This window comes from Diuraphis noxia, unplaced genomic scaffold, assembly GCF_037042655.1.
Source record: "Diuraphis noxia isolate RWA-SAM2 unplaced genomic scaffold, SU_Dnox_SAM2 contig0004, whole genome shotgun sequence".
NCBI lineage: Eukaryota > Metazoa > Arthropoda > Insecta > Hemiptera > Aphididae > Diuraphis > Diuraphis noxia.
The window spans coordinates 7,173,903-7,234,850 of NW_028301714.1; the positions used below are offsets into that span (position 1 = coordinate 7,173,903).

At 31.1% G+C, this 60,948-nt stretch overlaps 11 protein-coding genes across 14 annotated transcripts; 5 read left to right on the forward strand and 6 right to left on the reverse strand.

The window, feature by feature from the left end:
- Window positions 1–3,909: 3,909 nt before the first annotated feature.
- LOC149055595 (histone H3-like) lies at window positions 3,910–4,453 on the reverse strand. Its single transcript, XM_089227666.1, has one exon. It carries the CDS (start codon window positions 4,375–4,377, stop codon window positions 3,967–3,969), a length of 411 nt encoding a protein of 136 aa, XP_089083792.1. The 5' UTR covers window positions 4,378–4,453; the 3' UTR covers window positions 3,910–3,966.
- Window positions 4,454–4,600: 147 nt separating this feature from the next.
- On the forward strand, window positions 4,601–5,033 carry LOC149055596 (histone H4). The gene has a single exon (XM_089227683.1). It carries the CDS (start codon window positions 4,659–4,661, stop codon window positions 4,968–4,970), a length of 312 nt encoding a protein of 103 aa, XP_089083809.1. The 5' UTR covers window positions 4,601–4,658; the 3' UTR covers window positions 4,971–5,033.
- A 901-nt stretch (window positions 5,034–5,934) lies between these two features.
- Window positions 5,935–6,642, reverse strand: LOC149055597 (histone H2A-like). Its single transcript, XM_089227681.1, has one exon. The coding sequence runs from the start codon at window positions 6,604–6,606 to the stop codon at window positions 6,229–6,231; it is 378 nt and encodes a 125-aa protein (XP_089083807.1). The 5' UTR covers window positions 6,607–6,642; the 3' UTR covers window positions 5,935–6,228.
- A 249-nt stretch (window positions 6,643–6,891) lies between these two features.
- Window positions 6,892–7,444, forward strand: LOC149055598 (histone H2B). Its single transcript, XM_089227678.1, has one exon. It carries the CDS (start codon window positions 7,024–7,026, stop codon window positions 7,402–7,404), a length of 381 nt encoding a protein of 126 aa, XP_089083804.1. The 5' UTR covers window positions 6,892–7,023; the 3' UTR covers window positions 7,405–7,444.
- Window positions 7,445–12,011: 4,567 nt separating this feature from the next.
- LOC107161726 (histone H2B) lies at window positions 12,012–12,502 on the reverse strand. Its single transcript, XM_015508239.2, has one exon. The coding sequence runs from the start codon at window positions 12,432–12,434 to the stop codon at window positions 12,054–12,056; it is 381 nt and encodes a 126-aa protein (XP_015363725.2). The 5' UTR covers window positions 12,435–12,502; the 3' UTR covers window positions 12,012–12,053.
- Window positions 12,503–12,814: 312 nt separating this feature from the next.
- LOC149055599 (histone H2A) lies at window positions 12,815–13,523 on the forward strand. Its single transcript, XM_089227679.1, has one exon. The coding sequence runs from the start codon at window positions 12,852–12,854 to the stop codon at window positions 13,227–13,229; it is 378 nt and encodes a 125-aa protein (XP_089083805.1). The 5' UTR covers window positions 12,815–12,851; the 3' UTR covers window positions 13,230–13,523.
- A 901-nt stretch (window positions 13,524–14,424) lies between these two features.
- On the reverse strand, window positions 14,425–14,857 carry LOC149055600 (histone H4). Its single transcript, XM_089227682.1, has one exon. It carries the CDS (start codon window positions 14,797–14,799, stop codon window positions 14,488–14,490), a length of 312 nt encoding a protein of 103 aa, XP_089083808.1. The 5' UTR covers window positions 14,800–14,857; the 3' UTR covers window positions 14,425–14,487.
- Window positions 14,858–15,011: 154 nt separating this feature from the next.
- On the forward strand, window positions 15,012–15,548 carry LOC107172696 (histone H3). Its single transcript, XM_015522990.2, has one exon. It carries the CDS (start codon window positions 15,081–15,083, stop codon window positions 15,489–15,491), a length of 411 nt encoding a protein of 136 aa, XP_015378476.2. The 5' UTR covers window positions 15,012–15,080; the 3' UTR covers window positions 15,492–15,548.
- A 2,196-nt stretch (window positions 15,549–17,744) lies between these two features.
- alc (5'-AMP-activated protein kinase subunit beta-1) lies at window positions 17,745–24,400 on the forward strand. Of its 3 annotated transcripts, XM_015520087.2 has the most exons (8): window positions 17,745–17,883; window positions 17,938–18,626; window positions 18,737–18,891; window positions 21,382–21,475; window positions 21,541–21,658; window positions 22,339–22,451; window positions 22,517–22,668; window positions 24,086–24,400. In XM_015520087.2, exons 2-7 carry the CDS (start codon window positions 18,471–18,473, stop codon window positions 22,661–22,663), a joined length of 783 nt encoding a protein of 260 aa, XP_015375573.1. In that variant the 5' UTR covers window positions 17,745–17,883; window positions 17,938–18,470; the 3' UTR covers window positions 22,664–22,668; window positions 24,086–24,400. The 3 variants fall into 3 exon arrangements, with proteins under 3 accessions (XP_015375573.1, XP_089083802.1, XP_089083801.1); XM_089227675.1 differs by having other exon boundaries at window positions 17,792–18,626; XM_089227676.1 differs by lacking the exon at window positions 24,086–24,400 and having other exon boundaries at window positions 17,788–18,626; window positions 22,517–22,671.
- On the reverse strand, window positions 22,661–45,941 carry Ndg (Nidogen). The gene is made up of 21 exons (XM_015520085.2): window positions 45,717–45,941; window positions 39,523–40,019; window positions 34,261–34,364; window positions 32,871–33,005; window positions 32,158–32,391; window positions 30,923–31,126; window positions 30,184–30,405; window positions 29,554–29,653; window positions 28,804–28,988; window positions 27,104–27,185; window positions 26,545–26,720; window positions 25,994–26,173; window positions 25,802–25,927; window positions 24,943–25,191; window positions 24,673–24,875; window positions 24,426–24,588; window positions 24,061–24,195; window positions 23,529–23,814; window positions 23,294–23,469; window positions 23,000–23,108; window positions 22,661–22,936 (listed from the first exon to the last, which is right to left on the reverse strand). Exons 1-21 carry the CDS (start codon window positions 45,912–45,914, stop codon window positions 22,819–22,821), a joined length of 3,882 nt encoding a protein of 1,293 aa, XP_015375571.2. The 5' UTR covers window positions 45,915–45,941; the 3' UTR covers window positions 22,661–22,818.
- A 129-nt stretch (window positions 45,942–46,070) lies between these two features.
- On the reverse strand, window positions 46,071–57,887 carry LOC107170077 (proteasome adapter and scaffold protein ECM29). Of its 2 annotated transcripts, none has more exons than XM_015520089.2 (35): window positions 57,681–57,886; window positions 57,524–57,589; window positions 57,327–57,457; window positions 56,574–56,687; window positions 56,389–56,507; window positions 56,067–56,316; window positions 55,859–55,998; window positions 55,595–55,781; window positions 55,367–55,452; window positions 54,958–55,156; window positions 54,665–54,894; window positions 54,449–54,602; window positions 54,093–54,371; window positions 53,782–54,037; window positions 53,540–53,700; window positions 53,377–53,478; window positions 53,088–53,309; window positions 52,605–52,719; window positions 52,342–52,486; window positions 52,154–52,259; window positions 51,918–52,073; window positions 51,707–51,838; window positions 51,505–51,615; window positions 51,340–51,446; window positions 51,051–51,273; window positions 50,821–50,980; window positions 50,294–50,452; window positions 50,107–50,229; window positions 49,887–50,047; window positions 49,662–49,825; window positions 49,396–49,573; window positions 49,214–49,319; window positions 48,935–49,129; window positions 48,464–48,535; window positions 46,071–46,318 (listed from the first exon to the last, which is right to left on the reverse strand). In XM_015520089.2, exons 2-35 carry the CDS (start codon window positions 57,552–57,554, stop codon window positions 46,191–46,193), a joined length of 5,202 nt encoding a protein of 1,733 aa, XP_015375575.1. In that variant the 5' UTR covers window positions 57,555–57,589; window positions 57,681–57,886; the 3' UTR covers window positions 46,071–46,190. The 2 variants fall into 2 exon arrangements, with proteins under 2 accessions (XP_015375575.1, XP_089083793.1); XM_089227667.1 differs by lacking the exon at window positions 46,071–46,318 and adding an exon at window positions 46,380–46,882 and having other exon boundaries at window positions 57,681–57,887.
- Window positions 57,888–60,948: the final 3,061 nt, after the last annotated feature.

The following is a 60,948-nucleotide window of genomic DNA, read 5'->3' on the forward strand; positions in this document are numbered from 1 at the left end:
AATATTGTTCCTAAAAGTGACATCCTGTCAAAGTGAAGGAGGTAAGTATGCACTTATTTGCAAAAACTTCTCCTCCCAACTAGCAGTAGACGCATTATACTTACTTAGGTATATTACTTTATTTATACGCGTAGATTTAATTACTATAAAACTATAACAAAAAATGCTCTACAAATTATACATAGATTATTATATTTATACCTTAATAATAATATTAGTAATCACTTAAAATTAAAGCAATCTTTTTAATTGAATACATATATTTGAATATTAAATAAGTTTAACAATTATAATTCTAAAAAAAAAAGTTTTAAATGATTTAATTTGATTTTTATTATTTATTCTACAGGAAAAGGTTGATTAAATAGGGGGAATTAAGAGAAAATTGTTACTTTTTTAAAATTATTTTCTAAAACATAGTTTTAACGGCAGGAATCATTGATTCTACATGATCCCCTAATTCATGTGTCCTCGATTTAAATTAATTAATTACAACAATTTCAATATTTATATTTTTACTTTGTTTTCATACCTGCGTTTTAGTTGCATGGTTGGGTAAAATAAGGTTATAACTAATAATTTCTAGTTAAACAATCGTTTCCTTTCTTTAATTTTACTAGGTATGACTTTTAAATTACTTAAGTATACCAAAATAAAATAAATTTAAAAACATTAAACATAATATAAAAAATGTTGAAACTTATATAATATTATAGCTATAGTGTGGTTACTACTTACTGGTTACTGGTTAGAATGGATTACCTACACTATTTTTGTGGAGACTGATTTATTTCTTTTAACATTTAATTAAAAACTTAAATATAATTGTTCAATGGAAAACTAAATGTTATATTAAAATTAATATAGTCTAATACTAGTCATACTTTTATATCAAATATAATAATAGTCACTTGGTTTGAAAAGACATGAATGAAATAGTTGAATGCATTTTCTCCAGACGTATACACTACAACGCTACACTAGCCCAAAACCAAAACAAGTAAAACAACAAAATATTCGTTAGAGGCTTTGAGTGATGAAAATATTCAATAATAGACATAATTATGCTATAACACCAGCTGTTATAATAGCCAATTATAGATACCACGGTTTAAGATAGGTAAGCATTATTTTTCTTATAATTTGATATAAATTTGCTATCAAAAGGGTACAATGTGACCAGTATAAAGGCCATACGCCATTTCACCGCGATTCTTTAAGGTAACATTATATTTTAAATCGTGCAATTTACCCACCCTTTACCCTATCGCAAAATATTCAAAAATATAAAAATAAAGTTATGTTAGATAAGTGCTATGATCAACTAGGTATGCTATGTTATATTATCGTTAGTAAATCGTTAGTGTTGTAACTTGTATTAAACCTAACAAATTTTGTTGAGCTAATATTTTTAATTATATCATAATCGTTCAATCTAAATACTGAAAAATGTATAAAAATGCCAACAAATGAAAATCAAATGTTTTACTTTTGAACTCTTATATAATAATGAGTCAGAGTATCTAGGATTTTTTTCTAGTGGGTGATATGAATTAAATTATTTTTCACATTAGGGCCAAGGGGACAATTAATATCTATGATATCTATATGATATCTTACCTGTCCGTGAAGTGCACTTTTATACGCCATTTCACCGTAATTTTACTAGAATTGTACCAACATTTATAATAATATTCAATACTCATTTATGTTCATAATAATTTTACAAAATAACATTTATGATTAATTATTCTCATGGTTTTTGAGACATTTCATCCAATACTACTTCGTCAGTCATTTACGTAATTACATTACGATGTCCTCATCGCGATTTCATTAAATAAATAGTCATGTACTAAGAAAGAATTTTTCCTCGAAATAAGACCTTCAAAACTTTTCACTGAACTCCAGGATTCAATTATTATAATTTTCGATCAAGAGTAAATCGCTCTAAAGTCTAAATCCATTAGGATATTATAATTTTAGGTACTATATTATTTTCATATAAACTTATCATATTATAATACTATATTTTTATTTTTATATTCTTATTATAATCATGATCGTGTTATTTATTTATATTTATCCATCCCAATATTAATAACAATAAATTATTATTTCTCAATTTTTGTTTGCATTTTTGATCCCGCCACTTCGAATACCACAATGCACGTATGGTTACCTATACCAACAGTTATATTACTTTATAATGTATATTAATTCAACCCTTGTCAAACGCATACTATTATTTATTATGTGTATAGATGCTTATGTCTGGTTTTGTGGTACGAACAAAAATAATATATTATGGCAAGGTATACACATTTGGCCATCCGTTTGCCGCTAAAGGTACGTTATAGACAGCTAAACGTATTTGAGTAATTACAATTTTTAAGTTATACCTTAAAAAATGTACTTGCTACTCTTAATGAGACATTAAAGTATGTAATTACTCGTAATACTCGTATATATTATCACTGATCTTCTAAAATAATCAATGATATTATCAAGTGATGTTAATAATATCAAATTAGATACTTATTATTATTATGGCATCGAGTACATGCTTTACAAGCCCACATTAATTGTTACATAGATGTTGTTAAATGTAATTAATTTAACTATAGAACATTTTTTTTTTTAAATTTTTACAGAACTGCATTGTGTGTACACTAGTTATAGTAGTATGATAAGCTAAACTGCGCATCCCATTGTTTTTAATAATTTTTTTGTGATATATTTTCTTACAAAGCACTGTGCAAAGTAGGGCTATAAAAAATATGAATAAAAATGAAATAAGTCGTTCATTGAATATCACGCAACGAATTTCGTCGAAATTTCAACTGCATTAAAAATTAATATTTTTTTTAACAAAAGTTTGACATTTTAGAATTTTATATCATAGAAGATCGTCTGTCGTTTTAGAAAATGAATCCGCCGGTTTGTTTCATAACAATAAAATAATATATTAATAGGTAGGTAGGTGTTTAATTTAGAAATTTGCTCTGCCATCTACATATCAGAGTATCGGTAAAAATGTGAAACACAGTTTTCGAGTTGCTCAATAGATGGCGATGTAGATTTAGGCTACAAAATATGTCATTATTGAATGTTAACGCGAGAATGAAAAATGAATCAAATGTTGTTGTGGCCCTGAAAAGGTCTCCTTTTCATAGGCGTTGGGTATTTAATTAGCAGCAAGGATATCCTTCTGGTGACAATAAAAAATAATTAGCTAAACCGGTCGAGTCTTGATGAGGATACCTGGTAAATAGGGAACGTACGGTTGTGCTTAAAATCGAATAATTTGAATTAATTGTAGAGCTCAACCGTTAATAACAGATAATTGAAATATTTATTATTATTGGTTTATACCTAATTAAAAAAATTATTTGGAAACGAATGTTTAATTTATTTAAACACCAATAAATTGTTTAAGGAATACCTACGACGTATTCGTCTCAATAATATAATATAGGTCAATAAAGTATGGATAAAAATCGCTGTTTATTCAAACTATGCGCAATTCGTACGATTATTATTTGTCATCGGGGGAAAAATGAATAATTTTAGCCTATCATTTCGAAATATTGACGATTAAAAAAACAAGCGCTCAACAGATCGTTTATGTCGTTAGACGTGTGCCCTACCAGTTACTCAATTAGATAACCGAAATGCTTATTTATTTATTGATTTAAACAACGACGACAATAAGAATAACATCGAATATATTTAATTAAAAAAAGATTTGAATATTGGGAAACGTTTCGAAACGTTTACAATAAATTAATAATTTAAGTAAAATTTTAAAGAACGTCGATAAATTGTTTAAGGAAATCATGACGTATCGAAAAAGTATTATACAACATCAATATCATAATGTATCGAGGAACGGTAAAATAATACAAATATTTAGTGGCCCTGAAAAGGGCCTTTTTATAGGTGTTGATTACAAGCAGCAAGAGTCTAAGCACGTTCACCACGGATACGACGAGCCAACTGGATGTCTTTCGGCATGATCGTGACACGTTTGGCGTGAATGGCGCACAGATTGGTGTCCTCGAACAGACCGACCAAGTAAGCCTCGCTGGCCTCTTGTAAAGCCATGACGGCGGAACTCTGGAAACGCAGGTCGGTCTTGAAATCCTGTGCGATTTCACGCACCAAACGTTGGAAAGGTAATTTGCGGATCAACAGCTCAGCACTCTTCTGATACCGACGGATTTCACGGAGAGCGACAGTTCCCGGACGGTAACGATGTGGCTTCTTGACTCCACCGGTGGCGGGTGCGCTCTTACGTGCGGCTTTGGTGGCCAGCTGCTTCCTAGGTGCCTTTCCACCGGTTGACTTGCGAGCGGTTTGCTTGGTACGTGCCATTTTGATAGGTTTAGTTGTACTTGTTCGGAATGAAAACAAATGTTGTATGTCTATCGAAGTGTCGAGCACCGTTATTTATACACAAATCGGAACCGTATCCGGCGCTCTCGTTGGTCGGTTGAGTCATGAGAGGGAGAAATCGGGTGAAGCATTCCGATTGGCCGCTCGCGCGCCGCAAAACGCATAAAACAGATGCCGTCTCTATTGCCGGCATCAGTCAACGTTCAGCGTTCGAAGCAGCAGCGTTACATTGTACAACAACCAACTCGAAAATATTAAACATGACAGGAAGAGGCAAAGGAGGAAAAGGTCTTGGTAAAGGAGGCGCCAAACGTCATCGCAAAGTGTTGCGTGACAACATCCAGGGAATCACCAAGCCAGCCATTCGTCGGTTAGCCCGCCGTGGAGGAGTGAAACGTATTTCCGGTTTGATTTACGAAGAAACTCGCGGTGTGTTGAAGGTGTTCCTGGAAAACGTAATCCGCGACGCCGTTACGTACACTGAGCACGCCAAGAGGAAGACCGTCACCGCCATGGACGTCGTCTACGCTCTGAAACGTCAAGGCCGCACACTTTACGGTTTCGGAGGTTAATCTTCCTGATCGTCGTACGCTAAAACGAAATATCTTATCTAAAAAGGCCCTTTTCAGGGCCACCATATTTTAGCATCTAACGACTGACCACGCGCCGCACGCTTAAAACTAGATATATATTGCTTATGGAAAAGTTTTTTTAGGATCTTACGCGAATAACTGGTATGTGTATAGTTTTCAAATTATTTTTTACAGGCAAAATACCTGGCGTTTCTCGCTTCAAAACGATTGAGAACCACGAGATGATTGGTGAATTAAACTGCTTCCGAAGGAAGGCAGGCCTATTTGTTGTCTTTTATGTCTTGACGTTAATGATTAAAAAACATCATCAAACCGTCTTCACTTTGAACGAGATAATATGCCAATTGCTGATTAGTGATTATAAATTTGTTACGCACTGGTGATAACGTTTTATCCTATCCCATAATATAATACACGTGTTGGATTATCGTAGGTAACATTCATGATTTGCTCTGTTGTGTTGTTACTGTTGTTAGTAAATTAGTTGCATATTTTGTACTGTGCTTACTGATATAATGTTAATGTAATACATATTGTGAACGTGCCGGTAAACTTGTTTTATTTGATAACATATTTTGTACCGATGTATCGTGTCGGAGAGTATTTGAGTAATAATCGAGTTCGTGGATTGTTGATTTTAAAATGACCACAAAATCTGTATAGTGTAATATACAATTTTGAAAGTATGCGCAAATGAATGTGTGTAATTCATAATCTCGATTCACATGATAAAAGCATATTAAGTCGATGGTAATACCTAATAATGTCTCAACGATGATCTAACATAATATGTAATAACTATTGTTGTACCTATTCAATATTAGTTATTGAAGTCCATTTGTGAGATCTGATTTTATAAGAAAAATGTTGATCGTTAAAACATTGATCCAAGGTCAAGCAGTTTAACGTAATAATTATTTTAAGAAATAAATATTTTTGAGAATTTACTAATAATACGAGTATATATTTCTGAAATATTCACTGATCATATTATAACGACAACAATTCTTGTTTACATACTGGGGGTTAAGTTAAGACCGAGTATAGAGGTAACATGTAAGATGGACAATATGACACAATATTTTGGAATGTCGAATTCTAACTCGGTCGGCGGAATACAGGACAAGAGTTTCCGCGTTCTATGTATAAGACAATAAATGTATGATTGTAAAATGTTGGTGGCCCTGAAAAGGGCCTTTTTATTAAATCATAATCATTTTTACTAGTAATGGCGAAACTAAGCTTTCTTCTCGGTCTTTTTGGGTAAGAGAACGGCTTGAATGTTGGGCAACACACCGCCTTGAGCGATCGTCACACCGGACAACAATTTGTTCAACTCCTCGTCGTTTCTGATGGCCAATTGCAAATGTCTGGGGATGATACGGGACTTCTTGTTGTCACGGGCGGCGTTACCGGCCAACTCTAAGACTTCGGCTGCCAAGTATTCCATGACGGCGGCCAGGTATACCGGTGCTCCGGCTCCGACACGTTCGGCGTAGTTTCCTTTTCTCAACAGACGACGGATACGACCGACCGGGAACTGGAGTCCGGCACGGGACGACCTGGTCTTGGATTTGCCTCCCTTAGCTTTTCCTGCTTTACCGCGTCCGCTCATGTTGATTTGATGATGATTTGACTGTTTCGTACTGAATCTGATGAATGAATGTTGCCTGGCGCATAGCCTTTCCACTTGTTATATAGTCGAATACTAGATAACTATTCTGTGATTGGTAAAAAAAAAACCAGTATGACGGACAAAAATGATACCGATCAGTTAACAATACGTATTTAAATGTGCTGTTTTTGTTCAACATTATCGTAAAATATACTTTTTGAAATTATACTATATTAAATTATTATAAAACGATCAGCAACCCTGTTTATACTGTCATCGTTACAGTATATCCGTCAATTAAAAAACAACAAATCGCTCGGGTTTGGTAATATAAGCCACCGTACGGTCGAAAAATTTATCATTCATCCATCAACGTTCCAGTCGTCTACAAGTCCGATCGCATCAATTAAAAACAAAATGGCTCCAGGAGGAAAATCTGCGGGTAAAGCGATGAAGAAGTCGTCGGGAAAGGCACAAAAAAATATCGCCAAGTCCGACAAAAAGCGCAAGCCAAAGAGGAAAGAGTCGTACGCCATCTACATTTACAAAGTGTTGAAACAAGTGCATCCCGATACCGGTGTTTCGTCGAAAGCCATGAGCATCATGAACAGTTTCGTCAACGATCTGTTCGAACGCATCGCCGCCGAATCTAGTCGTCTGGCCCACTACAACAAGCGTTCGACCATTACTAGCCGGGAAATTCAGACGGCCGTCCGACTCTTGTTGCCCGGTGAATTGGCCAAACACGCCGTCAGTGAAGGAACAAAGGCTGTTACCAAGTACACCAGCTCCAAGTAGATCGACCACCGATAAATCTAACCTAAAACGGCCCTTTTCAGGGCCACCAATTTACGTTCACTTTTTTTTTTTAAATTCATATTTCATTACTATGAAATTCGTGCACATATCTTGTGAATAACTACGATTAGTATTTATATTAGGATGTTGTTTAAACCATTCACTCTAATAATATTAATTATTAATAATTAAGGATGGTCACAGAAAAACAACTAACATCATTTTTATGATAAGAGACGTTAGAACTTTTCGCCTACCAATATTTTTTTTTTCATATCAAACCGTCAAAAATATTATCCTATAATAAATTATGGTAATTTTTGAAATCAGAGATAACGCCGAGATTACTAACAAAAAACAAACGATTTTAGATTGGGAGGTTCGGACTGATATTTTGCTAGAATACGAGTGCCCGTGCCTCGGGGACGAGCACGGTCGGCCGACCCGCTGTGGCTTCAAAACTGTCCACACAGCGGAATGCCTTATGCTGTCGTCGTGCTTGTTCCCAATGGGTAGGCGGTTACATATATATAATAATAATATTGACATACATATACATATAATATATGTATAATAAAAACTGCTTATACTATGATTTAATTAAATAACTATAATGGAATGGGTTTATAACAGTATCTATGAACAAAACGTATGTAGGCATTCGAGTACGTTTTACCGTATTGAGCACCGGGTAAAGTGAAGCTCTGACCCCTTTTGCTTTTTGCGATGTTGTAGTGATGTGCCCGTTCATAGTCAGTTTTGTGTCCACTTGGACTTGGACTTGCTTTGTTGGACGGCCTATGGCCTATATAGAGCTCCAGGCGTTGCCTTTACTCTCTAGATTGATCTCACACCCTCACTGTTATGGACGGTCTGTCATTCAGCGCTGTTTACTGTGTCAAAGCACGGATGTGACTAAACTTGGACACAGACACCCTATGCATAAACGTACTTATTATCGACCGTATTGTCTCTGAAATGGACAGTCAAATTTCCATTTGATTTCCTGGCTTCTGATTTTTATTGGTCGAAGGTGTTTTTTCCGTCTTTTCCCAAATATAATGGCTTCGGTCTTCTCTATGTTTAATTTAAGTCTCCATTTGTCTATCCAGATCACGGTTTAATCCATTTGTCTTTGTAGTTGACATATTGCGTAATTTCTGTTTTGATGGGCCGTAGGGAACATGGTATCGTCTGCAAAAATGGATGTTTGAATTCTATCAAGAAGTGGAAGGTCGTTTACATAGTGGATGTAGAGTAGAGGTGATAGGCACGAACCCTGTGGTACTCCTGCTTGTATTTGTCTTGTTGTTGATTTTTTGTCGACTACTCGTACTTGGAACGAGCGATCTGATAGGAATGATTTAATTAATTTTATCATACTTATTGGAAGTTCAGAGTTTGTTTTTAGTTTGTAGATTAAACCATCGTGCCACACGCGGTCGAAAGCCTTCTCCATGTCTAGGAATGTTGCAGCAGTGTATTTTTTTTGGTTTTGGTTATTTTAATTTCTTTGAGTAGATGGACAAGTTGTGTGGTAGTTGAGTAGCCTTCTTTGAATGCGTGTAGCTCCGCCCGAGGTTTTATCTATATTCGTAGTGTTTTCAGGATAATCTTTTCCAATACTTTTGAGATGGTTGAGAGTTAGAGTCTCTACCCGACTTACTTACTTGGTAGCACGACTTTCGCCTATATACTATTCCAGGCTTTTTTGCCTTTGCTAGTAGCTGAAGTTGGAGATGGATTTTTTTTTAAATTTTACTTTAACTTGTTGCCCAAAGCCTTATTCTCGGACGCTGTTTATGTCTCGAGGTATATAAAGAGGGGGAACACCTGCCAATGGTTCTTATATGATTGTACCATGAATTGACGATTCTATGAAAAGTGGCTGAGGCATTTTTTTTAATGGTTTTTTGGATAGGAATGAACCCGACTGTGTGCAGAAGCACCGAGTTCCTTACAAAGGTCGGCTGACCTAAAATTATCCTGATGCCTGTAGTCTGAACCGCCTCAATTTTCTTCCAAGTGGATGAGCTGACAAAGGGTGCCCATGCTTCTTCGGCGTAAGTTAGGATAGGGATGATGTACATTTGGAACAGGTTTAATTACTCTACCCGAAAATGTGATTATTGATTATATACAGCGCGCCGTACCGACTAGTAAACTATTGTAATTCGTGTCGTCCTCAGAGTCACGGTTATACAAACATTTTTCACGATTTATCGGCAGAAAATGTTTGTACGAATCTGGTTAATGGTTTGGATTTTTTGGAAAGCCAACTAAATTCTGAACGATCAACATTGATTACTGTGGCGTTACCCGGTACCATGAAACAACCACAGGTCGTTATTCCCGTACTTTTCATCAGGTTTTTGTAGACCATGTTCAAAGGGTGGCCGTATGACTGACATCAGTCTAAAATTGTCGAAAACAATTCCACGGGTTTCCCAAGACCGTAGAATTTGCAGATTGTCAATTGACCGATTTCCCGATGAATGGTGGCTTTTCGAAAATGACGATTTTAGGTTTCTGGCAAGGCTCGCCGCGCGTTAACGACGTTTTTACCACTGACGCCTAACCTATATGTTGTTTCGTAACTGAAACAATTTTTTTACTGTGTTTCATTTATTTAATATATAATTTCACTTGAGTTTATTTTTAACATTTTTAAGTTAATTAAAATATGTTATTGGTATAGTTTCTATTATATTTATCTAGATGACAAAAATATTATTCAGGCTCAACGATGCTGTTGTGTGGGTATTAAATACTCGTATATCTACTACAATGTTGTAAATTAATACTTGTTTGCATAACGTACCTACCTATTAAAGTATCATTCAAAAATGTACTATTTGAAAAGTAGACAAGGCAAATATTTGAATATCAATTATCTGGTATTAAAACTCGAAAGCGGTTGTTTTTTATTAAACATTAAATATGTTTAAAAAAATTCTGTCCAAGGGTTTTTACTACCTACTAATTTCAAATTATTTCCCAAATAAGATTAAGCATTTATCGTATTAAAATTAAAATACCATGCCTAAATTATTTAAAATACATTTTATCAATTATGTTATAAAAAAATGTATTCTACTTTCAAAAAAATTGTTGGTTAAAATTATTAGCATTTTGCTTTGCTTTGCTTTGAGGGGGGGTGGCTATGCCGTTAACTATTCCACGCTTATGCCTCTACTAGTGGGTGGAAGTTTACTTGGAAGGTTTAGTTATTTTATTGATTTACCCAGGTGAGTGGGTAGGGTTTGAGTAAGCGTTTGGTAGTGGGAGGAGTGTGAGTTTTGCCTAGAAGTCGGATGTGGTCGTGATTTGAGAAAGAGTTATTGTAGAACATTGAATTGGTTTGGGAACGAATAGAATTTTGAATAGATTTGAAATTAGTGGATTTTAGAAGGACCGAGTTTTTAACGAAGGAAGGCAGACCCGTTATAGTGCGTATGCCGATGTTTTGGACGGATTCAATGCGGTTCCATTGTGAGGGACCTATGAAGGGAGCCCACGAAGAGCCAGCGTACGTTAGGATTGGAGCGACGTAAAGTTTAAGAATGGATAGTTTTGTTGTCATTAGGTCGGAGCTAGTGCGGTTTAGTATGGGGTAAAGCATAGCTCGGGTGCGGGTGGCCTTTTTAGTGATGTTAAGGATGTGTTTGCCGAAGGTGAGTCTGCGCCCTATGGTAACGCCGAGGTATTTCGCTTGGTTGGACCAGCTAATGGGGTGGTTGTCGAGTAGTAATGGTGGTACATGTGTGGTATTTGAACGTCCGAAAATGATACCTACAGTTTTGGTTGCGTTTATTTTAATTCGCCATCTGTGAAACCAAATGGTCGCCACGTTAAGTTGTTGTTATTAGCATTGTTATATCATATAATATTATATATTTGTATTATTTAAAATGATAAAATGTTGGTGTCTAGTGTTATTTTTTAAGTATTTAAATCGAAAGTATTCAATACGGTAAAACGTACTCGAATGCCTACATACGTTTTGTTCATAGATACTGTTATAAACCCATTTCATTATAGTTATTTAATTAAATCATAGTATAAGCAGTTTTTATTATACATATATTATATGTATATGTATGTCAATATTATTATTATATATATGTAACCGCCTACCCATTGGGAACAAGCACGACGACAGCATAAGGCATTCCGCTGTGTGGACAGTTTTGAAGCCACAGCGGGTCGGCCGACCGTGCTCGTCCCCGAGGCACGGGCACTCGTATTCTAGCAAAATATCAGTCCGAACCTCCCAATCTAAAATCGTTTGTTTTTTGTTAGTAATCTCGGCGTTATCTCTGATTTCAAAAATTACCATAATTTATTATAGGATAATATTTTTGACGGTTTGATATGAAAAAAAAAATATTGGTAGGCGAAAAGTTCTAACGTCTCTTATCATAAAAATGATGTTAGTTGTTTTTCTGTGACCATCCTTAATTATTAATAATTAATATTATTAGAGTGAATGGTTTAAACAACATCCTAATATAAATACTAATCGTAGTTATTCACAAGATATGTGCACGAATTTCATAGTAATGAAATATGAATTTAAAAAAAAAAAGTGAACGTAAATTGGTGGCCCTGAAAAGGGCCGTTTTAGGTTAGATTTATCGGTGGTCGATCTACTTGGAGCTGGTGTACTTGGTAACAGCCTTTGTTCCTTCACTGACGGCGTGTTTGGCCAATTCACCGGGCAACAAGAGTCGGACGGCGGTCTGAATTTCCCGGCTAGTAATGGTCGAACGCTTGTTGTAGTGGGCCAGACGACTAGATTCGGCGGCGATGCGTTCGAACAGATCGTTGACGAAACTGTTCATGATGCTCATGGCTTTCGACGAAACACCGGTATCGGGATGCACTTGTTTCAACACTTTGTAAATGTAGATGGCGTACGACTCTTTCCTCTTTGGCTTGCGCTTTTTGTCGGACTTGGCGATATTTTTTTGTGCCTTTCCCGACGACTTCTTCATCGCTTTACCCGCAGATTTTCCTCCTGGAGCCATTTTGTTTTTAATTGATGCGATCGGACTTGTAGACGACTGGAACGTTGATGGATGAATGATAAATTTTTCGACCGTACGGTGGCTTATATTACCAAACCCGAGCGATTTGTTGTTTTTTAATTGACGGATATACTGTAACGATGACAGTATAAACAGGGTTGCTGATCGTTTTATAATAATTTAATATAGTATAATTTCAAAAAGTATATTTTACGATAATGTTGAACAAAAACAGCACATTTAAATACGTATTGTTAACTGATCGGTATCATTTTTGTCCGTCATACTGGTTTTTTTTTTACCAATCACAGAATAGTTATCTAGTATTCGACTATATAACAAGTGGAAAGGCTATGCGCCAGGCAACATTCATTCATCAGATTCAGTACGAAACAGTCAAATCATCATCAAATCAACATGAGCGGACGCGGTAAAGCAGGAAAAGCTAAGGGAGGCAAATCCAAGACCAGGTCGTCCCGTGCCGGACTCCAGTTCCCGGTCGGTCGTATCCATCGTCTGTTGAGAAAAGGAAACTACGCCGAACGTGTCGGAGCCGGAGCACCGGTATACCTGGCCGCCGTCATGGAATACTTGGCAGCCGAAGTCTTAGAGTTGGCCGGTAACGCCGCCCGTGACAACAAGAAGTCCCGTATCATCCCCAGACATTTGCAATTGGCCATCAGAAACGACGAGGAGTTGAACAAATTGTTGTCCGGTGTGACGATCGCTCAAGGCGGTGTGTTGCCCAACATTCAAGCCGTTCTCTTACCCAAAAAGACCGAGAAGAAAGCTTAGTTTCGCCATTACTAGTAAAAATGATTATGATTTAATAAAAAGGCCCTTTTCAGGGCCACCAACATTTTACAATCATACATTTATTGTCTTATACATAGAACGCGGAAACTCTTGTCCTGTATTCCGCCGACCGAGTTAGAATTCGACATTCCAAAATATTGTGTCATATTGTCCATCTTACATGTTACCTCTATACTCGGTCTTAACTTAACCCCCAGTATGTAAACAAGAATTGTTGTCGTTATAATATGATCAGTGAATATTTCAGAAATATATACTCGTATTATTAGTAAATTCTCAAAAATATTTATTTCTTAAAATAATTATTACGTTAAACTGCTTGACCTTGGATCAATGTTTTAACGATCAACATTTTTCTTATAAAATCAGATCTCACAAATGGACTTCAATAACTAATATTGAATAGGTACAACAATAGTTATTACATATTATGTTAGATCATCGTTGAGACATTATTAGGTATTACCATCGACTTAATATGCTTTTATCATGTGAATCGAGATTATGAATTACACACATTCATTTGCGCATACTTTCAAAATTGTATATTACACTATACAGATTTTGTGGTCATTTTAAAATCAACAATCCACGAACTCGATTATTACTCAAATACTCTCCGACACGATACATCGGTACAAAATATGTTATCAAATAAAACAAGTTTACCGGCACGTTCACAATATGTATTACATTAACATTATATCAGTAAGCACAGTACAAAATATGCAACTAATTTACTAACAACAGTAACAACACAACAGAGCAAATCATGAATGTTACCTACGATAATCCAACACGTGTATTATATTATGGGATAGGATAAAACGTTATCACCAGTGCGTAACAAATTTATAATCACTAATCAGCAATTGGCATATTATCTCGTTCAAAGTGAAGACGGTTTGATGATGTTTTTTAATCATTAACGTCAAGACATAAAAGACAACAAATAGGCCTGCCTTCCTTCGGAAGCAGTTTAATTCACCAATCATCTCGTGGTTCTCAATCGTTTTGAAGCGAGAAACGCCAGGTATTTTGCCTGTAAAAAATAATTTGAAAACTATACACATACCAGTTATTCGCGTAAGATCCTAAAAAAACTTTTCCATAAGCAATATATATCTAGTTTTAAGCGTGCGGCGCGTGGTCAGTCGTTAGATGCTAAAATATGGTGGCCCTGAAAAGGGCCTTTTTAGATAAGATATTTCGTTTTAGCGTACGACGATCAGGAAGATTAACCTCCGAAACCGTAAAGTGTGCGGCCTTGACGTTTCAGAGCGTAGACGACGTCCATGGCGGTGACGGTCTTCCTCTTGGCGTGCTCAGTGTACGTAACGGCGTCGCGGATTACGTTTTCCAGGAACACCTTCAACACACCGCGAGTTTCTTCGTAAATCAAACCGGAAATACGTTTCACTCCTCCACGGCGGGCTAACCGACGAATGGCTGGCTTGGTGATTCCCTGGATGTTGTCACGCAACACTTTGCGATGACGTTTGGCGCCTCCTTTACCAAGACCTTTTCCTCCTTTGCCTCTTCCTGTCATGTTTAATATTTTCGAGTTGGTTGTTGTACAATGTAACGCTGCTGCTTCGAACGCTGAACGTTGACTGATGCCGGCAATAGAGACGGCATCTGTTTTATGCGTTTTGCGGCGCGCGAGCGGCCAATCGGAATGCTTCACCCGATTTCTCCCTCTCATGACTCAACCGACCAACGAGAGCGCCGGATACGGTTCCGATTTGTGTATAAATAACGGTGCTCGACACTTCGATAGACATACAACATTTGTTTTCATTCCGAACAAGTACAACTAAACCTATCAAAATGGCACGTACCAAGCAAACCGCTCGCAAGTCAACCGGTGGAAAGGCACCTAGGAAGCAGCTGGCCACCAAAGCCGCACGTAAGAGCGCACCCGCCACCGGTGGAGTCAAGAAGCCACATCGTTACCGTCCGGGAACTGTCGCTCTCCGTGAAATCCGTCGGTATCAGAAGAGTACTGAGCTGTTGATCCGCAAATTACCTTTCCAACGTTTGGTGCGTGAAATCGCACAGGATTTCAAGACCGACCTGCGTTTCCAGAGTTCCGCCGTCATGGCTTTACAAGAGGCCAGCGAGGCTTACTTGGTCGGTCTGTTCGAGGACACCAATCTGTGCGCCATTCACGCCAAACGTGTCACGATCATGCCGAAAGACATCCAGTTGGCTCGTCGTATCCGTGGTGAACGTGCTTAGACTCTTGCTGCTTGTAATCAACACCTATAAAAAGGCCCTTTTCAGGGCCACTAAATATTTGTATTATTTTACCGTTCCTCGATACATTATGATATTGATGTTGTATAATACTTTTTCGATACGTCATGATTTCCTTAAACAATTTATCGACGTTCTTTAAAATTTTACTTAAATTATTAATTTATTGTAAACGTTTCGAAACGTTTCCCAATATTCAAATCTTTTTTTAATTAAATATATTCGATGTTATTCTTATTGTCGTCGTTGTTTAAATCAATAAATAAATAAGCATTTCGGTTATCTAATTGAGTAACTGGTAGGGCACACGTCTAACGACATAAACGATCTGTTGAGCGCTTGTTTTTTTAATCGTCAATATTTCGAAATGATAGGCTAAAATTATTCATTTTTCCCCCGATGACAAATAATAATCGTACGAATTGCGCATAGTTTGAATAAACAGCGATTTTTATCCATACTTTATTGACCTATATTATATTATTGAGACGAATACGTCGTAGGTATTCCTTAAACAATTTATTGGTGTTTAAATAAATTAAACATTCGTTTCCAAATAATTTTTTTAATTAGGTATAAACCAATAATAATAAATATTTCAATTATCTGTTATTAACGGTTGAGCTCTACAATTAATTCAAATTATTCGATTTTAAGCACAACCGTACGTTCCCTATTTACCAGGTATCCTCATCAAGACTCGACCGGTTTAGCTAATTATTTTTTATTGTCACCAGAAGGATATCCTTGCTGCTAATTAAATACCCAACGCCTATGAAAAGGAGACCTTTTCAGGGCCACAACAACATTTGATTCATTTTTCATTCTCGCGTTAACATTCAATAATGACATATTTTGTAGCCTAAATCTACATCGCCATCTATTGAGCAACTCGAAAACTGTGTTTCACATTTTTACCGATACTCTGATATGTAGATGGCAGAGCAAATTTCTAAATTAAACACCTACCTACCTATTAATATATTATTTTATTGTTATGAAACAAACCGGCGGATTCATTTTCTAAAACGACAGACGATCTTCTATGATATAAAATTCTAAAATGTCAAACTTTTGTTAAAAAAAATATTAATTTTTAATGCAGTTGAAATTTCGACGAAATTCGTTGCGTGATATTCAATGAACGACTTATTTCATTTTTATTCATATTTTTTATAGCCCTACTTTGCACAGTGCTTTGTAAGAAAATATATCACAAAAAAATTATTAAAAACAATGGGATGCGCAGTTTAGCTTATCATACTACTATAACTAGTGTACACACAATGCAGTTCTGTAAAAATTTAAAAAAAAAAATGTTCTATAGTTAAATTAATTACATTTAACAACATCTATGTAACAATTAATGTGGGCTTGTAAAGCATGTACTCGATGCCATAATAATAATAAGTATCTAATTTTTCGTAGTTATGTTTAACATAATGTGAATAATTTGATATTATTAACATCACTTGATAATATCATTGATTATTTTAGAAGATCAGTGATATTATATACGAGTATTACGAGTAATTACATACTTTATTGTCTCATTAAGAGTATCAAGTACATTTTTTAAGGTATAACTTAAAAATTTAAATTACTCAAATACGTTTAGGTGAGTATACTCATAAATGTATTTAACAATACACTACACTACTACAGATTATGTATAAAGGTCGTAGTAGTTTTTTTATATCACACAACCTAACCATGAATTAAAACTGATTTTGTAGTATTCGTTGTTTTTAAATCTCAGCATCCAAGCTAATGAAAAATATCTCAAATTCTGCATAACATCATCCGACGTCAATCTTTGGAATTCGAAACTGTGCACAGCAGCAGTATTATATAACGTAAATAGTAAAAAATATAAAAATATAATACCTTCTGTAGTATATTAGTAAGCCATAAATAATAATAATATTATTTCTTATAGGTATGATTATAGTACCTACTTCCAGCAGGTAGTATGGTCAGAATAGCTTTAATGGTGATTGATGGTGATATTAGATTTAATCCATAGTGATTAATAATATTGATTATAATGATATTTTAATCTAGGTATTCTGCAGCTGCTGTATTATTTATTTTTGTAATAGATAAAAATATTATGAACAGCTGCTGCAGCTCCTTACATGATTGAAGATAGTCTATCTTAAATCATGGTTGCGCCTCAGAATCTATAGGTTCGTTGCTCAACCTGTCCATCTTAAATCGACATGGCTCCTTTTGTCTTCTTATCAGTTGTTATCAGTCGTCGAACAACAATAACATTGTGAATTGTTATGGTCGTTGTCCCCTAAAAAATAATATCATAATTTATAATTTAAACGAGTTGGACTGCAGCAGCTGCTGACCACCACCAAATACTGTAAATAATTAATTTAAATTTAAAGATAAATAATCTAGTATTTACTATTTACAGTGTTTACCACCATTGACGACTGCCACCTGCCCGATCAATTCGTAGCCCGGAGGAGAGATTTTCCCGGAAATTTGACGACGAGTGTTTATGATCTAAAGGTTGTTACGCAGAATAAAATTGTACTTAATCACAATAATTGTGCACTGTAATCGTGAACGACCTTAGGACGACGGCGCAGTGGTCTTGATAAGAAGAACATTTCTCCTGTGTTTATTATTTTTACATTATTGTGTGTTTAATAACTTATAAATGTTTTTGTTTTCATGTTCGTTTTTCACCGTAATATTATGTTCACTCTCACAATATCGTAATTATTTTTAATTATCATTTATTATAATCGATGGACAGGACGACAACGATTATCAAGCGCAAACAACAAATTAAAACGTACAATTAGTAAAACAACAATTTTGATTAAAACCTTAGCGTTAAGCTACAACCGCGTTCCAAGGATCAAAAGTCTAACTAGTAACGACAAGCAAATAATATCCATCCCATTTGACGGTAGACAACAGTGCCCATTGTGTACGGTTATGGGTAACACTAGTGGCAGTCAGCGTCACAAGTCGGCAGGTCTGATCGTTCCGTCCTCGCCGACAAAGGAGGTGCAAAGTCAAGCATTTGTGTTTGATAAAACTTCAGATTCCAATGCGTTACACGAGCCTAACGCGAGTTCAACTAAACCTAATGTATGTCAACAACGGTTGTCTAATAGGCACTTCTGTTGTGTACTTTGAATATTGTTTATATTTTTATCTGCTGATTGTTTAATTTGATTTATTTGTTCTTGATCTATAAGGACGATGAATTCACTGACGGCATGCCGCATTCATTGTCAGAAAGCGACACAGAAAACAAAATGTTACCGACCGTGTTCAGATGGGAAGGTGGTGGCAAACAAGTATTCATTAGTGGCACCTTCTCTGAATGGAAACCCATACCAATGGTTCAAAGGTATTTTTATTGGATCTTATACAGGTCTATATACATAACTTATAAATTGTAAAGTTAAATTTTTATTCAATTTTCTTCACTGTAGATAGTTACCATTAATCGTTATTCATTAAGAAGTTTAAGACTTGAGTAGAAAAATGTTAACATTGGATTGATATAGGTAGTTGATGTTTATATTTAGCTTAACTTAACTTATTAATTACTATTGATGTAGGTATGTTTATTGGATTTTTCACGAGTATATCATTATCGAGGTCATTATGTTCATTGTCTCATTCATAATGTAACAAACAAGATTCCTAATTTCCAAAACATTGCGTTGCCTGTAATAAATAGGTTAAATACAAACTTACAGCTAAAAACACAAAACTAGTTAATATGCTGAATTAACATTTTTCTATTAGGTTTACGTTTTGTAAAATAGAGACAGAATGTTATACAGATAGTAATGTGATCATCTTTTTTTGAAATTAATCGAAAATTGAAAATTAATCTAGGTATACATATGTATTTTTATACCAATATTTTGTAATGTACAATTTAAATTCTTTTGAAATTTATATTTTATAAGTTTCAAATTTGCAAAGATTTCTTATTCCCCATAGAATATAATCATCATGTTTTTAAATAATATGATATATCTTCACTTTTATCTACTAGGAAAAGTGGAAAATCATTAATGTTGACTATATAAACTATAAATAATAAATATACATCTATACCCGCATCTATATTTAAATTGGTAATATTATTTGACATTAAAACAACTTTTTAGTTCTGTTGTTGGCTTTTGAATAGGAATGGATTCTTGAACTCATCGAAACCACAAACTCATAAAAAATTAAAAGTAAAATTAAAGTTTGAATCTCAACATTTAAAATAGTTTAGTGATTCAGGTTTAAAATGTTCAGTGACAGCAGATTAATTTTATTTTTAATTTTTTTAAGAGTAAATATAGTTCTACAAATATTTTATTTTATAATGTATGATAGTTTTATTTTTTATTTTTTATTTTTTAAGTTAAAATTCGAACAGTAAGGAAAAAATGTTTTTGAATTCTTAAGTTAGTACCACTGTTATTTGTATGAAATTTAGGTAGCATGACCTAAACATATATGCTAAGATGTAAAAAAGTTCAATATTGTTTAGAGCAGCAGTGTTTCTCACATTTTTTTTTCTTGGTATACTGAGTGCTATTAAGACATTTTTGAATCACAGGTCCTTGCCTAATATAAAAACATATTTTTAATGTATGAAATCAATTTTACGTCACAAATTTTTGTTTAATTTTTTATTCATTTCACATATTTAACTTGTATTACTTAATGCCAAGGCATTGTTGCATTCAACACATCAGTCTTTGAATATCTGACTCAATACTCTAAAACTTAAACTACAGTTTGTATTTCTATGCAGTTTCAAAACTTGTTTTTATACAAATAAATATAAGAATTTTTTTGATAAATAAATTGTGTAACTAAATGACATTAACTTTCAAAGTAAAATTAATTATAGTGCTATGGACTAGCGTCTCGCATTGTCTAGTTCATGGTCAACTAGGTACCAGCCGAACCAAGATAGGGTAGGGTGCGACCAACTTTGTAATTATAAGAGAGAAAGCATTTCGTGGAAATCATTAACGTTAGGACTTAGGGCAACACGAAATCATGTGGTTAGACGACCATAAAAGATCGTTTATAGGTGTGCACAGGATGTGGGGTTATGCATCAATACAAAAGTTACAAGAAACAATGTCATAATGTAATATTATAATGTATATTTTTACATAATAATAATGTTAATAATAATATAAATTATTGAGGTCTGTAGCTGCATGGGATACGCATTTAGCTCGTTCGTGGGCGAGTGGCATTTCTGTCAATCTAGATAAGTATACCACATCCGTGAGAACAGCGACAAGAGCAAGTAGACTATGGGGAGTAGAGGGTAGCACTATATAAGAGACCCCGAAACGGCCTGTATTCAGACGCGACTTGACCAGACTAGCCAGAGCACCTTCACGCCAGTCTGTTGTTTAATTTAATTTATTGGACTTAGAAAATTTCTTATAAACAATATTTTGAACTTAGAAAATATTCGAGTCGACCGAATTAATTCTAATCATTCAGAATACTTAACTTACATTCAGCTTTCATGTTATAAATAAATATATGTTTTACCACAATAAATAAACAATTCATCTAATTAAGAAGAATTCTACGTTGTGTAATTAACTCAAGAGTTACCTTCCAAACATCATCCTTGACTACTGATACCTGTAGGCAACGTGATCACTACAATAGTGTCATGAATTCACACAAGTGAAAGCACTATTTAACTGCTTTCTTAGAGCAAAATATGCATATTTTAATAATAATTTATAGAACTTACACTTATCATAAATTAAATTTTTTTTATGCCACGTGGCTTATTTTATTTGTTTTCTAAAATGTATAAGTAATACGCTGTCAATTTTATTTATGATTTCAGTCACAATGATTTTGTAACTATAATTGACTTACCAGAAGGTGAACACCATTATAAATTTTGTGTTGATGGCAATTGGCAATGTGATAATAAAGTTGTAAGTTTTTATATTGCATTATTTTTGGAAAATCTATCATATTACAATGTAATTTTTATTTATAGAGCATGATTGAAGGTGATCCAGGCATAACAAATAACAAAGTAGTAGTAAGGAAAACAGACTTTGAAGTTTTCCAAGCACTAGATGTTGATTCAATTGACGAAACTAGCATTGAAAAAAGTAATCAACATATTTATTTTATAAACTGTCTAGTGCAGATTTTGTTTTTTTTATGTATAGATTCTAAATATTTAAACTAACCTGTCTATATATTAAAAATTAAGTAGTGAATTAATTGCTTATTTCATTTTAAATCATTTAAACTTGTAGTAGAATTATTTCAATTTCAAATTAGCATGGACTGTAAAAATTACTACCAAGATATGAAAATATGTTTATATAATACATCAATTGATTAAGAATATTAATTTTGATACAACTGTAACATCTTACTTTGTTAAATTTTATGTAAAAATCAAACGTCTAAAAAATAAGAATTACACACTAATCAGATTTACTAATATTTGACATTTGACTATTCGAGAAAATAAATATCAATTAATTACTGATTTGTTTTTAATTATGTTAATAACATTTAAGTACATTTTAATTCAATACTACATATTAAAACGATATTTATGATTTTTAATAAATATTTAGTCTAAATTTATATTAAACACTTTATTAAATTAAAATACAACATATGCCAAAAACTTCTAGTAACTGTTTAGACACTTTTTTTATTTAAGTTGTTTATTTTTATTTTTAAATTAAAATAATGATGATAAAGATTCCGTAATTATAATGAATATAAATGTTGATACTCTGAAACTATTTATACTACTTTTTTTTATATTCAGGTGGGTTTTCTCAAGATATTCCTCCATCAGTTCCGTGGCAGAAAGTTTCTGGTCCACCAATTTTACCACCACATCTTCTGCAAGTGATACTGAACAAAGACACTTCAGTTTCGGTAATTATTTATACTCATACAAAATAATATTTTTCTTTTTTTTAAATAAACAATTTTGTGTATAGTGTGAACCAACACTTCTTCCAGAACCAAACCATGTGATGCTCAACCATTTGTATGCTCTTTCAATTAAGGATGGAGTCATGGTGTTGAGTGCAACACACAGATATCGTAAAAAATATGTTACTACTCTACTGTATAAACCAATCTGAACATGGTATATTATGTTTATTTTTTTACTATTTATACATTCATTATTAGGACAAAGCCCATTAGACTGAATTTTAGTACTGCTACCATGTTTGATTCATTGCTTTCTTTGGACTTTAAATTTCAAACAAATTTGTTTACAAGTCAGTCTTTAATATTAGGGACATTTTCCGGTAACTGCTGCAATTCCATACAATTTTCCATTTCCATGTAGAGGTACAGGCAGACTTTCTCTCTTCACTTTTTCATTTCTTCCAATGAATTCGATTTTCCCTCTAAAATACAGATATATATTTGTTTTATATTTCATTCAACATTAAAAATTGGAGAATACTCACGTTATCCAATCAGTCCAATAAAAATTGTCCCTAGTAATAGTCAGTCCAAAAGGATAACTGCAATTAGCAACAGCAGTCCGTTGTAATCGACTATCTATTCCAATACATTCTAGAATATAAGAATAAAAAAAACATTAATATTCAATTATTTATATCCATCATGTCTAAATTGATAAATTAACAAAAAAAAAATGTATCTGTTTATAATATTAGATAACAAATAATAAATGGCTTAATATCAATTATCAATAATAAAAATAATAAAACTTTTTGTGAAGTGTATTTTGAAATTACCTATGCTTTTTAAACCTGCATCAGCCCAACAGAGTTCATCTGTATACCAATCTATAGCTAGAGAGTTTGGTAATTTGATATTAGGTCCTTGAACAAAAATCTCTCTTTGACTGCCATCCAAATCAGACCATTCAATTTTAGGACTATTTCTATTCCAGTCTGACCAAAATAATTTTCTAGCCATGTATAATATCAATTAATTAATATTTCAGTTTTATATGAATAATTATACTACCTTCTGTTTGGATGAACAGCAATTCCTCGAGGGTTACTCAGTAAAGAGTTTGCTATGATTGTGACATGGGTTCCGTTATACAAATCTGCTGTCATTATTCGTTTCAAACCAGAGTCTGTCCAATAAATCTTTCTGTTAATCCAATCGATGGTCAACCCTTCGGTTGATGTTGCTTCAGTAGCAATAAATTCTTGCACATTTGAACCATTCAGTTTAGAAGACTTAATTGTGCGATCTGCTATATAACTCCAATACACCTGTTCTTCTAAACAATCAACTGCTAAACCTGGAAATAAAATATAATTTACTAGCTAACCCTATAAACTTTATTTCTATTAAAAATACCAAATTGTATATAATTTGGTAATTTCTATTAAAAATACTAAATTGTATATAATTTGAATTCTGTTTGTTATTTAATAATCAGTATGATGAGGACGATGGTGTTAAACACTTTTGAATTGTCTACTATTTCTGTTATAGTATGCAACTAATCACAAAATTTTAAACAATAAGAATTTTAAATACTTACCAATAGCTATTTTATCAAATTGCAGATGAATTGGATAATCTCCTCTTGTTTTACTTGGAACAGTTGGAATATGCAATGTTGCCATCCCTTGATTTACAAGTAAGTAAATGTCTTCTTTTGTTGTTTTTTTATTTTCTTAAAACAAATGATACTTAAGTTTTAAGTATAAGGGTAAAATAAGTCTGAGCAGAAGTGATTAACCACTTGGCTACAAGCAATTTTTTTTTTATACATAAATTCTATGTAAATATTTTAAAGATTTTGTTTTATAGATGCTATAAATTGATGTTTTATAAACAAACTATTGTAATTTAAATAAATATTAATTATTATGTTTATATGTAATTTTCAAATATTTGTTTTACCTTTACAGTAATAACCATTTCCTATATATCCTTGTCTACATTGACAAATATAATGTCCTAATGCATCAATTGTACACTGTGCTAATGGATGGCAAATGCTTGTATTTACAATACATGTTTCTGAGCACGATAACTCTAAACCATTCCAGTTTTCTGTATATCCCTTCAAAAAAATATATATATACATATATTGGAAATAATATTAAATGAATTATTGAAATTAAATCTAACCTATTTTATTAATTACCTGAGCACAAGAACATTTAAAAGTATTTCCTATATTGTTACACTCAGTATTTGGTGGACATGAGTTCTCGGTGCAGCCAGTTTCAATAATCCGATCGCATTGTGTAACACCATTACCTCGGTATCCATTATTACAACGGCATGCATAATTATTCCTTTCTCCTTGTACACAATTGGCATATCTGTGACATTCGTATGAACAGCCTAAGATTGATCAATAATCTTATATTACTGTGGCTTATTGTAAGTTAAATATACAACTGTGTCTTACGTGATCTTTGGCATTTGTTTTCAATCTTTTGATAACCTTCCAAACACTTGCAGCTATATATGTAACTGGTTTCATTATACATACACATCTCGTTAGGGCCACAATTTGAGTCTGCGACACATTCTCCAGTTGGTGTACATATTACACCATCTCCTTCATATCCACTGTTGCATACACATATTGAATGACCCTCAATCATCTGACAGCTAGCATGCATATCACAGATGTTTGACTTTGAACACGATTGTTCTAAATATTTTTTAGCAGCAACATAACATACAGTAAAACATTTTTATATTAAATTAAATTAAATATAATAAAGATAATTAATTAATGTATAAGTACCAATGTTTTTAAATTTACCTACTTATCTGATTTGTAATCTACGAGAAATATTTGAATATTTTTTTTTACAACATAAGATATGTTTTCTAAAAAAATAAGAAGAAAGAAAATTGAGAAGATGATTGTGGTTTGGAAAAATCCCTCATTAGGAGACTGGCTCGAGGTTTTAAATGCTCAATTTCGTCTATGCGTAGAAAATAATGATTTGCTTGATGCAGAGAAGATGGGCAAATATGAATAAAGTTCAACAACATTAACAATATTGTTACTTTTTATAAAGGGTTATTACTTCAATTCTTATTTATTTTATGCTTAAATTTGCATGTTTTATGAAGCTATAGTTATTACTCATTTAAATATAAAAATTCTGTCATGCTGCAGCATATTGGATAATTTGTAAAGTAGTTTTATGACAGTTTGTAATATTTATCTATTTTTTTTAAAATCTTTCATAGTGGTATATTTTTTTTTTTAAATAATAAAACTATTGGTTCTTAGTAGTTAGTTGTCTTACCAATAATCGAACACTCATATCCGTCTCCTTCATAACCCGGATTGCATTGACACTTGTGTCGTTGTTGAGAGCTTATAAAGTTACACTGGGCATGAGCATGACACGTGTTGATCTCGGCACACGAAACTACAAACATTTTTATAATTATTAATACAATTAATTGACAATATAAATAATTTGCCCGACACTTACTCGACGATTCTGTTATAGAACTTTCCTCCGGTTCTGCGGTCGTTATATCATCATAGGGCGCACAATATTCTCCAACGTCAACGTATGATGATGGACATTGACACAAATCTTGGGTACACGTTTTCTGCACAGGACAACCCTGACCTATGTATCTTTGTCCTTCTAACCGGCATCTGGGGTCTATAAACAATATAAGTATTAATTATGCCATATATAAGTTTAGAAAGTATAATACAAAATAATGCTGTAGATACTTATCCTAGTTTGCTAACTAAATTTGTATGTTTTAGGTAGATATAAAATTGTTAACTAATATAGGTGGACAATAGTTTGAAATATTAAATATTAATAAAAATATTAATTTTTCATTTATTATCTAGGTTGGTACATTTTTGTAAAATATACGTATAGGCTTTAACTATAATTATGTAAGAAAATAATTACCTATTATACTGCTATGTCCTACATCAAAAATACCATTTCCGTTTTTCAAGAATACAGCAATCACTTAAAAAATGTGTGAATAAACGGATCACTCCGTATGAACTTACGTAACGGTAAACACCGAAGTCCATCGCCTATGAAACCTTCATTGCAAGCACACGTGTAGGTGCCTGGATAATTCGTGCAACGACTGTCCCTGTGACAGACTTCTGGTATATTGCATTCGTTGACATCTACGCACTCAAAATCAGTAGAGTCTCCCGACAGCAAACGTATTTCGTAACTATATATAGTTAATAAAATTTAAAATAAATATGTACTATTTAATTCAAGAAAACGTAAGTCAAGCTCAACATTTTGAAGAAAAAAAAAGTGAAACTTCCAAATTACGAAATCTCATGAGACACAACCACATTACTAGGTACAGCATAATATCGTGTTACAGAGAATTAAATAAATTTGATTCTTATTTAGTTATTGGTCTTAAAAAAATATTGTGAATGGAAGTTTCACTGTATACTGCATTTATATACCTACTAAGTTAAAGAAAAATTGTTTTAAAGAATAATTTGGATATTATTTATAACGATTTGTTTCTTAAAACATACTTAAATACCAATGTATAAGTTTATGTAATTATAGATGATGAATATATTGTCAATTTACCCTTGGGTACAGGAACAAGTGCTGATGTTATCAGGCACATCACAAACACTGTTTTCTATGTTATAAGCCCTTGATGTTGGTTCTGAAAAAAACATAAATTTCGATGTTGCCATATTATATAAAATATATACATATTATAAAGATGGAAAATTTTATTCCATTTTTGTTTTGTATCGAAATATACCTATCTTATGTCAGTTGTACTACAATCTTAGTAATCATATACAACTAATGAAAACATATTTGAATTTGTGATGAAGTTAGGTAATTTCTAAAAATCTTTTTCTTTTAATTAAAAAAAAAGATAGCGGAAAATTCTAAGAAACTCTTTTTCAAGTAAATTTCACGACGAATTCATATATATTATCAAATATAACTAGGTAATTTAATACAACTAGTAAAAATTGATACTTTATACAAAAACAAAATGTTTAAAGGAGTGACAGTGCACTATTATACCTATTATTTTATTTCTCTGACTCGTGTGCAACATGTTACATTTGCATTAAACTGGACTAAAATTGTGTGGTCTCAGCTTTTGTGTAAGAGTGATTGACTTTTTATAAGACATTGGTTAAAGACATTATCTGTATGTTTTGTAGTTTTGAATGTTATTTTTTTTTTTTTGCGATGTTTTGATTTTCAAGCGAGGATGACCATTTTTAAATTATAAATTGTAATATTTTACATACCTATTCGTATACAATAATATGTAAATTTCAAAAAGAAAATTAAATTAAACCAATATACAATCACAAATAACTGAAAAGATGTTCTTAACTTTAAGTTAGATAATAGGCCAATTTACTCTGACGATTAACATTATATGGATATTATATATACCTATATATGGTTATTGATAGCGCATCCAAGTGCGCAAATGCCCCTCCTCTTCTTAACATTATACAAAGTATAATAATTTACTGTATTCTATATTACAGTAGGTATAAGCTAGGTCCACACAAGGAGGGTGGCTGTTGGACATGATTTGTAATTTTTGAAATTTTTATAGGAATTTAAATGAAATTGTATGTGTGCCGCAAAGATATAAATACAGGGGTTCAAAATTTGATATGGAGTCTGGGTATAATCATAATACTGTTAAAGGTATAAATTATTAATAATTAAAATAACGGTCACTCATTAGGCACTCGCATATTTTACTCAACACGCACTTTCTCAAGAGGATGCCACACATATGTATATATGTTATAATATATCGATCGTACAAGTGCGTAGCAAATCAAATTTTACGCTTAGCAGATCACGGGTAAGTCAACCTATCATAAAAATTAAAGGCAATATGATTACCTAGAGCATTTCATGGGCTTGATATTGTATTTTAATTTAAAAGTGAGTTATGAGTATTTTAAAATTGTAAATTGTTTGTATATCTTAAAATACTCATAACACGCTTTAAAATTAAAATATAACGAAAAACCCATGAGATAATATTAATAATAATCTCGCCTTTAATATTATAATAGGTCATCAATTCACTCTAAATTTTAAGCTAACAGAGCTACACCGCTACACGTGTTCTGCTGAGCGTGAAGATTGCTATGTTCCGCACTTGTAAGACGGAGACAACACATGCGGGTGTGGCGTCCTCATAACAAAATTTCCTATATTGAACTCCCTAAATATACGGTTGGTATCGAATCTCTATAAAAAAATGTAGGTAGGTACAATAGATTTACCCGTATTTGGAGCTTCAGTAATGGCTCCACAGTAATAGCCATTTCCCTCAAAGCCCGGTTTACACTGACAACTATAAGTCCCCACTTCGTTAACACACATGGCATTTGGATCACATCGATCGATCCTGTCTTGACACTCATTGATATCCACGCATCCAGACTCAGCACCGTACAACGAATGGAATCTGTGTAGTATAACAAGTCCACACTTGGTGATTAAAAATAACACGTATTTTATGCCATATGCTGCTGCAGTGTTTCAAAAATAGAAATTAAGAGATCACAGTTTTTAAAAACAGTGTAGTCTTACAGCATAATTAAATGGAACCGAATAAGTAGGAATAACAGACAGAGGCGTAATTAAAGGGATGATAAGGGGGATAGATCCTCCCAAAACTTTTATTTTACTGCAAAAATGTTATATTTAGTGGTGTAGGTTACTGTATGAGGCTTATAAATTTTGCTAAAAACATATAATTCCCCCCCCCCCCCCAACAAAAAAAAAAAAAATCCTAATTACGCCATTGATTACAGATATTGTTATAACTTATAATATAATAGAGTACAAATTATAATAGAAAGATGATATTCTGCAGGCCTGCAGCAGCTGTTGTATGTAGGTAATATAACATTTCAATATTTTAAATTTTGAACACAAGCTTCAGTGCATTGTCATTACAAATTTAAGCAGCAATAATAAATAAATATATATGAATTTGTAAATATTTTATTATAGTAATATGTACATACCCTAGATTGCATTCGCATCTGAAAGTACTACCTTCTCTGACGCACGTGCTGTTCGCAACACATTTCACATGTCCGTCGATACAAGGGTCTTGCGTGTCTTCTATGCATACGTTTAGGTATTTCGTGTAAACCACGTACAAAAATAAATTAGAAAGTATTACTTAATAGTGCCTAGATGTGAAGTTACCCCTCCCCTCCCTCATAGTTATTAGAACTATGATGGCTTAAATTGTAAGAACTTTGGTCAAAAAGTGCAACAGCCCCGGGCCTCTAACACTATTAGGAGAATGTGCAGAAAATTGGTTTTGTCATCCATGATTAATTGTTGGTGAATTGTTTAATTAGTACCTATACTCTCGGGTTATGATTGCTAATTATACCAATATGGCAATATGTCGTTATAAATAATATAGTTGTTTTAAAAAGATTTCGGTAACTCTGCTCCTGGGTGGAGAAATGTGAGTTGGCTAACCTATTTGTTAGAACTATTCTTGTTTGTTTTTATGGAGTATGATTATAAATATCAAGTAAATAATTGCTTTTATAATCCCTTATTCCTATTTTTTTTTTTTCATAAACTGTCATTTCACAATTTATTTGAAGTTGAATAACTTCTATTTTAGTACTTACCGAATGGCAGAAATATGTTGTTTGTGCTGACCAGTCTTAAAATTTTTACTTTTTCTTCGTAATAGGCAAAAGCTTTGGAATTCTGCAACATGAACGACGTAAAACTTTTGGCAGCCTTGTTACAAGGCTGAGAGAATTCAAATTTTTGCGCCACAGTCACTTGCTGTTCGAAATCCGACCCTTCCTGTTTGTACCTGTACGTGTAATACGAGTGCATGCGACCTGTTCAAATTATAATAAGAGAACATTAAAATATATCAATCATATAGACATTCAAACTTTTGATGGCTCGAATATGAGATCTTGTAATTATTCTGGATTTTTTTTCAAAGCTAGCTTTAACACTATCCGATAATCGTTTAACAAATTAATTTGATAAATCCAAGTCGACGGATTAAAAAAAAAATCAACGATTTTATACCGTCATAATTTTTTATGTATTTCAAGTTGTATTACATGTTTAATGTAAGCATTTTTATTTTCATGTAATATATTTGTATTTGTTATCTTTTTGATTTAAGTAATAATTTATTTTTTAAAAATTCCTTACTGTTATAAATATATACTTTGCATCTACCTACAAACATAGTGATAGTATATATTTTGAAATTTTCTACACATTATAAAATCGAACGATAATGCAATCGCTGCTAATTGTGAGGCTTACATAAACGTCATCAACTTAAAATTATACAAAGTAGATTATGCAATATTAAAATAATATTATTATCTCACTTACCATTCGCAATCGTGTACTGCTGATGATTATCGTTGGGCAAAGTGAATCTTGTATGCGGCAACGGGACTTGAGGCGTTGTTCCCTGTACAGTGGCATCCATTATCAATTGATCGAACGAATTGAGCCCGAAAAACCGTTGATGAATAGTTATCCTGTGTTCGGTACCAGGAAAAGTAACTTCAGAAGTATAGTTGACCACTCCTCCTATACATTGACATATATATAAATTCATAAAGATATATTATCATGTGACGTAATATGACATATTTTATGTAATGATAATACTTACAATGATTATTATTTATAATTAGTAATTAGGCACTCAAAACAATTGTTCGAAACATAACACATAAAATGATTTCAATAAATGCAAACAGACATTTTTTAATTTTAATTTGTTTTAAAACAAATCTATGACACAATAAGGATATAAATCTTCGAGAATAGTGTGTTTAGAATATTTAGATATGGTGTCACCGAACCACAGAGATTTCAACAACGTACTAATATATTATGAATGTAAAATTAAAATATGTAAATCTAATAAGTGTCTCAGACCGCGCGGTCGAGTTATAGTAATTAAATATGTGACTAAAAATTCACATGCATCAGTAACTTTCCATGTGAAAATAAACTATAATATGGCATATGATAATTTATTAAGCTGTATATTATTTGTATAAACACATTTTTCTTTTTATTATTATTTATTAAATTACCTAATTTCCTAAAGAGCATCATCTATTGATTATAATATGCCAAGCCACTAGGTATATAGCCTATAGGTACGAAATCATATTTTTGGAAATCTTCTATCTTTTCTTACATTTACTATAAGGCTTTTTAAAAAATAACTGGGAAATAAAAGCAGTTCCCTACATAACACTGTTAATTTTATTAATTTCATCATTGCCTAGTAATTCTTGACTAATTCACTAATTATAACCATTGCCAGTACCATATTAACATAATATTATACCTACCTATTGCACACACGTATAGGTACTTATTACATAATATATATAGACCGATATAGTTCAAATACAATATTATTACAAATAAAAACGACGCTTCTACTTCGGTTAAATTGAATTAAAATCTTCAAAGTTACAAATATTACTGTATCTGGTGTTAGGTATAATATAATTTATTAAGATCGACTATAATCTTTTCTATAACTATATTATTAATAATAATAATAATAATAATAATAATAATATGATATATACACCGACCTGTCAACTGGTATCCGTTATACGCGTTTTCCGAGTGTAAGGAGAAAAGCCAAGCAACTACCGACGGGAACACGGTCAGGTATTGTAACTCAAAACCCAGGTTGCTGGGAACGTCCGAAATAGCCATGTACACGCGGCCGTCCATCGTTGCCACGTAAGCTTGTAAGTCTGACTCCGGCATGGCGATTCCGTTAACATCTATGCTGACTTTTCCACTGACACGGACTGGAACGTCTACACGCGTTACATAAAATAACATAATATTATAAGTAATACAATAAATAATTTTCCTGATAGTAAGTATTGTAAATATTGTAATTTATATTATGTATACACATAATATAGGTTATCAAAGTGTTATGATGCTTATGGCATCGATACATACTCAAAGTGGTTCATCAAAATTTATGAAATTTAATTTATGAACATCATTTATAATTGTTTAAGTACCTATAGGCATTAGGCAATAAGTATAACAAAAAAAGTAATAATTAATAATTACATAATATATTCAATTTTTGTATGATAATTCTAAATCATTAATTTACATGTTTAATGTTTTGAATTTATCTAGATAAATATTAAAATTTATTTATGGGTTTTTCGTCTGTGATGAATATTAGATAACTTTAACAATATATTATACCTAGAATATATAGTTAGGAATATGGTATATGGTTAGTTCAATATAATTGATTCGAGGATCGACTTACTTTCTTTGATACATGTCACCCCATTTCCAAAGTACCCTTTCTTGCATATGCAGCACATGTCCCCTTGTTCGTAATCCACGCACGACGCTTGGTTGTGACATAAAGCTCCGGCTACTGCGCAAGTTAAACCTTCGTCTGAAACATTATGATACAATAATAATTAGCAGATAGTATCGCCATCACAAACGGTGGATGAGAGTGGGTTTAGTCTATGGGCTCACTTGTGAGAGTCACATCTAATAATAGTTACAAACACTCCTAAACATTTTTACATTTTCACGTTTGACGAACATCACTATTTTTATATTGTGTTATAAATAATAATATTATACAAGGGTGATTGATTTATCATAAAACACTCATTATTTCAAAAAGTATTGAATTTTTTCAAAATATTTTTTTACATGGTTTCAAGTTGTTAAACAACCAACGTTTTTATTAAAAAATTATATTTTTAAATATCTTTTATCCTAATCATTTTTTATTCTTTTTACTTTATTGAATGACATCATAGAGTTTTAATTTCATATTTCAAAGCAGAATATTTTTCTAAGTATTTTGATATATAAAAATCGAATTTGGGGCTAGTAGTTTATGAGTTATAAGTATTTAAAGTTTAGATTGGCAGAGTAGAGTGGTACGGGGTTAACCTGCAAAATGTTTGTCCACCACTCCGCTTGTCTAAACTTTAAATAATTATAACTCATAAACTACTAGCCCCAAATTCGATTTCTATGTATCAAAATACTTAGAAAAATATTCTGCTTTGGAATATGAAATTAAAACTCTATGTTGTCATTCAAAAAAGTAAAAAACATAAAAAATGATAAGGATAAAAAATATAATTTTTTAATAAAAGCGTTGGTTTTTTAACAACTTGAAACTATGTAAAAAAATATTTTGAAAAAAGTCAATACTTTTTTAAATATTGAGTGTTTTATGATAAATCAATCACGCTGCATGTATATATAAATATAATACTATATTGGAACAAAATATTCAATTTTTTTCCTTACTGTACGATTCTGGAATAACAAATTTTAGATTCTGAACGAAGTGAAGAATGTATTTTTATATTTCCTTGTTCTTTTTTTAAACAGATTGATTAAAACATTGTAAAAAAAAAAAATACTGATTTAACTAAGACTACAGGTACCTATTTTGTTATAGGGGGCCCAGATCTTAGAACTTTTAAGAAGGCTTACCGGGATTTTCCCGGTATACCATGTGGGCCAGTACGCACTTGTGTTGACAAGACATAAAATAAAATGGTAAAATAATGTTTAAATATCCATAGAGATCATAGAGTATCCAATTGTAGTTTGGTCATTGTACCAAAACTATACGTATAGCCATCATGCATAATAATCTAATTAGAATATTGAGATACCTGGTCGGACACTTCCGGGAAATTCGGGTGGTTCCACATTTTCATTCTGTCCGATGTTGCCCACACGATACAACCAAACACCAGGTGCGTCAGTATTACTCCATCTATACATAAACGAGATCAATCAGTATAATAGTATACATTATTGTTATATATTGTGATATAATTTATAAATATAATCATAGTTATATATACGCACGAGTGAATAACAATTATTTTAAAAAGAAAATCCGAAAAACCCAATCAGATGGTGGCTTATAGTTGTATCCTATATAATATTGTTATAATTTTAATATAGAATGTGGGGACACAACTACGCCTATTGCAGGCGGGCTCGGTACATTAAATACAATCTGCATCTCTATTTAAACGAATGCACAGTTTCAGGGTATTAGTTATAATTTTAGGGTGATTTGGTTTTTTAAAATTAATAGTTACATTCAAATAGGCAAGAAATGCATGTAAAATCATAACTATAAACTACACACTCTCCGTACTCTCCATTGGGCAGTTAAGCATTAGCTATTGTCTATCGATGAGTTTCCCCTGCATGAAAGCATGCGTTGAAGCACACAAGTAGGCCACTTGCAACGCCCATAAATATCTTTTTTATAATTGACATTATTTTTATTATAAAAATGCTATAGCTAGGTCATACCCAATTTCAATTTATAATAAATAAAACATTATATAAAATTCTTCTAATGATGCATATTTTATTTTATCTAGTAACATGACTTGGTAAAATCGAGCTGTTGTTTGTAAAATATAATATAATATAACATATTGTATATACTTTTATAATAATGGTAAAATATCAACAGTACCTATACCGTATACGCATAACCTTTAATATAACCTGAAATATAAACATTATAAACTCAAAATAAAGGCAGAAGTGAACTTTATGAACTATAGATATTTATTTATCAACTGTTGACTATTGTTAATATTAGACATTTTCGCGTTCGCTGCATAAATAAACTTCTTGTATTTAATTTTAAACACGATCGTCGATCATATTATTTATTTGTATTATACCTAGATTATATGGACTATAACATATAGTAAAACAGTATAATATAAATATTATATACGTAATTAATAATGTGATGAAATAATGATAACATTCTTTTAATGTATGATTTAATATTTTAATAAATTTCGACTTAACACTTATTCATTATCTTATGCGAATAGGTACGCGATTACGCTATTAACAAATATTCATTTAAATTCAAATACACCGCTGCAAAATGCAATTATATTCAGATGCGTTGATTTAAACGAGTATAGAAAAAAAAATTAACAATTTAATCAAACGTCAAAACGATCATGTGTTGAGTAAATTATTATAGACAACTATAGAGAAAATCAATAAGCTGAGTATACTCACCTCATAAGGATATGCTCACACATCATGATTGTATGTTGTTTAAATATTCATAAAATAAATAACAGTCAAGTTGTCGCACGCAGATAACAGTTAAAATCCAACAAAAACACACCATTGTCCACTGATGAAAGGAACGATTTATATTATTTAGTTACACGAACTTATACGTAGTTGTGACTATCTGGCCCAACACGTGTGAGCTATTTCGTGTGCCACCAGAGCAGGGGATGGTCCAATGAGGATCTCTGTTGCCAAAGACAATGCTAAGTCTTTGGAAACGCACAGACCTTTGGTGGAACCACCTACAACCCTGGCTGGTTGGACCACGTCGTCTCCTTCCATCAGTGCATGATCACCACTCACAACCAAAACAACCTCAAGAGTGCAGGAGCAACTAAAAAACTCTTTTACACCAGACATTGCGAGCGACAGCTGGACCGTTTCTTTTTAAAATCGAAATTTAACAATGTTGTTTTTCTTTAATCTGAGTTTTTAATAAAAAACCTTTATTTATTTTATTACGTCAACTGCATATCAAAGACAGCTGCGAATAAGGTAAGGTGCACGCGCATCAATATTCATATATTTATATAATTTTATATATTATATTGTATTTATTAAATTTTTTAAAATTACTACGGTGTACTTGATCGTTCTCGAATCACGACCTCGAGAACCCTCCGACGATCAGGAGGAAAGTAATAGCGCAATTTTAATATTTATATCTGGTAGCTTATCTCCAGCTCTTATAAGAGTAGAGAACAATATACAGATCCTTTAGTGTAACTCAATAAATCAACCAAACACCATTTTATTTCTAATATCCAAATATCTTCTACTATTTTAATATAACTATTGGCAGGAGCCTTAGTTATATAATAGTTGTTTTAACTTAACTGTAATATTTTAGTTATATTATAAAATATTTTTTATATTATTTTATTTTTGCGTTATTACAATTATTAGCGATAATTACAAGTACCTACTACTATTTATACCAGAAACCAAAAGTGGGCAAGTCAATTGGATACTGTAGATGGAGTTAATTTATGTCAATATTAGGGATGTTTAGTATTATAGGTAAACGTTAAAAGTTAACAAGTTATAAATAAAATAGCAAGTCTTGAAACCGGTTACAGATTTTAACCGAATTTTGGCAACCTAAAATCGTTTACCGTTAAAGGGGGTTCACAACTCGTCGTGTCGTGTATATAGAGTTGAATATATTCAACTTGTTAGTTGTTGCCTGTTGGTAATATGTAACTGACATTTTGTTACCTTTGTATTAAATATACAATACACGACAGTACGACACAACAGTCACAACACGTTGAGTTGTGAACACCACTTTATTCAAAACCTATTATTTTCAGCTATCGGTTACCGGTTACCGTGACGGTTTTTCAGTTAACATAATAAGTTTTAATCCTGGTTTAAGGTGTACAAATCTATAGTATATCTTAAGCCGTGGTTTCAACTGGTTAAGAACCGATTACCGATATTTATAATTTATAACCACCTAGTACCGACTACCGTAAGTCCGTAACTTATGGTCTTATAGTTAGGTTAGGCTACATAAATAAGTATAAAGGCGCATTCACCATTACGTCGTGTGCCGTGTCAATCGGGTCCTATTTTAATTGGACGATACTTTTTTGGTATCGTGTAGGTATTCGTATATAATAACCAAGTTGCAACCGAGAATACCAAGAATTAACTACAGCACAACTTTTAAACCAATATGGTTACCACTGTTATCGGTTATAAACCATAGTTACCACGCCCTCGTGCGACATGACACACGACGTAGCTGTGAATCCAGGTTAATTTATTGTAGAATTTGTTTTAGCTAGGTACATATAGATAATGATAAGCTCTTATCTACTATAATAGTTAAATAATTAACAACTTCTTAAAACTGTTCATACTAATCGTTCATTAAATTTAATATATTCACTGTATACTTTTATGTTAACTGTTAAGTATAAATCACCTTTATTTTCCATACAATTTTCATTTAATAACTCATAAAAAATATTATGGTTATGCTTCTAACATCTAAACACCGTATTAATCAATAATCAAATAAATAAACTAAGAAAAATAATACATTTTATTATTATTTAAATAAATTTAAAATTATAATTATAATTTTTTTTGTGATTGGTTTATTACATTTTTTATCAATTATCTAAATCAGTGGTGGATTTAGCGTCAGGCAAAGTAGGTAGTTGCCTAGGGAGGCAATATTTTATTGAGAATACTCTAGGTTTCTTTTTGATTTTCTAATGTACGGTGATTACTCTGAAGGATGGAAAATAAAAATGTTTAATATTTAAGTATAACATAATATTCTTGTTAATATAATTGCTTCTTTATTTTATAATACATAACAATAAACGTCCAAGTAAATTATCGAACGACTGCCGGAACGTATATCTATTATCTAAATACTAACTATAGATAACATATTTCATTATTTTGATTTTTTACCAAGTCCTAAAAATTATTAATAATCGCTCGTGGTTTGTTCGATCGCACGGCGTACACACTGCACGCATTATACATACAGATAAGATATATTTTATACGAATACGGGTGGTTATTGTTAATTTATTAATTAAACTACATACACAAACGTAATGTAATGTATCGTACCATTGTTATTTGTTGCTTAAATATTGTGTGTCTTTCATGTGATAATGGTTTTGCGCTGCATGCCATAGATGATAATCCCTCCTATCGACCTATGGTTTTTTTTTTCTGTTTAAAGACATTTGATCAATAGGAACAATTAGGTACTCAAAAAAGAAATATAATTAACACAAATAATTATAAAATATATTTTTCAATAAGTTTAGTCAACATTGTCTTGTACTAGAACAATGTGCACATATATCTACATTCTACATATTTGGCATTTGCTCATATTTGTATATGTATTTGTCTGTGTTTAACGCTTTAAGTATTTAAGTCCTTAAGTCTAGCTATAAACTTAAGACTTAAATAACTTTTAATTAATGTTATATCATCCAAGTCCTAGTTATTATAATTTAATGATAAATTTATGATTTAGAAAGCTCGAGTGGAGTGCAAGCAGCATATACCTACCCATTTGACTAACTGCACAGTTGGAGACACAAGAAGAACTGACCGGTGATTGTAAGTTATCTATCTAAACTATTAACTATACTATAGCCCTACAAAAAAACAACACTGGAGCGTTCAATCACCAGCCAGTTTTCGTGTCCCTGACTTTAAGATACTTGTTTAATATAATACGTAAATGTTATACAGCCTCGCGCGACATTACATGATCATTTAGTAATGTAGGTATACCTAGTATTCATATGGATCACTGGATTCCACAAAATATATTTTGAGAAATACAAAAATGAGTTTATTGAGTAAAATCGTTATAGAATAAGACCAACAAGGTTGCTATATATATGCTAATTATGTATTGTTTAAAACGTATATCAACGTATATTACTAAGGTGCTGGATGCTGCTGAGTACCTAGAACTAGTATGAAAAATACATACATAAAATATGAATTAAATATGAGTGATTTGGAGTAAAATAGTGGGGAAGGGTAGTCTAGAGGTTTTTCTATAGAGTTTACAGACGAGAGTCATGAAGTGGTGAGGGGCCATTCAAAATGTACAGTCCTGAAACACACACTACTTTAAATACCTATATAATATGATCTGAATTTATAAATGCTCAATAATTAGAAATTATAAAATTAACAATATAGGTACTAGTACTTATAAAAATATTTCAACTTTTTAGAAAACTTTGTATATAGAAAATCGATGATACCTTTAATGCGTATTATATAGGTTATTACATCGAAGTATTTACCTGTCCAAGTTGTGTATTTGATCGCTGCCCGATCCGCGGAGCATGTGTATGCGTCCGTCGGCGGCGCTAAACCCGGCCTGGGCCTTGGCGTCCGGCAACCCAGCCTCGTCGGTCAATCCGCCGAACGATTGCACCCACTGGATGGGCGACGGGTACGCGAATTGCACGAACGTTTCGTGGCCGTCCGTGGCCAAGGCCACCTGGAACGTGTTGGTCCGGTCGGCGTTCTTCTTGTAATAGCCCACCCGGTGCCACGTGGCCACGAACAGTGACGTGGCGGCGAACCGGCCCTGGTACCGTGGGTAGAACCTTGACACCAGGCTGTCGACGAGGCCCAGAGTCCGAGGGTCCCTGTCCTCACGGTAGTACACCTGTCCGCTTCCACGCAAGTCCACGTTGGCGTAAAATGCGGCCAACGCTGGGTAGTCGAGCGGGAAAGGCACGTTGAAGAACGTCGGCATCTCGTTGTTGAACGACAACAGGCCATTGCTGTTCACCTGCGCCCCACGGAGTTATACAATTAGGTGGGTAAGTATAAGAGTATCAAAATTCATAATTTATTGTAGTTCAATGTAATAATTTACTAACCTTATAGCAGGGACTAAAATAACCGAACCGAAAAGAACCCGTTCTATATATTATAGAATCAAAATAAACCCTTGAGATATTATTAGGAACCGGAATAGAATTTAATAATCAAATTACGAAATTACTGAAAACGATACTGCGGGACCCATATTTTTAAATAAATTAAAATCAAGTTTCGCAATGATTATTTTCTATTTATCTCCGTCGTCTGTGCTCAATTTATTGGCTTTGAGAAATACTGAACTTCTTTGATAAACTATTGTCTATTATTACTAAATACCAAGTATCTTCTTTGGTTTAAAGCTATTATACAATCCGGAACAAGAACCAGAACCATTCAACTATGAATACCTACCTACTAATTTACAAAATTTGGATCAGGTTATTTATAAATTTTAATTTACAAACATATACTTGAATATAACAAACATTAAAAACCGGTATTTTAAATTAACATTTTTAAAAGATATATCTGCGGGGCTGTAGTCAATTTGCACCAAAATTGACCCAAAATATTTACAACATGTGTAATTTTCACCATTTTTTTAAAATGCGTTTGTAATTTGCAACAAAATAAAGATATGTAATTTGTCCCATCCTCAGGTAGTAAGAAATAGGAATTGTAATTTGCACCAAAATTAAAATCGATTATTTTTTCGATAGTATAAACTTACAAATTTTTACATCCTAATATAAATTTAGCTTAGTTTTTATTTATAAAATAGCTGAGCTTATACACATATTGATGTAAGTTTATATAAAACCGTATAATTATGAATGTAAAAAAGTTAGCCAATTAAAAAAATTATATGTAAAATTAAAAATAACAAATGTATACAATAGATTTCGATAAAGATGTCTATAATCCTAATATAAGTTTAACTTAGTTAAATTTATAAAATAGTTGAGCGTATGCACATATATGTATAATAGTCATAATACATTTATATAAAATCGTATAATTTTACGGCAAGACTAAACGTATAGATAGCTTAGTGTTTGATCAAAATAATAAACTGATATACATTATATAAATATTATATAAAACGCGATTATGACCGCTAATTGGACGTAAAACGTCAAAATATTACCAGATAAGGCGAAAAATCCCAAAAAAATATTATTGTCATTCGTGTCCATCTAGTCTCGACGCCTACGAAGATACCGAGGAATAATCGAATATTTGATAAACGATAATCGAACAAATAAATAATCATTTTGGTGCAAATTACAAACACTATTTTTGACTACCTGCAGTGGTGCAAATTACATATCTTTAATTTGGTGCAAATTACAAACTCCCATCTGCGGGTATCTACGGATTCATTACTTTTCACCACGGTTATCTACATGTAGATAACCGTGCTTTTCACGGACAATGGATACATTTGACAAAATTAGAGGTACGAATAATTTTATTGTTCTTCTATATTTTCCTGAAGTAGCGCCTTATCCTATGAAATTGTAAGTCAATAGGCATTTGCAAACCCACTACTCAGCTACCACGGCCCGTTTGCCAATATTTTATTTTGTGGGGGAAGACCCTGCGAAACTTATTAAAAAATAACATTTTTTGTGATTCTAGTTTTAAAATAAACCGAAGTGTGAATGTTTAATCCATATTATTTAGGGCAAATGTATACATAAATTATAATTCATACATTTCATACGTATACCTATCCCAACGTCTTGTTGATTAAAGTCTATTAATTCTACTAATTCTAGTAGCTAGTAGTTAAATGTTAAAAGGTATATTTTGTAATCGATATAATTTAATGGTACCTAATGTACCTATACTACAAGTATACAGTCTTCATAATTTTATATACCTAATAATATTACTGCAGATTAAGCGGATGAGGGTGAAAACCGTTTTTGGTGAATGTTGATAATCGTTTTCAATTTTTATATTTCTAAAAAAAAAAAAACGAGTTTCTTAGCACTGAATTTATAAATAATAAATGAGTACGAAAATGTTTTCATGGAAAATTCTGCCCAGTAGGTGGTACCGTATTGATGTATTGTTAAATTCGTTATTATTTATAGCAGTTAGTAAAAGTGAATATATTGAATAGAATAGCGGAAGACCGAAGTAAAATATATCAACTAGGAATGTTTTTTTTTCAAAAATATACTCAGATAAAAAAATAGAAATTATTAATTATTTATGTTCACCGGACTACTGAAGCTACCCAAAGGCACTCATTTAGGCGAGTACTTTGATCTTGGTGTCTATAGTTAAGAGCTGTTAACCATTTATGAGAATCCTCTCATTTCGATTCGCTATATATATTTATTAGGCCAATATGTCGTTTAAAGGAAACAACTTTGTGTCGATTAAAATAATAATAATACAAAAAAATACTCAAAAATTATAACTTATATTAACGTTCTGGCCGTATTCAGGGGGGGGGGGCGTTTCAGGGTTCAAACCCTCCCCGAAATGTCATCAGTCATCAAAAATATTTCTATTGAATTTCCTCGATAATTCTAAAGGCACAGGCATGTAGAACGCGGTCTTGTCGCGGCGGTCTGCGATACAGTTGTAATAATTAAATACAACATTTGACCTTGGCTGCCACGATATCACAGCCCGTCGTGACAGACCACGTCCTGTGTTCCCGGGCCACATCGCGTAAATTAAAAATAGAATACAATTATAATAAAATGTATGTGACGTTATCGTATCGACAACCGAAGTTTTTAGACAGTAGACACAATAAATGTATGTTTCGTGTCAAGTGTAATTTCGTTATTTTTAGTATTCTTTTATTTCGTTAGTGTAACTTATCAGAAGACGTTGTTTGATAATTTTTAATTCTAACTTGTAGACGGGCATATTATTTTTATTTCTTCATTTGGATTCCTCGATTCCTGACGGCTGACATCACTGTACAAGACGAAAATCAGTAAGTGTTTCTACTACTATTATTTTATTTTCTACTAATTGAGACCGACTATTTTTATTTTGTTTTTGCGTTTGAGACAAGCACCGTGTTTAATGACTTTAATGCGGTTATTATAATATTAATATCATAATTATATTATTATTAAATAATAATAAATGCTCTTCGGGGCGTAAGACCATCATCAAATAAGATTATTACCTTATTTGTTTTTTGTTATTATTATACGGTACTATGTTAAATGTTTAGTATATTATTATTACGTTGAGGACGAGCATCGTCTTTAGAACGGTATTTAGAACATCGATATGTTTAGGTAAAATTTTTTTTTTTTAGTATTCATTCTGAGAATTTATGTATGAAAATGAAACGAGTTCAAAAACAATTGAGTATTTCAGCATTTACCCAAATAAAAAGAAATAAAACAGACAACCCTACTTCTGAAAATGTATCAATTGACCAAGCTAACTTATCAGAACAACCTTCAATTAGTAAAAATGATACTAATAATCACAACATTGTTTTGACTCCTGATTCTAATAATAGTATGACTCTCACTGCTGGGGAAAATGATATTGGTAATTATGTGCATAATTTAAAAATTGATGATTTAAAAAAAGAAGAACTTTTAAAAACTCCATGGGTACCACATTCGACCAATTCATAACAATGATGGTGTAGTTTTATATTATAATGAACCCCCCCCCCCCCCCCCCCCCCAAAAAAAAAAATGGATCCTGGATACGGCCATGTTAACGTTGAAACGTATTGGCATTGCTGTTGATTAGAATATTATAAATTTAGATAGATCAAGTAGATGGTACTGTTTGTATTATTTTAATTTGATTTTCATTTAATCATTTTAACCCACTGGGATGTTAGTTTTTTGGAAATCTAATACCCCAACCCCGAATTTTGTAAATCAGGCCCTGCTTGAGTATAATTAGACAAATCGTACAAACGCTTGAAATCTTGAATATTTCCATTGGCTAACTCGACATAACGCTTTTCCCATTCGAGTCGAAGAAATTAGAATTTAAGATGTTTGTTAAAATAAATATTTTTATTAAATTTTTACTATTACATAAATAGGTACATTCTTAAATCAATTTTTCCATCAATATTTTGCCACCTTCGGGAGTCGGGATGTGTCCATCCGTGTCAATTCTATTATCTAGTACATACCTATGATAAATGTGTAATAGTGTATGTGAAATGTTTTACGTATAAAATAAGTGATCGAAGATAAATAATTATTGTAATAATACTAATGAACTACATAATATGTACCATTGATATTTGATTATGAATTTAATTCAATACAATCAATGCCAGGTAAATCGTACGTAATGTATTTACATTTACAACTCATTATAAATTTATCATATAACGTATAAATTAAAAATATTTAGCAAATATGATAAATAATTATTGATTTAAAGTTTAAGATTTTACAACAATATAGGTAGGAACATAATAATATACACAAATTACCTACTCCCAAAAACGTAATCTTTCATGTCTGACTGTTTGACCTTTTCTTTGATTTATTAAGAGGACGTCGTACCCACGTGTGTTGTTTCCGTCTTACAGACGCATAATATATTTAAATGTACGTTCATTGTTACTTATTGTTTTATGTGTAAACAGATTGTAATATATTTTTAATAAAAAAAAAAAAAAAAAAAAAAAAAAAAAAAAAAAAAAAAAAAAAACGTTCAGCAGTACAAATTATGTGTTGTTAGCTTAAATATTAGTGTGAATTAATCTATTATCAAACTTAAACGTATAAGACATTTTGTGTTCTCTCGTTGGGTTATTACGAAAATTTAATTTTTAAATGAGTTATGAGTACCTAAAATACTAATATTTGAAAATGTACATATTTCGGGTTCGATATCTATTTAAGTGTAGGAGGGTATAAGAGTTAGCTGTTCCAATTAACTAATTCAAATTTACATCAATTATAACATATTTGTATAAGATACATAAATTATGTAATTTTATTCTTGAAAACAAATAATCATTTTATATTATATTAACATTTCCCAATTATTCAGTTGAACCAAAATCAAGTATTTTGTGAATACACACGTTCTAAAGTTCGACAAATCATAACATTACCTATTAAATGGATACAATTATTTAATATATTGTCAATATTAACGAATATAATTTTTTACTTCTTTTTTATCTGATGTTTATGACCCGTGTAGCAGATAATAACATTTTCATGTTTCTGCCTTGAGCATTAAATATGATAAAACAGTTATTTAAAATTTAAACAACTGTCTTGGTTAAAAATATAAATTTAAATGGTTTTGGACGGTCACAAATTACTGTTACTGGTAATTAAAATTAAAAATACTTACTGGTATTTTAAAACCACACATAACGTGATTTTGTATACTATTCTAAGTATTGGTATGATTTATTTATGCAATATAATGTTAATGAGTAATTTATTTTAATATGTATCATCAATTACAGAACGACTATAAGCTATTATCATCTGAATTCTTATTAAAACATAGGCGAATATAAATATATACTTATATTTATTATTTTTGTTAATAACAAATATAAAAAACAATCTCAAAAGTTGCTAATTCGTGTAATGATTGTGTATGTTTTACTGACTAACATTGACTCTATTATATTATAATAAATTATAATAACTTCAATATGTATTTAACTTACGAAAATCGTGTCGTAAGTCTCATTATAGAACTTCACAGGTACACTTAGTGGAATTCCTGGACTAGCAACCTCATATCCCACCCGTAACTGAGTATCACCGGCTGTTGGTCCATAAGGGTAAACTAATTGTGTGGAACTATTTATCCCAAAGATCAAAATTAAAAGCAAAAACCGTAACAACTCACTGAACTGATCCATCGTTTTTGTTAAACTGAAAGTGACTGATGGCTGTTACACTATTCGTATCTAATATGGCAGTAATAGGTTATCTAATTTTAAATATTATTATAAACTTGAGATCAAAAGTCCAAACAGATAAATTTCATGTATTCACAGAAAAGAAAGAACAATCAGTAGCATTAAAATAGTATTATTATATTAATATGTAAAGTAAATGTATAAAAACAAAATTCAAAGGTCAATGATAATAAAAATGTTGATTTTCATAATTTATGAATCAGTACCACTATGGCACTATCCCATTGATTCTTTAATTTTCTGTAAGAGAAGTTTAACTTCCGGCGATTCATCTGAGATAAAGTTCATTGAAAACTCATTGAATAGGCTCATAAATGATTCCAACTCTTCTACAGCTTTTACATCTAAACAATTAACAACAATTAATTTAATTTAAAAAAAACTATATGATGTCATCACTTCCTAAATATTGATTAGGTTATGAACATTATCCATCATAATGTACATCAGACATATTACTCTAAAAACACTAATAATTTAAGTTTATTATGATAGAAAAATAAATATTGTATAAAATACATACAGTATGATTCACCATGAGTACTTTCACTACTGGGAATTACTTAGTAACCCATGGCAAACCAAGAGTAGGTATTAAATACTAATCATCTAGTAAATACATATTATACTTAAAAATAATTGTGTACAATAATAATAATACCTTTATTATTTTTCAAATCAATAATTTAAATTAACTTTATTTTTCACATAGGGAGCTATGTCCAAAGCCCTAGTTCGGGTGCCTATTTGGCAGAATTTTTAATTGGGCACCCATTGGTTTCTGAATTGCCCAATTGAAGGATTGCGGTTTCACAGAGAAATACAGCCCGTGGCCAAGATTTGAACAGACAACAGTGTGTGTTAGAATCGATGCCGTAGTCCACTTAGTCACTCTGTTCCCCAATTAACTTTTAAAAACATGTTAGTTGTAAATTAACATTAAACCATACATTTAATATAATTGGAAGATAATATATATAAGAATTGAATTCTTAAACTGCAATACAGAGAATATGGGTTGTAAGTAATGTAACGATCCCCAGTTGGAAGATCAATTTAGTTAGATGGAAGATAGACAACTCTTGATGATTTATTGTAATAGTATGAATTTTTTAAGTCCAAACAGTTATTTAATGAAATTCGGCTAAGTCCAAATAGTATTTTAAATAGAATTTTGCCTAAGTCAAAATAATTAATTGTGGATGAGCGAGATGTGACTGAGTATGGTGTAGTCTTCTGGTCGTCTTGTTTACGTCTGACGATCGTGTCATCGACGAGCTCCTATAGTAGAGAGAATCCCTAATCCTCACAACAGTTAATATCCCCTTATATCTCATATTCATGGTCATAAAATAAGCGCGTGTCCAGTGTCGTGCCCAAGGGGGGGGGGGGGGGGGGGTTAGGGTTTTAATATTCCCCCCCATTGGCTTTTTTTTGTTAACTTCAATTTATTAGATATTACCATAGACATATATAAACATTTATATATGGATATGGATATTACTTTTAAAATTATCAGTAATAAGTTATTGCTTATAAATTATTTCCCATTGGCTATTATAAACATTCACTATACGGATTATACTGATTATAGATCAGTGATTATGTTTTAATGTATTCATGTTCATGACTTCATGAGCAATACATCCTCTAAGTAATAATTAATAATTAATTATGTTTATGGTAAGATATAAGATAGAATGATGGATCATGCTTATCACGTAGACTAAAAGTATAAATATAAATTTTCGTTTGGAATAACGAATAACTAAGTTGTTTTTAAGAATTATTTTTCTTTTGTATATTAATTATTTTAATAAAGGTTATAAATGTTTTTAGTTTAATGTTGTCATTTTATTTGAACAATAGTGTATAGTGTGTGGCTATTTAAATTAATTCTAATTGTAGAATGATTATCAATATGCATGAATGTACATATGTTTAGCAATTTTTGTGTTTGGATAACCATGATTAATTTAAATGTACCTACTTTCACTAAAAATTCCTGGGCACGCCACTGCACACGCCACACAACCGGATGTCCCTTGCACATTTATTTGATAGAGCGATACCCGTTTACACAAAACACACAATTCCTGCTTGACCTTCTTTAATGAATATTCATTTAAGTTGTGATATATATATATAATGTCACATGAATTATTATTATTACTAATATAATTGTCATTATGTTGTTGCGCTCTATCACTATTATTATATTATTATTATGAATTTATAGGTAAATATAGGTAAAATCACAGCTCGCTACAGTAACATATATAACTCGTGTCTATATTAAAAAATAAACTTAAGTTAAATAATTTTTAGTTTATATTTTGACCATAAATAAATCAATGTAAATAACTTAATTGCTATCTATAACATTAAATGTATAAAATGTAGTGGTCAATATACTATTGATGTAATTATTAAATTCTATAAGAAGTGATAAATTTAAAGTTTATAAAATGTTCAAAACTATATCTTACCTTTCAAGTTTGTTATCACTAGTATATAAACTTCAAGTGATAATTTTCTTAAGCTTACATTTTTAGGCACACCTGAAAGTAATTATTTTAATGGATAAAACAATCAAGATTAATAATTATGATTTACGCTCAGTACTAGAATTGGGGGAGCAAGGTGGAGAGGGTCCTGCCTGTTATTTTTTTGCATACCACAATTATATATTTTCACAGAAATGGGGGGACAGTACAAACTTATGAACAAAACAATTTTTATTAAAATGCAGTTAAGTTAGGTTTACGTTAGGTCGTTAATATTAATTAAACAACAATAACAAATTTTAACTTCACCCTCACAAGTCTGTGTTAAGTAATTATTGTGCACTTGGAACACAGTTTTTAAATCATTGGATTGAGCTTCTATAATATTTTTTCCCAATTCATGCACTGTTCACACTAAATTTAGTTTCCCATTAATTAATTTTTTAAGCTTACCAAAAGAAAAGTGTAAAGTTCTTTTTACATGACTAAGTATGTATTTAAGTTGTTGCTTGTGACTGGCATTCAAATGAGAAAAAGCCAATCTTTCAATTACTTTCAAGAGCGTACTCATAATAGCTAATTGCAATGGTCTAGTATTGTTTTTTAAATGATCAGCACACTGAGCAGCAACTGTTTCCCCAAATTCAACTACATAAAAGTAACATGTCAATGGTTAATTAATTTTTACTTTGATTTATAATTATAATAAAAATTTTTAAATTTATTTAGTACCTTGAGTTGCTAATGTTTGAGGCCATGCTTTTCCAACCAATGTGAATAAAGTTTCTTTTAATTTTAAATTTTGTGATTGATCATCAACATCTGAATCTTCAGTACTCTATGCAGTACACATAAAAAAAAAATATTATAAATCATTGTTCTGATAATCATGACAGATGAGGAGAAAATCATACCTTTTGTATTATGTGCATAACTAATTGGTATGTTTGAGCAAATCGATCAATTTTTAATTTTTCTAAAAGCTCGCCAAGAGTTTTTAAAGCTACCATTCTATAGTTGACATTTTCTTTTTTGCATTCATTGAAAACCAATTCAACAATTTCTTCATTTTTACGTGTTTCTACAACATCACTAAAAATATATCAATGTTTTGAAAAAAATTTAAATTATCAGTACCATTTTGTTATAAATGTGGTTACAACTCTTATGCAAATTTTACCTTGAACTTAAGTTTAATTGCAACAAGGCTTCTAGTAAGAATTCTTTACCATCCCAAGTTCGGCCAGCCAAACCAGTTTTAATTGTTTCTATGAATTTATTACGGTGTTCTTCATTTAATTGTCGACCAAGTTTATTAGCTGCATCACCAATCGATCTTGCTGCCTATAATATAGTATAATATGGATGGAATATAAATATTTAGAGATATTTTCAGTAATCTCACTTGTGCTTTCATTGACCATGATGGGGATTTGATTGCAATACCTAAAAAATCATAGACAGAATCCAAATAACGCAACAGTACACCTTCGGTATTGTGGACGTTATCTTCCCAAAGTTCTTTCCATATATCATTGCTTGAAGCTATTGGAATTTCTCCATTATCTTAAAGTTAAATAATTGAGTTAACAAATGATAATTGATAATTATATTCATTAAATTACTTGTTTCTATTTTGTGGATAGCAAAAAATACCAATGGTATAATATTGGCCAAGTATAAATCTGGTTTCTCACATTGGCTTATACCTTTTAGTGCATACCCAATGGTTTGTCTGATACTTTCATCTGTAAACAATTTGTTTAAAACATTTTTATAAATAATCAATAAATTCAAGGAGTATTTATTTACCTTCATTTTCAATGTAAATTTCTCTCAATGATTGAATCAACTTGTTTACAGTAGTTTCTTTTGAGACTGTAGTGATTACAGCTATTGTAGATGCATAGCTTTTTCTAATTGTAGTATTGCGATCAGTAATACCTTTCATTAAAGATTTTAAAATTTTTTCTAAACAAAAATATACATTTAGGTAAATATAAAATATTTATACATATTTTTTATTTTTTATTTAAGCTTTGGCAACTGAGGCCATTAGCTGTAGGTTGGTTTGTTCTGTTGGGTTTTGGGACAGCAAGTTTTTGGAACACTTGTGTGTTTTGACAAATTTTTTAGTGGGAACCCATAGGTTTCTGTCATGCCCAAGTGGGGGATAGTGGTCTCTTTCTCTAGACACAGTGACTGCCCAAAGAGAGGTGACACCGATGTAACAGAGGTTCGAACTGGCGACGGTGCAAGTTGCAGCCAACACCTTAGAATGCTTGGGCACTCCATCCACCAATATTTATATTTATTATATTATATTTCAAGCTTTTTACCTAAAAATTTTGAGCTGATATGTAGTTGCTTTTGGGTGATCAACAAACTAATAAAATGAGATGTGGCAACTTTAGTAGGTAATCCAATATTAGTGGTTAGAAGCTCTTGTAAGAGTGGTATTAAATCTTGCAATACTGTCTCATCAATATAAAGTAAGCTCTGAAAGTTAAAATAAAATAATAAAAGATTTTTTTAATACAAATTTACAATTTTTAATTTTTTAAAATACCTTTGATAAAACATCGCTTGAACTCAGTGTTCTTGCTGAAGCAGCACGCTGAGAATCTATAAATTCTTGAGTATTGGGATTAGCTCCAGACATAACACTTAAAATACTCATAGTAGGTGTTTCCACTTTATCCGCACCTCTTAAAAGTGCTATTATTAATTTTGCCAAGTCTTCTTTAAGTTTTTCACCACAGTTGACAATTAACTGAGATATCATATCCATACTAAAATTAAATATGCATCATAATGTGCTAAAATAATGATAGACATATTTAATAAACTGCATTTACCTCATTGCTCGTATACTTGATTCTGTGTGATATAGACCTTTGTCTAAAATTATTGGCAAAAGTAATTGTAGCAGTATGGTGTTGGTGGTGCATTCATTCACACAAAGCTAAACATAAATATTATATTTATATGATAAAATAATGAATATATTTATTTTTTTATACTTTAGATAATGTTTTAGCAGTAGACGTGGCAGCGGTTCTAGTGCCTTCATGAATATCATCCATTACTCTTATGAGTTGTTTCCATGCTTCAATTGTTAAATCCAAGCATTTCTATCAATTATAAATTTTTACAACTCAAATCATTTAAAAATTAATTATTTACATTATTGTAATAAAATAAAATACTATACAAATAATTTACCGTGAATATTTTATCCCCAGTATATTGCAAAAATGAAGGAATAGCTTGGCAAACAGAAATTCGAACACGCCAATCAGGACAAGTTATGTTTTTTACTAAATCCACATAAATTTCTTTATAATACTTATCAACCTAATATCAAAAGTAAAATTTAAGTCATTATAAAACCAATACATTCATGAGATCCATAAAAATTTACTAAAAAACTTGCCATGAAACGTGTATCTAATACAAGATAACTCCAAATAGCACTCATTGAAGTTTGTACAATCGGTGTTGGATCATATTGATATCGATAGAGTCTTGGAATAATAAATGGTAATTGTTCATTTAGCTGATCATCAATTTCCAACTTTGATTTAGATTCCTGGTGAAAAAATAAAAAATATAATACATATAATTAATAAAAACATGTTGTTTTATAGTAAAAAAAAAAATTATATTAACCTTTTTCTTGTCATAGTTTGCTAATTGGATAAATTTATATAGTAATTTAGGTCTATTCAGATCAATTACCAATGAACATAATTCTTTGTAAGTTGACAAAATACCTCTGAAAATTAAATTAAATATTAAAATAAATTTAAAAAATGATAAACATTAAATCAGAATAAAACTTTTCAAATTTTTCTTACCCAGAACTATCTTTACCACTATTGCCAATCGCCATATATTCTGATAATTGTTTTATAAGTAATTTTAAAATAGATTCTTTACGATCATCAGCTTCATATTTGTATATATTTATCAAAGCTTTAGATGCAATATCTCGGATGTAGTCTAGAAAAAAAAAACAACAAATGGTAAAAAATATTAAATAATATTTAAAATAAACTAAGAAAAAGATAAAATTTTTAATCATGATTTATTCATAGTAATAACTAATTATTATACATACTATTCTTTTCTGCCAGGAGTGCAACATACGCGGTTTGAATACGAGCAAGCTTTTGGTTTACTGAAGTTAATCTGTTACATTCTTCCAATACATTAAACATCCAAACACAACATGCCTAAATATATATACAGTATATAAGTAAAAAAAAAAATGTTTATACACAAACAATCAATATTTGATTTAATTTTGTCATTAGTGATGTATAATTTTCATAACTTATTGTAAGAATTTAGAAGTTAAGGAATAATTCATAAAATATTCTAGTTTGATAAACAATACACTAAAACTTTGATTACTTAAACATCTATAAGTCAAATAATTTTTGATAGTTTGAAAAAATATATGGACCCCTGTATTCAAAGTAGATATACATATTATATAGAATTTTTTTGTTACCCAAAGCCCCCCCCCCCCCGACTAATTTAATTTATCGAGATTCAGATGTATTTTTTTTAAAGTAATAATTATTTTTATTTTTATTACCTGTTTTGAATTTGGATGATCTTCAGACTGAACTTTTTCTAATATACTATTTAAAAAGTAATCAGCCAATTTTTCACATTCATCGACAGATAAATTTGATAAATTTTTTTTAAACTCATCCTCATTACATGTCCAAAAGTTTCGAGACATTTTTGATCGAGGTCCAAGGATAGCACAAGATATACTATCACCAATTGATAAATGGATCTCTATATCTTTTGTCTATAATTTAAATAAATAAAAACAATAAAATAAAATAGTTAAAAACAAATAAATGATAAATACATACATATTTAGTATTGTCTAAATATTCTTTAATTATATCTTTACTTCTTGATGAGGTTTCTCCAACACAAATCAATCCTGTGCATTTAATTGCTTTGTTTCTGATCTGAAATACATAAAATGTACAACACTGTTTGGTTCTTAAGTTATGCTAAATTGAATGTTACCTTTGAAAGTGTTGAGCTATTAAATGAAATACTTAATAGCTTCTTTACTACAGTTGATTTCTTAGACTCTTCAATAGGTAGTGGATTTAGCCTCCCAATTGCACCTAACACATCACAAGCAGCACCAACCATTAAAGGACTTGTGTCATCGAGTAATGTTACTAAATAAAGATAAATAATGTTATTAGGTATGTATTAAAAAAATTATGTAACTAATAAAAGATTTAATAATATTTATTTACCGAGTGAAGTAAATGTATCCTCCCCAACCAATGGTGGACAATTTGTATTATTGTAATATTGATACTCTTGAAGCGATGATAGGGCATACAAGGAAGCATATAAATCCAATGATTTACTACGGTTTTTATCCATTATAGATGATATTAATTCCTTAATGCGCTTTTCAGAGATTGTTTTGTCCAAAACTGATAGAATTATACCATACAATATTCCACTAATTCGCCGCATATCCTCATTACTCGACACAAATAATTTCTATAATTATATCATTAATAAGTTTTTTGTTTTATAGAAGAAAATCAAAATTTACCTGAATTATATTCAAATCATTGGAGTATTGATTTTTTAATTCATTTGGTAATGCTGCGACACATACTAATAAATTATTAAGGGGTATTACACTGGGTTTGATTTGTAACAATTGCATCATGAGTTTAAAATAATGGTCAATAATTTTTGCATCAGACTGATAAACTTTGGACAAATATTTACAAATATCTGGTGTATGTTCTGAAGGATGATATAAAGTATTGTATGTTACCGGTAGACCAGCACTAAATATCAAGCAATGGTTGAGATATTCAGCTATCTAAATATAAAAGTTTAATGAATAGTTTAATATTTACTTAGCTATTCATAATCATTATCTATAACTTGAAAACCAACATCTAATAAAACAGACGAGTCAAACTGTTGATTACTGTCAACAACAGTCATCACCATATCTGGAAATCGAGGCAATAGTAGTGCTTTTTCATTTTTACCAACAAGGTTACCAGCTTCATCCACACTGTATAAAATTTTTTTCAAATCTGAATCACTAAAATATATCAACATTGTTTATTAGAACCACTAATTTAAATTTCTTAAAATAATTTGTACCCAATAGAAGTTGAATGAGACAGAATCAACAATAATCTTGATTTAGCATCATCAGCAGGAAACAGATAAGATAAATAATGTGTTGTAACTTGCTTTAGAAGACCATCAGACATTTTACAATAATGTGCGATCATGTTTAAAATGTCATTAAGTTTAGTAGAGTCAGTATATGCATTGCACATAGAGATTAAACTTGATCGAATCGATCCTTTCAAATCTGGGGAAGTTTCCTGAACAAATTATAGTAATTAAAAATAAAAATTGTTTATTTATTTTATAAATAACTTGTATACTTTTATTAAAGCATCAAAAAATGAATTCAGTAGAACTATGTCTTCTTTAACTGAAGTAGGCACTTTAGAAATCAGTAAGCCAATAAGAGTGAATGTCATTTGTTTCGCATTTAAATCAAGTTCTGGTGATTTTAGTAATTTCAACAGACCAGAATTTAGTAAAATTGGAGTAGCTTGAAGCAGAATTTTAGCCGGTTTTCTAAAAAAATAAATAATGTAACATTTCAATACATAAATACCAATTTTATTGATAGTGATAATCGCTAACAAGTAATAATTATCAAATTAAATTATTAATACTTTGTTTACAAAAAAACTTTAAAGTCATGTGTTATAATATTAGATGGCACTCATCCCTGATACTAAGTTTGTAATAAATCATAAGCAATTATTTTGCCAGTTAACTTACTGTTGTATAATGATTTGTGTAAACTGCAATGCCAAGTACTTGAGCCTTTGATTAGTATTCTCACCATTCCAACAGTCAAAAATAATCTAAAATAAAAGGTATTTTTAACAGTATAATAACATAATAATTACAAAAGCAGTTATATAATTAACAATGATTATGTTATCAGTGATCACTTCTTAATTTAAGTGGTAAATGTATAACATTTCTTAATTTAGCAGTACTAACCTGCATGCATTGCGGCCAAATAACCGATTCTTCGCTTTTGCTTAAACATAAACATGGTAATATTTTTAACCTTAATCGCACACAAGCTGGTTCTTTTTTATTTGCTACTTTTTGATTTTTTAAACTAGTGCCAATAAATAATTCATATAATGGTATCATAGTAGATGGTTTGGACCAGTCAATCTCACTAATTGTACATACAAATTATAAAGTTATAAAGTGAATATAATTTAGATTGTATTTATGATTTTAATTTTAACTTACCAAGTAATTTTTCTCAATTCATTTCCGCCAGAATTAGTTACTAAATACCTAGTATCAGCAGCCCCAACAACTGAATGCGTTAACACTAACTGTGGTTCAAAAATGTTTGCTGATATCAAACCCAAAATACCTAATTTAACCTATACTTGTTAAAAATGTTCAAATATTAAAAATTAAATTAAAAATTAGATAATATTAAGTAAATTACTTGTTCATGATAATCAGCATCTATGAATATTAAAGGTATGTTAAGCCGCAGCCTTTTTAAAGATTGTGTGTTAAATCCAGCTACAGGAACTTCATCTGATCCACTCCATTTATAAGGTAATAATAGTACATCTAACATTAACTGTAATAATACAGTTTTCAATGTTGTATATTGTTGAATGATTTTTATACCCTTACTTGCTACTTGGACATTTGATTTATCAAGAGACCCAATTATAAGTAATAAAATGCTAGAAAATTTAAATTTAAAATTATATTATAAATTTATATATTTTTAAAATTATGTTTTTTATTTTTATTACCTTTCTTGGTGAGCAATCGACTTATTAGCAATAGAATTAATAAGAGAGGGGATGAGTTCAATTTTTTTATTGTTATCTATACGGCCAAAGCTAGTTTTAACAAACACCACAGTAAAATTCTAAAAAATATAAACATATAAATTATACAATTCAAAGTATTATGCGAGTCATATTAAGATACTTACCAAAACAAAATTGTTAGTGGAAGTTGACAAAAGTGTAGCTAACTGATCAATAGGAAGTAAAATACTCGGACTTTGTTTAATCACTCTTGTGATGTGAGTTAATAACTCAACAACCTAAAATTATGATAAATATTACAATAATGATAATGAAACTTAAGGAACAAGTCTAGTTTAGCATCCACTCAAATTTTTCGATTTTTTTTGGAAACCTATGTATTTTAACGAGTATTAAACGATGGCGTAAAAATAAATTTGCAGAAACCATTAGTTTTGAAGTTATAGACTTTCAGTGTTCACGATTTTCGGTTTTTTACTCATACACGTGGCACTATTTTTTTTAAATTTTTACCGCTTTTATATAATGAATTTTTAAATTAATTTTTTGGGGATGTAAAAATGTAAAAATGTAAAAAAAAAACAAAAAAATATCCCTCGACTTGCTATGCAACACCACCTCAAGTAGGTCACAGGGTAACTTATGTCGTATAGTATGGGCAGTGATTACACGTTTTGCTTCTCGGTGCAGTTGCTCTGCTCCGCAAATCGAAAATATCCCGTCATGCGCCTAAGTAAAAAACGGAAAATCGTGAGCTTTGTAAATCTATAACTTCAAAAGTAATGGTTTCCGCAAATTTATTTTTACACCATCATTTAAGACTCATTAAAATACAAATTTCGAAAAAAAAAATCAAAAAATTCGAGTGGCCGCTAAACTAGACTTATGCCAAACTTAAATATAAATTTGTCTAATACTTTGTTTCTGACGGATTCATGAGGGGAAGATAACTTTTGTAATACTGGTACTAAAAAGTTATTAATGCAAGACGAGAGCTGAGTATCTGTATCGGCCGAACCGAGACGGAAGAACACCCTCTCCAAGAGCACTGTATACAAAAAAAATCATTAAAATACCTGATTATTGAAAATGTAAGAATTAAACAGGTACTTACCCAGTTCGTCATTCAAGTTCGTTTCAGACATAATGATATTGACTCAAAAATATGAACAGGTAATGACTATAATGACCGATTGCATAAAAGTATTGAATTAATAATAGGTATATAGGTACATAGTTATGCTTTAATAATATTCTGGTTTATGGCTCACCTGAACAACTGTTTTTACATACAATACAACATACTATATTAAAGCCAACCAACAGGTAGATCGTAGAAACAAAAACACTAGAAACTACAACTTACTAAACTCGGTAGTTGAATAATTGAATTTGTTGATACTTTTACCGTCTGGAGTCTACCTATTTAGTATTTAAAAATATTAATTGTTAGAATTAGAATTACTAATCATATTTCATTTTCAAATTTTCATTATCATTGTCTATAAACTAGAAGATAGCAACGAGTTTAACAAAGACAAACGTTTCTAACTACCATGCTCAACCCAGAGTGTGCCAATTACGAATTTAAAATTAAAATATATTATATTTTTTTAATTCTTAGTGACCATAGCATAATATTCTATAATTAATTTTTAATATTTTTTTAATTTTTAATATTTTTTTAATTTTTATTATTTCATAATAATATCCTATCCATTCTTTAATATGTTATATTAAAGAATGGATAGGCCATTTAAACCACGAACTAAGATATATCATATATCTTAGTTCGTGATTTAAACTTATCATATGATATCATAAGATATCTTAAGCCGTGGTATAGATATAGAAGTCTGTAGAAAATATAGAGGTCTTAATCACGATCACGGATATAGCTGGTAGAATATACTATCATGGTGGCGGGACGACTCGTGATAAGATGTCCTAGAAAAGTTCTTCTGCCTTTCTAATACCATCTAGCGCTATCTAGTTTTGCAGTTCAAAAATAATATTATATACAAGGTGGTGAAATTATATATTATATAATATATTATTATATAAAATACCTTGAACAGTTGAAAATTTAATTGTAAAAAAACTGTAAAAAAATAAATATCAAATATGACCTATAATTTTTGTATAAATTAATAATTATAATATATAGTTTTGAAATTAACTGACAGGTTTTGATTTTAAAATGCAATAGTTTTTAAGCAATATATTATATAATTAAATCATATATTACGAAAATGTATGTAGTCATTAATTTAGAGATTTTTTTTTTTACATTTATTCTGTTTTTTATTTTGTTGTTAATAGTTATTATTATTTATAATTTTAGTCCAATAGTCCCAATAAATGTAATAACCTTTATTCTTTTAGGCACGGGCTCCTGCAATTTGTCACTTAAAACTACTGAAGATGAAATATTATTAGGCTGTTCTTCCAACAATGAATGTTGGATAATATTACAAGATTCAAAAATCTACAGAATCATACTATAATATATTTATGTAGATTGTATTATGGGTGGTAATTTTAAGCTTTAAGGTTTAAATTGTTTACAATAAAACTAAAAACCTCTACAGATTAAGTGTAGTTGTTCTAGAGCCCATGACTGGTACTGCTCCAGATTTTAATCATAGTCGTTTCAGACATAGGTATCTTATTTTATTAATAAATAATGTACACAATTCATTAATTTACAATCTATACAGATTTTAATCTATGTACCTAATAAACACTAACAGTATATTTACTGTGACCTTCACCTGAACTCCATGTACTAATTATATCTGCTTGTTTAAAATGACTAGAGTAAATACGATCCCATTTTTTAAAAACTATTCCTAGTGCTTCTTCCCACTTCTTTTTTTCTTGGTCATCTTTTGGAACGCCAAATGTGTTTTTGGAAACTGTATGCGGTTCTCGTACGCAACAAGGAGACATTTTTATTTTTTATTTTAACTCAATACTGAATATACGGGTTATAAAAGATATAATGAACAATGTACATCAATATAGACGGAAATGTAATTAAATAAACAATAGTCATAGACAATGATAATACGATTTATGATAATATTCACACATCACACTATATAGGGAATAAAATAAATTATTTTAAAAATATATATATTTTTACATCCCGCGCAATTTCAAAACCATAGTTTCTCATGTAGTTACTTGCTTGTAGTTGGAAATTCGGTTGAACTTACTATATACTCGCAGCTTTTGATATACAGTTTTGATGGGCCGTCCGCGAAATTTTAAAACATTTAACCAATGATCTGCGCATGCGTGTGGACTTCTTATTTTTCAAGTCAATTTATAGTCTGATACAGATAATAATATAATAATATAACAGTATATGTTCATGGTCTGATCATAGACTAAGACGTAAACAAAAAAATGCCCTGATATAAATCTCCGCCAGAATCAATGTGACCATTTGATGGATTAAAAATATTTGAAACATATCGTATACTGGTGGCTCACCTGATAGTGATATCCGACAAAACAAACCTTTTAAAAATACGGATGCTCAAATATCACATTTAAATTTAAAATACATGGAAAACTTTTTTAAAAAATTACAGGTATTTAACAAAAAAACAAATGTTGAAGTGACAAACAAAATGAAATTGATCAGAGGTTGGTTAATTTCAATCTCAGGTTTATTTACATTGTAGGATTCATTAAAATTTACAAATACTGATGAAAATTATGTTTTATATACAAATCGAATCAACCAAGACTGTTTGGAAAATTTATTTGGCACGTTTCGCACCCAACATAATGGCAATAACATAAATCCAACTCCAATACAATTTATCTGGTCATTTAAGCAAAATTTTTTTTCTAATTATTTTAGTCACTCAGATAATTCTAATTGTATAGCAGACTTAGATGAAATTTTATCAAAAATGGGTATATTTCTACTTTACCGGACACCTTTTTTTTTTCGATTTTTGTAATTGAAATATATGTAAGTAAGTACGCTGAAAACGATGGTGAAGTCAGAATTTGGGGCTCGGACTTAGTTTCGAAGTTATCGGCGAATGAAGTTCGTTTTAAGTTCACTGTCCCTATCACGAAGATTGATGTTTTTCGGAGCGACGAGTGCCGCTAGCAAAGCATCACTGCCCATACACGCGAATAATCACAAGTCCTAGCGTATGCGCAGTAACGCCACAGATTATATGATAACAGATTGTGCACTTCCTATGCACAACAAATTTTTTCAACTATTTTAATTTTTATTCACTATCAACTACAATTCTTATACATTATATAAGAATAAACAATCAACAAGCACTCGATTGATCGATTTTAAAAATAGTGAAGAACTGATCAATTAATCTATTAAAACAATCGACTTCCCCGGTTTTTTTTAGTTATTTATTACATTTTAGTAGTATTTACCTATAATTGCAGAGTTTTTTCCCCTTTTTACAATTAATGTTTTCACGACAAATCCATTAAAAAATTAATAATAGTATTTTATAGTTGATTTTTAAGTATTTAATTATTCTT

Excerpts from the sequence above, each read along its gene's own strand:
- LOC149055596 (XM_089227683.1), top strand. The coding sequence starts at position 4,659 with ATGACAGGAAGAGGCAAAGGAGGAAAAGGTCTTGGTAAAGGAGGCGCC.
- LOC149055597 (XM_089227681.1), bottom strand. The coding sequence starts at position 6,606 with ATGAGCGGACGCGGTAAAGCAGGAAAAGCTAAGGGAGGCAAATCCAAG.
- alc (XM_015520087.2), top strand. The coding sequence starts at position 18,471 with ATGGGTAACACTAGTGGCAGTCAGCGTCACAAGTCGGCAGGTCTGATC. Across the intron at positions 18,892-21,381 it reads CCCATACCAATGGTTCAAAG|TCACAATGATTTTGTAACTA; the intron begins GTATTTTTATTG and ends TTATGATTTCAG. Across the intron at positions 21,659-22,338 it reads CGAAACTAGCATTGAAAAAA|GTGGGTTTTCTCAAGATATT; the intron begins GTAATCAACATA and ends TTTTATATTCAG.
- LOC107172696 (XM_015522990.2), top strand. The coding sequence starts at position 15,081 with ATGGCACGTACCAAGCAAACCGCTCGCAAGTCAACCGGTGGAAAGGCA.
- LOC149055600 (XM_089227682.1), bottom strand. The coding sequence starts at position 14,799 with ATGACAGGAAGAGGCAAAGGAGGAAAAGGTCTTGGTAAAGGAGGCGCC.
- LOC149055598 (XM_089227678.1), top strand. The coding sequence starts at position 7,024 with ATGGCTCCAGGAGGAAAATCTGCGGGTAAAGCGATGAAGAAGTCGTCG.
- Ndg (XM_015520085.2), bottom strand. The coding sequence starts at position 45,914 with ATGGATCAGTTCAGTGAGTTGTTACGGTTTTTGCTTTTAATTTTGATC. Across the intron at positions 40,020-45,716 it reads AGACTTACGACACGATTTTC|GTGAACAGCAATGGCCTGTT; the intron begins GTAAGTTAAATA and ends CGTGGGGCGCAG. Across the intron at positions 28,989-29,553 it reads AGATGCGAATGCAATCTAGG|ATTCCATTCGTTGTACGGTG; the intron begins GTATGTACATAT and ends TATACTACACAG.
- LOC149055599 (XM_089227679.1), top strand. The coding sequence starts at position 12,852 with ATGAGCGGACGCGGTAAAGCAGGAAAAGCTAAGGGAGGCAAATCCAAG.
- LOC149055595 (XM_089227666.1), bottom strand. The coding sequence starts at position 4,377 with ATGGCACGTACCAAGCAAACCGCTCGCAAGTCAACCGGTGGAAAGGCA.
- LOC107161726 (XM_015508239.2), bottom strand. The coding sequence starts at position 12,434 with ATGGCTCCAGGAGGAAAATCTGCGGGTAAAGCGATGAAGAAGTCGTCG.
- LOC107170077 (XM_015520089.2), bottom strand. The coding sequence starts at position 57,554 with ATGTCTGAAACGAACTTGAATGACGAACTGG. Across the intron at positions 55,999-56,066 it reads ATGCTGATTATCATGAACAA|GTTAAATTAGGTATTTTGGG; the intron begins GTAATTTACTTA and ends TAACAAGTATAG. Across the intron at positions 55,782-55,858 it reads GAATTGAGAAAAATTACTTG|TGAGATTGACTGGTCCAAAC; the intron begins GTAAGTTAAAAT and ends ATGTACAATTAG.